General features: G+C 36.6%; 8 protein-coding genes across 17 annotated transcripts; 6 read left to right on the forward strand and 2 right to left on the reverse strand.

Moving 5' to 3' along the window:
• The first annotated feature begins 7,048 nt into the window (after window positions 1–7,048).
• On the forward strand, window positions 7,049–15,419 carry hao2 (hydroxyacid oxidase 2 (long chain)). Of its 2 annotated transcripts, none has more exons than XM_051905624.1 (8): window positions 7,049–7,107; window positions 12,126–12,278; window positions 12,426–12,577; window positions 12,728–13,008; window positions 13,858–14,082; window positions 14,168–14,326; window positions 14,971–15,040; window positions 15,146–15,419. In XM_051905624.1, the coding sequence occupies exons 1-8, from the start codon at window positions 7,091–7,093 to the stop codon at window positions 15,199–15,201; spliced, it is 1,113 nt and encodes a 370-aa protein (XP_051761584.1). In that variant the 5' UTR covers window positions 7,049–7,090; the 3' UTR covers window positions 15,202–15,419. The 2 variants fall into 2 exon arrangements, with proteins under 2 accessions (XP_051761584.1, XP_051761585.1); XM_051905625.1 differs by lacking the exon at window positions 7,049–7,107 and adding an exon at window positions 9,878–10,037.
• Window positions 15,420–16,270: 851 nt separating this feature from the next.
• On the forward strand, window positions 16,271–24,404 carry si:rp71-68n21.9 (kelch-like protein 9). 3 transcript variants are annotated; one of them, XM_051905610.1, is made up of 8 exons: window positions 16,271–16,456; window positions 16,820–16,864; window positions 17,318–17,582; window positions 17,728–17,860; window positions 19,540–19,736; window positions 19,824–20,670; window positions 20,760–20,873; window positions 23,550–24,404. In XM_051905610.1, exons 2-8 carry the CDS (start codon window positions 16,860–16,862, stop codon window positions 24,044–24,046), a joined length of 2,058 nt encoding a protein of 685 aa, XP_051761570.1. In that variant the 5' UTR covers window positions 16,271–16,456; window positions 16,820–16,859; the 3' UTR covers window positions 24,047–24,404. The 3 variants fall into 3 exon arrangements, with proteins under 3 accessions (XP_051761570.1, XP_051761568.1, XP_051761569.1); XM_051905608.1 differs by having other exon boundaries at window positions 16,282–16,456; window positions 17,312–17,582; XM_051905609.1 differs by lacking the exon at window positions 16,271–16,456 and adding an exon at window positions 16,551–16,574 and having other exon boundaries at window positions 17,312–17,582.
• Window positions 24,405–26,012: 1,608 nt separating this feature from the next.
• hsd3b1 (hydroxy-delta-5-steroid dehydrogenase, 3 beta- and steroid delta-isomerase 1) lies at window positions 26,013–31,179 on the forward strand. The gene is made up of 3 exons (XM_051905620.1): window positions 26,013–26,386; window positions 26,722–26,886; window positions 28,005–31,179. Exons 1-3 carry the CDS (start codon window positions 26,236–26,238, stop codon window positions 28,811–28,813), a joined length of 1,125 nt encoding a protein of 374 aa, XP_051761580.1. The 5' UTR covers window positions 26,013–26,235; the 3' UTR covers window positions 28,814–31,179.
• Window positions 31,180–32,103: 924 nt separating this feature from the next.
• pla1a (phospholipase A1 member A) lies at window positions 32,104–39,951 on the forward strand. 2 transcript variants are annotated; one of them, XM_051905618.1, is made up of 11 exons: window positions 32,104–32,515; window positions 33,786–34,005; window positions 34,099–34,276; window positions 34,517–34,625; window positions 35,894–35,995; window positions 36,212–36,304; window positions 36,403–36,588; window positions 37,142–37,231; window positions 38,838–38,946; window positions 39,064–39,219; window positions 39,355–39,951. In XM_051905618.1, the coding sequence occupies exons 1-11, from the start codon at window positions 32,455–32,457 to the stop codon at window positions 39,434–39,436; spliced, it is 1,386 nt and encodes a 461-aa protein (XP_051761578.1). In that variant the 5' UTR covers window positions 32,104–32,454; the 3' UTR covers window positions 39,437–39,951. The 2 variants fall into 2 exon arrangements, with proteins under 2 accessions (XP_051761578.1, XP_051761579.1); XM_051905619.1 differs by having other exon boundaries at window positions 36,421–36,588.
• Window positions 39,616–46,191, reverse strand: popdc2 (popeye domain containing 2). Of its 3 annotated transcripts, none has more exons than XR_007931605.1 (4): window positions 44,914–46,190; window positions 43,101–43,209; window positions 42,408–42,964; window positions 39,616–40,708 (listed from the first exon to the last, which is right to left on the reverse strand). XR_007931605.1 is itself a non-coding variant. In XM_051905621.1 (4 exons), the coding sequence occupies exons 1-4, from the start codon at window positions 45,408–45,410 to the stop codon at window positions 40,702–40,704; spliced, it is 1,116 nt and encodes a 371-aa protein (XP_051761581.1). In that variant the 5' UTR covers window positions 45,411–46,191; the 3' UTR covers window positions 39,616–40,701. The 3 variants fall into 3 exon arrangements, 2 of the variants coding, with proteins under 2 accessions (XP_051761581.1, XP_051761583.1); XM_051905621.1 differs by having other exon boundaries at window positions 42,462–42,964; window positions 44,914–46,191; XM_051905623.1 differs by having other exon boundaries at window positions 42,550–42,964; window positions 44,914–46,179.
• Window positions 46,192–47,865: 1,674 nt separating this feature from the next.
• LOC127518665 (cytochrome c oxidase copper chaperone) lies at window positions 47,866–49,879 on the reverse strand. The gene is made up of 4 exons (XM_051905634.1): window positions 49,620–49,879; window positions 49,204–49,332; window positions 48,670–48,784; window positions 47,866–48,050 (listed from the first exon to the last, which is right to left on the reverse strand). Exons 2-3 carry the CDS (start codon window positions 49,320–49,322, stop codon window positions 48,700–48,702), a joined length of 204 nt encoding a protein of 67 aa, XP_051761594.1. The 5' UTR covers window positions 49,323–49,332; window positions 49,620–49,879; the 3' UTR covers window positions 47,866–48,050; window positions 48,670–48,699.
• Window positions 49,880–51,594: 1,715 nt separating this feature from the next.
• Window positions 51,595–57,742, forward strand: hcn5 (hyperpolarization activated cyclic nucleotide-gated potassium channel 5). Of its 3 annotated transcripts, none has more exons than XR_007931603.1 (11): window positions 51,595–52,821; window positions 53,237–53,423; window positions 53,500–53,604; window positions 53,696–53,833; window positions 53,990–54,151; window positions 54,897–54,997; window positions 55,105–55,232; window positions 55,340–55,486; window positions 55,611–55,848; window positions 55,995–56,168; window positions 56,544–57,742. XR_007931603.1 is itself a non-coding variant. In XM_051905616.1 (11 exons), exons 1-10 carry the CDS (start codon window positions 52,640–52,642, stop codon window positions 56,162–56,164), a joined length of 1,551 nt encoding a protein of 516 aa, XP_051761576.1. In that variant the 5' UTR covers window positions 51,596–52,639; the 3' UTR covers window positions 56,165–56,168; window positions 56,544–57,742. The 3 variants fall into 3 exon arrangements, 1 of the variants encoding a protein (XP_051761576.1); XM_051905616.1 differs by having other exon boundaries at window positions 51,596–52,821; window positions 54,897–54,990; XR_007931604.1 differs by lacking the exon at window positions 54,897–54,997 and having other exon boundaries at window positions 51,596–52,821.
• A 6,160-nt stretch (window positions 57,743–63,902) lies between these two features.
• On the forward strand, window positions 63,903–67,974 carry ska3 (spindle and kinetochore associated complex subunit 3). 2 transcript variants are annotated; one of them, XM_051905615.1, is made up of 10 exons: window positions 63,903–64,032; window positions 64,352–64,494; window positions 64,590–64,651; window positions 64,732–64,903; window positions 65,049–65,496; window positions 66,494–66,573; window positions 66,786–66,976; window positions 67,123–67,314; window positions 67,448–67,654; window positions 67,762–67,974. In XM_051905615.1, exons 2-10 carry the CDS (start codon window positions 64,386–64,388, stop codon window positions 67,783–67,785), a joined length of 1,485 nt encoding a protein of 494 aa, XP_051761575.1. In that variant the 5' UTR covers window positions 63,903–64,032; window positions 64,352–64,385; the 3' UTR covers window positions 67,786–67,974. The 2 variants fall into 2 exon arrangements, with proteins under 2 accessions (XP_051761575.1, XP_051761574.1); XM_051905614.1 differs by having other exon boundaries at window positions 63,980–64,090.
• Window positions 67,975–68,171: the final 197 nt, after the last annotated feature.

Genomic DNA, 68,171 nt, shown 5'->3' on the forward strand with positions numbered 1-68,171 from the left:
TAAACTTTGCAGGACAGTGAGCAGGACTGGACACCCCTGACATTATCCCTCATTTTTTAAACAGTGTATGAATTCACTATTAAAAGATATGAAAGAATGAAAGAAATCCATTCTAAGGTGGACATGAGGACACATATACACACAAACCATGGAATAAAGGCATATTTGATGCTTCCAGCTGGACAAACCATATGGTAATTTGCATAACTACATAATTGTAGCTGAGCACACACACAGAGAGTTGATTAGATGTGGACACTGAGACTGAGGTCCTTCACAGGACAGAAGAGGAGTGTCCCAACAAGAGAAGTCAATCTGACATCATTAATTTTTACTACTCTGTAACTGGAACCCAACACAAGTTTAAATGACCCTAAGGATCCTTTCCAAATTACTCAGGATAGCAGCTGAATCTAAATGAGAGCACTCAATTTTTCCATTCTCTTTTTCTTAGTGTATGTATGAGTTTTACTTAGGATGGAAAATGAGCGCATCTGATCAAACAAATATCCTTGATTTCACCTAGTTTTATGTAATCAATGTGCTTGAACTCATCTTGCTTCTTGGATGGTTGATAATTACCTGGGCCATAACAATTCTGCAAATGAGGAGAAACATTTAAATGAAATTGATCCAAAGTTATGAGAGAGATTTGGGGCGGTCAGATCCAATTGACTGGATGCAGTTTGTTAGAATGTTAGGTGTGGTATTTATACATTATCACAAAAGTACAAATAGACAACTCATTTAAGAGTTCAGATGCAAATATTTCCATTTGTAAATTTTAAATACAGAGACCCTGCAGACAGCAGCTTCAGATTCCGTTTTACAGAACTGCTAAATTTAAAGAAGTTATTAGAAATGAAGTGATAATTTTATTGATCACGTCTATTAATGAACGGTTATACAAGAAAAACTTAAAAATATATATTTTTTAATGAAATTAAATGTAATAAAAAATATTTTTATGAAAGCGCTACATTGGTTCGAGGAAGTGTTAAATCCAGATAAAGAGCCCATGTTCTGAGCTATCCAGAGTGCTGAACCACCACATTTAACACAAATACTTTCTAAACAGCAGAAACATACATGAATTAAAAATGTAAATGTGTTGTACAAGTTTTAAACATTTTAAAGAAAGCAGTTGCTAGACTGTAGGTTATTAAACACGTGTATATGAATTTATGTATTTACGACAAAGCAGCATACAGTATTACAGAGTCTTAAATTATTTTTTATGGGTATTTTATAAGCATATGAACCATAATACTCATCTGTGTCTCAAATATAATACTTCATTATTTGCAATAAATTCTTAGTCTGAACAAATTTATGACTACTAATTATAAAATCAAATGACCGTCAATTATAAAAGTGGCTTTGCACAATATATCAGGCATATAAACACTGCTAGAATACATGAACTGTCACTATATACATGTCACTATTTTATAACTTTCTACTGCAACTATACATTCTGATGTAATTGATGTTTTGGAGTACACTGTAAACCCTAACGATATACAAATATAAATAGTTATCCTTCTGCGTGAGGAAGATCCATAGATCCGCTTAGATCCGCTCTGACGGACAAAAAAGTTGAGTTATCCCTCCAGCGTGAGGAAGATCCATTTAGATCCGCTCTGATGGATAGATCCGTTTAGATCCGCTCTGACGGACAACAAAAAACTCCCTGAAGCTTCCTAACTCTTCCATCCAGATAGCGGAATTCTCTGTTTTTACTGTTATTTCTATGCGTTCCATTATTATGTATTTGGTTCTTCTTTATGTAAAGCACTTTGAATTACCATTTTGTATGAAATGTGCTATACAAATAAAATTGCCTTGCCTTGCCTAACGCTCAAAATAATTAATTAGTTTGAGTAGGACAAACTTAAATTAAACAAATTAGTTCAGTCAAATGAACTTCTATGAGTATTTAGCACTTTTTCTTTTAAGTTCACAGAACTTATATATTTTAAATAAACTGAACTGTTGCATTGTTTTGAGTTTTATGAACTTGTTTCTTTTAATTTAGATGAACTTAAGTTTAACTGAAATTTCTGTTTCCCAGCATGCTTTGCCCATGGCACTCGAAAGGGAGAGTAAATGCTAAAATTAAGTGTTATATAATATGAGATTTAGTAGTGATTGTTTTGTTATGCTAATTTAGAAGAGTTTCTGTTAATGTGGGTTTTTTTGAGAGTTACCTTCATGGTGACAAGTGGTGCATTCGGCTTGGTTTAAGAGCAAGTATGTTAAATACTTTATGTTGCTGGACCCATTCATGCTATTGTTAACATGTTAACAAGTTAGCATTTTTTTAATTAGCTTGTTATAGTTAGCTAAGTTTACACTATTAAAAAGATGTTCACATTGAGGTTACATGGAAATTTTAAGTTAAATGTATGAATTAGTGTACTCAAACATTTCAAGTTAAGAACAATTAAAATGTATGAGTACAAAATAAAAATCTGCAAGTTCTGGTTACTTAAACTGAATTTCTTAACCTAAAAATTGAGGCAACTGATTGCCTCATTTTTTTTTTTTTTTTTCTTGAGTTTTGCCAACTTATTTGGGGTTACAGTGTAGCAGAGAGTGTTTTCTTCACATGTAAGTTTCTTCATTATAATGCCTATTCGTTCAACAACACTCACCGTTCAGACAGTGAATAGATAAAATTTAACTAGGCCTGTAGGATATAATGAATTAAACCAAATGTTATACTGCATGCAGGGTCCTCACAATTTAGAACATCAAAGTATCATTTTTGGTGGGGGTTTTCCCTTGATTTCCATGCCTGTAATCCATTTATCTTCAAAATAAATTGGAATAAGCAAAGTCTCTGAGTAAACCATCAATGTAAACTGTGCTGAGTCTGCACTTTCCCCTGCATTTCTATATCCTCTCACAGCAAAAACGCCAGACAATTATATATCCATCAGTCAATCTGAACTCCTGATTTATGAGCCGTCTCCAGTCTACAAAGAAAGAGAAAGAAAGATCCAGAGAAATAACGACATTAGGGTGACAGAGAATGACATTGACAAATTAAGAGGGATAGGAGGGGTTTTATTAGTGAGTTTGGTCCCACATCCTCTGAATTCTCAGACAGTGAAGTGACAGAGACGAGAGACCCCAGACGCCACAGTTAGCACATGAAGATTGTATTATGAAGTGCGTTTGTTCAAGTCAAATCCATCTTATACAGTTAAATGATGCTATTGCTAAATGCTTAATTCAGGGATTGAAATACACACTCTAGAAAAAATCTGTAAAAATACGATTACGATTATCCAATGTACCGTCTTTACATTAAAAAAAAATTTTTTTACCCATATTTTGAATAACGCATTGCATTGTGTTGTAGGGTTGAAGGAAATGTGCGTAAACTTAACGGAAAAGATACTTTTCTCCCATGGTATTATCTGTTTTCTACAGATTTAATTTCTGAGAAAAAAGTATCTGACCATTTGACCTCTCTCTCTCTCTCATACATGCATAAACAGTCATACATTCAATAATGTATGGTGAAGATCCATGTGTGATGAACTCAAACTGTGTTTGACAGACAGAGGGGAGTGTTTTTGATCTGGAGGCTGTGTTGTGACGAGCAGTAGGCGCTGTTTTGATTCACAAAGATGTGAAACGAAAGGACATAGAAGAAAAAAGCATTAACTCTTCAAACTGAACTCAACTACTAGACCCAGAGAGAGATGGAAAGAGAGATTGAGAAAGTGAGCACTGAGGTAAAGACAAAAGATTGTGACCAGGGCAGGAGAACACTCTGCTCAATCGAACACATATGTTGTGGCCTAACGGTGTAGTAGCCCAGGGGCACAGACAGCAGCAGCAGCAGCAGCATGTGAAAAAGGTTTTCCACCCAGACCTCACTTCAAATTTAAGAGAGAGGGAGGAAGAAAGAATGAGGGGTTGAACTGAGATGACTGAGAGGTTGTGTGTTTGAAGCAGGGTAGAGAAACGGAGAAGAAAGAGAGATGGAAAGATATGATTAACATCAAAGCCATCTGTGCATTAACACAATTAACACCTCAGTAAAAGCAGGTCTGTCAGCACCTTAAAGAGCCTGGACGGGTCCTCAAAACTCTCTCTGTGAGCCAAAATAAAAATGCACTCTCACAGAAATACTGTGTGAATATTGTAATTCGATTTAAATTAAGTAAGTGGAATAAAGAGGTAATGAAATAGATGGAGAATCTGATTTTAGCTTTAGCACAAGCATGGCGTGAATAGCGTTAAGCGGAGTTTTGTTCCGTTCACAGTGAGTTCAGACACTGATACTTTCCTGTAAAATGGGGGCTTTCAGCCTCTACAGTCACTATAAAAAGCTAGACTTTCTTTGTAACACTTTATAATACAATGTATTTAAACATTTACAGAAATTAATACTTTTCAGCAAGAAACATTAAATTGATCAAAAGTAACAGTAAAGACGGTGTTTCAAAACATTTATATTTCAAATAAATGCTGCTCTTGAACTTTGTTCATCAATAATCCTTAAAAATGTATTGCACTTTCTACAAAAATATTAAGCAGCACAACTGTTTTTAACATTCATAATAATAAGAAATGTTTCTTGAGTAGCAAATCAGCATATTAGAATGATTTCTGAAGGATCATGTGACACTGAAGACTGGAGTAATGGAGCTGCTTTGACATCACAGGAATAAATTACTATATACAGTATATACTAGATAGATCCATTCATCCATCCATCCATCCATGGACCTCCTGCAGTACCTTCACAACACACAGGGGTCCACGTCCAGGGGAAAAAACCTTGACTAACATGCTCTCTCTCACACACATTTTCTTTCAAGTGAATGGTTAAAAACATTTAAAGCTGCAGTCCGTAACTTTTTTTGGTTAAAAATTATTCAAAATCAATTTTTGAGCAAGTACATAACCAGTCAGTGTTCGAAACTGTCTCTTTACCTTAGCCCGATTCACAACGGTAAGCTTGTAATAATGTTTTCTAATTCAAATGGTACTGGTGGGCTTCTGCGGGAAATTCGAGCATGCAGCCATTTGTCTTTTTTTCTTCATTATGTCTTGTCTGTTTACATAAAGAAAGGGTCCCAGCTAGTAAGCTATATGGCATGTGGAGGATTCTACTTCATTTATAGCCTTTTCTCACAGCAGCTGCAATACTTAAACTTAAAATTTTGATGCCGGATTGTAATCCAAAAAGGTCCAAATGACAATCATCAGTGACAACGGGAGATTCACCCGGAGTCAAAAGCAAAAGACTTCGGACTGAGGAGTGGCTACAGAAATTAAAATCTACAGGTAATGCTAATACACACTAAATACACGTAGTCGCGCAGTGCTGATGATGTTAACATTAACAATTTGAGAACAAAGTATAACAATAATAATAATTTGCACGGTTTGACGCAATCCGAGCTAAGCGATCATTAGATTTAATCACCATTGGCAGCGCTATTTATTGTAATGCTTTTTTTCTCAGTTGGTCAGAACAAAAGTGGCAGATTGTTACTTACTTGTTCAGATGACATTTTCCAGTGAAAATTCTTACTTTGGTCATACTTCCAAGAAGTAAAATCTGTGATTTTGAAGTACAGTATCCACACCCATGTTGTGACTGACAGCAAACAAATTTGTCCAAAGTGACTTACAAATTAAGAACATAACAACAAGCAATTAGTCACAGAGCCAACAATATACAGAGTATACACAGTATTTATTTGAAGGCTATACTCAGAAAAAATATTGCAAAATTGTACCAAAGAAAAGCAGAACACACGCACATTGATGAAATGCCAGCGACCCTCACTCCAAGCATACAATTGAAACAAAAAGTTGTTTCTGGCCCCTTTTTAACCCCTGTACAATACGATGACTGGGCTAGTGCTGACTGTAGGGCTTAGTGCTGACTGTAGAGCTTAGTGTGTGTGGTGTGTGTAGTGCGTGCGTGCGTGCATGTGTGTGTGGCAGCCCAGAGGCAGGGGCTCGAGCCACTGTTGTACAGTCCTACCTGAACACATGTGGCAGGGAAACAGTACAGATCTCAGGAGCAAATCAAGAGCTTTAGTGGCAAGGTAAGACATACATCAATTACACATACACACAGGATAGGTACAAATGACTTCACACACTATTTAAAAAGGTTTCAAAATGGGATTTTCACAGCAAAACCATTTTTGGTTCCCCAAAGAACCTTTCAGTGAACAGTTCTTAAAACAACCATTTTTCTAAGTGTAAAGAATATTTTAAAAACCTAAAAAATCTTTTTACACAATAAAGAACCTTTGGTGTAATGGAAAGGTTCCATAAATGTTAAAAGTTCATCCTGGAACCATAGATGCCAGTTTTTAAGAGTGTAGCAAAAAGTAATTACCTCGAATATCCAATATGGTTTTAAGTAAAGCAAATAATCGTTTAAAAGTAATATAAAACAAGGTTTTTAAAATAACATAGGCTATTTTTCATTTTAAATCCTATCTTAGATATGGATTCCTCCAGTGAGATACATTTGGTAAATAAAATGAGATCTCAAAAACAGCCACTCTTTTGGGATTGGTCCTCAAAAACATGCTTTGAAACATGAGTGACAGCAACTGAGATGAGAGCTGTCACGCAACTGAAAGCCAGTCACTACAGTTGATCTTAGGCAACTTTTACTGCAATACTAAATCATTTCATTTATATGATGTTACCTTTTTCCTGGACAGTCTTTTTATGATGTGCTAATTTAGTTTATCATCATAGAAGAAAACAGTTTGACCAGACTTTGGTTTGGAGCTTGTAATCCCTGCAAACATGTTTGTTGATAAGTAGGGTTGTGTGCATCAAGATTTTGTCTTTATGTGCTCAAAATCTTTCTAAAAATGTCTTTATTTGCTTACTATCGCCACCTAGTGATCATTTGTTCTGTTGCAGAGGCCTGTGTTGTCTGACATATATGACAACATATGGAACAAAAGATAAAGGATAAATGAAGAAAAAATAATAGACAAAACAATGAAGTGATCTTGTGTTGTAATTTTTTTTTCTTTTTCCTAGACTGTGAACGTCATACACATGCAGAATTGGAGTGTCAAAAAATATGAACATATTTAGGGGGTAAGTGACAAGCAGTTTGCTAACACAACAACACGAGAGATATATTATTGAGCGCACATCTGCCGGAAACACCTAATCAAGATGCGGATGCCAAAACCAAAAGCTGTATTTAGAACTAACCAACTATAGGGAGATGGTTAGATAAGAGGTTTAAAAAGGCAAAATAGGCCATGTGTCAGAATGTAGTATGTGATATGTGAGTGTAGTTTGATTGAAAAAGGATCAGTGAGACAAGTGTTACTGCTGCTTTATTAGTTGATGACATAATTATTTCTAATGACAGACTCTTGGTTATGAGGATGTTTTTAATGTACTGTGGCAGGATTTGACAGTATACTGACACAGACATAGATTTGCATATATGTAAGTGACTGTTATATTTCGGCTCATTGAGAGTTGATGCAGCCAACAACAAATAAATAAGGAATTTCATTTGGGTAAACAATGTCCAAAAGTTTAATCTTTCTGGATGGAGAGAAAAGTTGCATTAGCAGGTTGTTGCAAATGGCATCTGATGTTTGTTTGAATAGTATGTTGGTTGTTGGTTGTTCATTACTCAGTATAGTGGCTACTGTAAGAAAAATGAACTGTCAGTCTGCCTCAATTATGAACATGCGTGTGATATTTTGTGGTGACTTAAGTATTTGTAATCTGAGCAATAAATGGAATGGCAGGAGTTTAGGCTCTTGCTTAAATGGCTACTGTCATTAATGCTTGTCAGGGGTGACATTAAATACACTATGCCAAACAGGTACATTTATAAATAACCGAGTAACTTGGCAGTCTTGAGCATTGAGTGTCAAAGGGCAAAATGGGCAGAAGTAGTTACTTTTTTATAATATTAAAATGGCAGAGTACTGTTCTTTTAACCAGAATAGTAAAGATTGCATATACTTCTTCTTCATAAATTTCTAGTTTAACTTTTTTATATGAAAACTAAGGGATTAATACACTACTGTTCAAAAGATTTTTAAATGTTTTTCAAAGAATTCTAATGCTACTATTAATTCTCACCAAGGCTGCATTTATTTGAAAGAAATAGAGTAAAAACAGTAATATTGTGAAATATAATTGCGATTCAAAATAACTGCTTTCTATTTTAATATGTAATAGAGTTGTACTTCGGTACCTAGTTGATAGTAGTTAAAAATGTGACGCTTTGAGCGCTGTTGAGCGGATTCGTAAACACCTCTGATTGGCCATTGTGTTCATGCGCTCATCGGATATGCCTGTGATTGGCTTCAATGAACAACGCTTCAGAAACATTGTAAATAGTCATCAGTTACACTCTTGACCAAGTGTTTACACAGATACACACATGAGCATTTCAAAGCTATTGTGGACCAATCCGCTGATAGATGCCTGCTTTCAAACGCTCCTGCTTTCGAAACGCTTACAAAAAAAAAAAAAACACTTCTGTATGCTTTCAAACGCTCCCGTGCGTTGATAATTGTAGCCAATCACAGACATATCTTTTGAGCGTCTGAACACAATGGCCAATCAGAGGTTTTTACGAATCCATTCAACAGCGCTCAAAGCGTCACAAGTTTAAAATGTCAGTACCGATTGGTACCGAAGTCAGTACTTTTGAGTCTAATATGTAATTTATTCCTGTGATCAAAGCTGAATTTTCAGCATTATTACTCCAGTCTTCAGTGTCACATGATCCTTCAGAAATCATTCTAATATGCTGATTTGCTGCTCAAGAAACATTTCTTATTATTGTCAATGTTAAAAACGGTTGTGCTGCTTAATACTTTTTGTGACAAATATGATTAAAAAAAAAATCAGTTTAAAAGAACATAATTTATTTGAAATAGGCATCTTATAAAATTCTAAAAGTATTCACACAAAAAAAAAATGAAAACAATAATCTTATTGACCCCATACTTTTGAATGGTACCATAAAAATATAATCATTTTGAATGTGTATATTTCCTACATATCCAAAAAGGTTGAAAAAGCAAACTCATGAGATGCCTTGTATATCTGAAGGAATAATGTAACATGGTACAAATATGATTAAATGATTGAATCCACTTGCATTCTACAGTTCTGCAACAAAGCTAGATAACTTAACACCTCATGTGAAACAGAGAAATACATCAGTTTTGGCCGTCAGAATTGTGTTTGACTATTTGACAGGTCCTCAATCAGACTCTGCTATCTCACTAGTTAGACAGAGCAGGTGGTCGCGTCACATGTAGAGAACTGTGAGGGACGCTTCACTTGTGCTCATGCACCTGAGTTTATTCTATGGTCAGCACATTTCCAGCCACTGCAAACACAATAAACACCAGGGGTCAGTCCCAAGCCCCATTTGTTAGGTTATAGCAAAACTACATTGCACACAGGCTTCTTTCATATAAGTCCATTATAGCCAGTGATTTGGGTTATATTTACAATGCTGTTGACCAGACAAGTAATTCATTCCAGTGTTTGTAGCAAATGGTTGTTTTGGGTTCTTTCAGAGTTACGTGTACTGATGGATGAGTAAACATTGAGTTGCTTCAGTCCTTTAAAAGCAGTACTGGATTGAGTCCATAGGTCAGGAGTTTCTGATAACTACAAGAACAGATCTGGTGTCCTGCTTTAATTATTAACTTCTAGTGGTGGTTGTGCATAAAAAAAAATTAATAATAATAAGTTTATTGACAAATTGATACACTGATTTCTCTAACAAATATTAGTGTGAACATACATTCCAGTTCAGTATGTAATCATAAAGGGAATGCAAGGGAATGTCTTGTAAAAGCTAAGTTCTGGCTCATAGCTAGAGTTCAAAAGTTATTCCCAACCCACTCGTGTTTCCATCCTCTTGGTTCAGTCTTTAATGTTAATCAGTGTTTTGACTGCCAAAGGTAGTTGGCTAAAAGCACTGGAGCAGTCCACTGCGCTGTGACCTAAATTTGTCTAAACCATCAGAAAAGGTAAAACAGGCCTCTTTGTTTGTGTTTTCAAAGTAGAGTTGTTACATATTATACTATTTAACTGTAAAATTGAAAAAAGATGCATAAACATTAATATTCTGATTCTTTGTTTAAATGCAGGTAATTTGTTCAGTGGTTTTGAGAACTAATCTGTAATACCATGTTGAAATGTTTATGCAGTAAATTTTTAAATGTAGTTTTTAAATTAATTTTTTTCATCATTTACTAGTGTAAGATTGGCTTTGAAAAATAGCACATGGAAAATATGGAAATATTTTGGTTGATTTATCTATGTTTGATATTTATTGACCTTGAAAAAGTAAATAATCTAAATGGTAATCTAATATTGATGTTCATACTTCTCTTTATTCATTGTACAACCCGAATTCCGGAAATGTTGGGACGTTTTTGAAATTTTAATAAAATGAAAAATAAAAGACTTTCAAATCACATGAGCCAATATTTTATTCACAATATAACATAAATAACATAACAAATGTTTAAAGGAAAAAAATTTACACTTTTATCCACTAAATGAGCTCATTTCAAATTTGTTGCCTGCTACAGGTCTCAAAAAAATTGCACGGGGGCAACAAATGGCTGAATAAGCAAGAAATTTTGAAAATATTTAGCTGGGAGAACATCTAGCAACTAATTAAGTTAATTGATATCAAGTCTGTAACATGATTAGCTATAAAAGGGATGTCTTAGAGAGGCAGAGTCTCTCAGAAGTTAAGATGGGCAGAGGCTCTCCAATCTGTGAAAGAGTGCATAAAAAGATTGTGGAATACTTAAAAAAACAATGTTCCTCAATGTCAAATTGCAAAGGCTTTGCAAATCTCATCATCTACAGTGCATAACATCATCAAAAGATTCAGAGAACTGGAGAAATCTCTGTGCGTAAGGGACAAGGCCGAATACCTTTATTGGATGCCCGTGGTCTTCGGCCCTCAGACGACACTGCATCACTCATCAGCATGATTGTGTCAATGACATTACTAAATGGGCCCAGGAATACTTCCAGAAACCACTGTCGGTAAACACAATCCACTGTGCCATCTGCAGATGCCAACTAAAGCTCTATCATGCAAAAAGGAAGCCATATGTGAACATGGTCCAGAATGGCTGTCATGTCCTGTGGGCCAAGGCTCATTTAAAATGGACTGTTTCAAAGTGGAAAAGTGTTCAGACAAGTCCAAATTTGACATTCTTGTTGGAAATCACAGACGCCGTGCCCTCCGGGCTAAAGAGGAGGGAGACCTTCCAGCGTGTTATCAGCGTTCAGTTCAAAAGCCAGCATCTCTGATGGTATGGGGGTGCATAAGTGCATACGGTATGGGCAGCTTGCATGTTTTGGAAGGCACTATGAATAGTGAAAGGTATATAAAGGTTTTAGAGCAACATATGCTCCCCTCTAGACGATGTCTATTTCAGGGAAGGCCTTGTGTATTTCAGCAGGACAGTGCAAAACCACATACTGCAGCTATTACAACAGCATGGCTTCATCGTAGAAGAGTCCAGGTGCTGAATTGGCCTGCCTGCAGTCCAGATCTTTCACCTATAGAGAACATTTGGCGCATCATTAAACGAAAAATACGTCGAAGATGACCACAAACTCTTCATCAGCTGGAAACCTATATCAGGCAAGAATGGGACCAAATTCCAACACCAAAACTCCAGAAACTTATAACCTTGATGCCCAGACGTCTTCAAACTGTTTTGAAAAGAAGAGGAGATGCTACACCATGGTAAACATGCCCCCGTCCCAACTATTTTGAGACATGTAGCAGGCATCAAATTTGAAATGAGCTCATTTTGTGAATAAAATTGTAAAATTTTCAGGTTAAACATTTATGTTATCTATGTTTTATTGTGAATAAAATATTGGCTCATGTGATTTGAAAGTCTTTTAGTTTTAACTTTATTCAAATTTTAAAAACGTCCCAACATTTCCGAAATTCGGGTTGTATATGCATTGTATTTATATACAGTGATGATGTGATATTAATGCTGATATTATATCAGTTGTGTGTGCGATGTCATGACAATGTTTGTTTTGTTTTTTTGTTTTTTTGTTTTTTTTTTAAGTGAGGAAGGTGTCTGTGCAGAAATGACTATGGTCTGCCTGAATGATTTTGAAGAATATGCCAAGAAGCACCTCTCAAAGACTACATGGGACTATTATGAAGCAGGAGCTGATGAATGTACCACCAGAGATGACAACCTGCAGGCTTATAAACGGTACCATGCTGCATTTAAATGTGCTTTATACTCTATTAGGCAGCTTTATGCTCCACTTTATGCTATACTTGTAACTAATAACTAATAATACTTGTAACTTGTAACATAAACTAATCCCATATAATATGAAAATATCATCTCTTTCAGGATCCGCTTCAGGCCACGGATCTTACGTGATGTGTCGATCAATGACACTCGGACCACTGTGCTAGGAACGGAAATAAGTTTCCCTGTGGGAATTGCACCCACAGCCTTTCACTGCCTTGCATGGCATGAGGGAGAAATAGCCACTGCTAGAGGTGAGAGGACGACTGAGTGTGATGAAGTGGTTTAGTTGTACTACACAACACTTCCACAACACTTTAACCACTAGATGGAAGCTAATCTGAAGCTACTAGTTTTACTTTTTTCCATCTTATCTCTCCACTCTGCTCTTCTTCAATTCCCAGCCACTGAGGCAGTGAACACCTGTTACATAGCCAGCACATACGCCACATGTTCAGTGGAGGAGATCGCAGCAGCAGCACCTAACGGGTACCGCTGGTTCCAGCTGTACTTGTACCAGGACCGTAAGCTCTCAGAGCAGATTGTACGCAGAGTGGAGGCACTTGGCTACAAAGCTCTGGTGTTTACAGTGGATGTGCCCTACACTGGCAAACGCCGCAATGACATACGCAACCAGTTTAAGCTCCCACCTCACCTGAAGGTCAAGAACTTTGACGGGATGTTTCAGGAAAGGCAACTATTTATTTATTTATTTATTTATTTATTTATTTATATTTTTGGACTTCATTTATAATGCAGTAGAGCAAGGGTTTTCAAACTTGGGCTTATTTTCTTTTAAGGAAAACATTTTTAGGGCTGTCAATTTTAATGTGTTAACTTAAGATATTTATGAAATATGTTTAACTCAATAATTATATATATATATATATTTTTTTTTTTTTCAGAATATTGTTTTTCACACTTTTTAAATGTATAATACAGTATCAAGGGTTTTCAAACTTGGGCCGGGGGTCACAAGAAAATTTGACAGAGAAGAAAACAATTATGGAAAATATATATTTTTAATATGTAATATTTATTATAAAATGTACAGTATAACATTTAAGTAATCATTTTAATATTATATTTAACATAATATATAAAATATATAACATATAATAATATAATAATATATAACATATTCTTTAACATGTTTTAGAATAATATTTAATGTGAAAAGCACTTTACAAATACATTTGAATTTAATATTTTAATTTTGGCTTTGGTGCAGTGAGCTAGTTGTTACGTTTTGGAAATGATGCTTAAAAGCTTTCTTACACAGAATAACTGGGTCTTTATATATGCAAATATACTGAAGCCTGTCCCTCACAAGAGGATCATCACTTTTGGGTGGGGGGTTCACATCAAATTTTTTGAAAACCACTGCAGTAGAGGAAGGCAATGAAATAATGGGCAGAAGTAGTAGGAAATATTGCGAGCTGGATTCAAATTTGCACTGCCTGTATGAGCACTTGTGTTTGAGCATGTCTTGTTATGCACTGTCTGTTTGTATGGATCCCTCTGGCTCTCTGTACAGGATCCGGCAAATTCCCAGGAGGTGTACGGGACCCCAGCTAATACCCTGGACCCGTCGATCAGCTGGAAGGATGTGAACTGGCTCCAGTCTCTAACACGATTGCCTATAATCATCAAGGGCATTCTTACTAAAGAGGATGCAGAGCTGGCTGTAGAGCATGGCGTCCAGGGAATAATCGTGTCTAATCATGGGGGCCGACAACTGGATGGAGGGCCCGCATCTGTAAGGGACTTTATTAATGTGTCTGTAGTTTAAATATGATTCCCACCATACAGTCACTCACATCTTAACCTTACATGTCACACAGATAGATTGTCTGCCTGAGATAGTGGACACAGTGCAGGGCCGGATCGAGGTCTACATGGACGGAGGGATCCGTACAGGCAATGACGTGCTGAAGGCCATAGCCTTGGGAGCCAAATGTGTGTTCATTGGCAGACCAGCAATCTGGGGTCTCGCTTACAAGGTAACTGCGTGGTTTGTTTTTTTTATGGCTTGAAAATTCGCGTCAGTCTGCTTAAAGGGTTAGTTCACCCAAAAATGAAAATGATGTAATTTATTACTCACCCTCATGTCGTTCTACACCTGTAAGACCTTCGTTCATCTTCGGAACACAAATTAAGATATTTTTGATGAAATCCAATGGCTAAGTGAGGCCCGCATAGACAGCAATGGTACTTCCTCTCTCAAGATCCATAAAGGTACTAAAAACATATTTAAATCAGTTCATGTGAGCGCAGTGGTTCTACCTTAATATTATAAAGCGACGAGAATATTTTTTGTGCGCCAAAAAAACAAAATAACGACTTTACTAACAATATCTAGTGATGGCCGATTTCAAAACACTTAAGAGAGGAAGTACCATTGCTGTCTATGCAGGCCTCACTGAGCCATCGGATTTCATCAAAAATATCTTAATTTGTGTTCCGAAGATGAACGAAGGTCTTACGGGTGTAGAATGACATGAGGGTGAGTAATAAATTACATTATTTTCATTTTTGGGTGAACTAACCCTTTAAGCCTGTTCTAAAGTTACCATTAACAAATAGTTGGATACTCATGTGATATTTGGTGCAAATAAGATGTTCATATAAGGTATGTTTTGAACAGGGGGAGGAAGGAGTGAAAGAGATCCTACAGATACTACATGATGAGTTTCGTTTATCCATGGCGCTGTCAGGTCAGTCTACTGTGTAAAATGCAATGTATCGCATGTCACATAACAAAAAATGGGTAACGTTTTGCTGTCTGAATATTCTTTTCACCACATCTCTTATTCTTCTAGGTTGCAGAAATGTTGCTGAGATCAGCAGGAACCTCATTCAGTTCTCCAGACTTTGAACAGCAAAAAGGACTCTAGTAATTTCTTCTTTAACACTGAGAGCACTGCAAAGGTTCACTTTATCCACTATTAATACTAAATGTATTTAGAAAACTACTGTTGCTTTAAGTCACAAGAATGACATTTTTACAAATGTTCACTGTGTCTGGATGGTTTTAATACAGTTTTTGTTTATTATGAATGGCACTACATAAATTCCAAACTATTTTGACTGAGAGTCCTGAGAGTGAATTATTTCATTACCTGATGAATCTCCACTCAGTAATAGTCTCATTTATTTATATAGCACTTTTTAAAATACAGATAAAAAAAAAAAAAACAGCGTCCGGATCAGGATTTAATCATTTCATTTATAATTACAACTTCTGTTTCAACCATAAAGCAGCTCTACAGAAGATAAGTCTGGCAAATTAGTTTTTTGCACTCTGCATGCTCTACAAAGTTATCTTTATGATGGTGGTTTTGAAGATGTTTTCTGTAGCTGGCAACTAACTAATGTGCAATGGGAAAAGTTTCTGATTTTGGAGCAAAGTGAGACTATAATCAGTATTGACTACATTTGGTTAAAATATTCAGTGTGGCAAAACTAAACAATATGAGATTCTTGAACGTAATAATGGTGTGTGTTAATTCAATATTTTCAGTCATAATATTTATCTGACAATAAATACTATACTCTTTCTGCTGTCTTCCTATACTTTTTGAATGAGGTTAACTAAATTATTCACACTAAAAAAAATAATTTAATGGCTGTATGGCTTTTAAAGGGCCACCAATTATTATGCATTTTCTCTAATTTAATTGGTAATTGGTTTTTTCCTTGGCCTCAAACATGAAGCTTTTTTGTTTGGCATTTTTACAGTCACTACAGTAAATAAACTGTTAATGCAGCACATAAAAGAAATGCAAATCTGCTGTCGGGCTTCCTCATTTCACACCGGGTATGGGTTCACCTCATGAGCATCAAATACAACATCACAGTGCAGATGCAGCAGAAGGAAGAGCTAAAGCTTGAACTGAAGCCTATTATAAGCAACATGTCAAAAGGAGGAAGAGAGAACGTTTTGAAATAACATGTAAGGGTGTGTGTGTCTAAGAGAGAAAGAGAGAGAGAAGTGACACAGGAAGTCAATGAGGTTGTGGTAAACAGACTCTGCATACCCAGTTGTGTCGACTGAGTGTGATCACAGCGTGATGCTTTGTGTTATAATGAGAAGACACTTTTGAAACCCCCAGAGAAAGCACCACGTCTCGGTAAGCTCCTTTTATTTTACGTAGTCCATCTTTCCTGAATTTCCCCCCTCTTATGAACTTTACATTTGTGTGTCAGTGCTTTGAAGAGGATGGGTAAAAGTAGTACTGTTCCTTAGAAGTAAGTATTTAGCTTAAGCTTATCTGCCAATTTTCTTTGTGATCGTAACTAAAGAAACTCCCTCATTCTACACACACATATAGAGATGAGGCCGTGTCTGTCTAATCGGCATCTTTTTTGTGTTCGTTGCACGGTAGCATTAACTTCCCCTTTCTGAACTTGTTTGTTCAAACTTACTTTAATCCAAATATTGTTCCTGCAGATCAGGTGAAACACTTAACCATTTGTTCTCATTTTTCTACCAGAAATCACTTTGTGGACAGCAAATAAGCAAACACAAAAAACATGGGGTAAGTTCTGATTGTCTTAAGATAGGCCTTACTTTAAATGGCAGGTGGATTCATGTTATATTTTCATATTAACTTTATACTTTCATACATAATTTCTTTGTTGTTACACTGAATCCCTAAAGATAGATCTCAGAGCTTCCGTTTAGTTTATTTAGTAGATCAGTAGTTTTTTTTAAGAAGACATGCTTTCTTGTTGAGGCCGTGTCTCCCTTAATACAGAAATCAGAAAAGGGTTCAAATAAAGTACATAAAATAATGCAGTTGGTTAGAGAACTATATAAATTGGATAAAAATGATAAAAAATTGGATAATATTTATATTAATTATTATTAAAATTATTATAAAATAAGAGGAAATGAGGAATATGGGTCTTTCATGTGGCCTGACAATAGCACACCTTTGCAAGCCCTCTGACTGTAGAAGTTTTTAAAAATGTTTTTATTTCAGAAACAGTGGGGAGGAAGGAAAACTGCATCGCAGACTTTCACGAATAGGAAGCAGATCACAGAGGGAGCCACCACGACCCCCTCCTCAAACAGACAAGCCCCCAACGGTGGCTCCTCCAAGACCCGCTGAGACTACTCCAAAACCTCCAGAGCATGCACCAAAACCAGTTGTAATCCCCCCAAAACCTCCAGTGGTTCAAAAGCCCAGTGCCCCTCCGAGGCCACAAATACAAGTGTTCAACAGCACGGAGCATGGCGCTGCCATACTCAAGGTAAAACAAAAGACAAGAAAATATGAAACCAGGCTGTTACTAGCATAGTTGACTGCCTAAAACAGGAATACAGTGTGTACTTAAAAAGAGTGGCGCATTTCACTGTAAATAGTATATATTAATGGCAGATTTTGTCGTGTCCCAGGGATTGGATCATTTTCGTGGTGATGAGACGCTTTGCGATGTGACTCTGGTACCTGGTGACAGCAGTGAAACTTTCCCGGTTCACAGGGTCATCATGGCTTCAGCCAGTGACTACTTCAAGGCCATGTTCACAGGTACTCACCAAATCCAGGAGGAGGATTTTCTCTTTTCAAAGCTTATTACAGTTGTTGTTTTGGTTTTTATATGTTGTTTAATATACCTGCTGTTTATCAGTTTGTATGATTCTGGCTAAGGGGCGGTTTACACGACACCGTTTTCAACTAAAAACGCAAAGAAAAAAATTCCATTTTTAGCACATTGTCATGTAAACCTACCATAAATCTGGCTCTATTTAGCCAGTCACTTAAAGTTAATCTTTAAATAATTTAAAAAATATAAGTAATTTTTAGTAAATATATTTATACAGACTTTTACCATACATCATAACGCTGTTATCCCTAAATTCATAATATTTATTTTTAATTTATTTAGACAAAAATATATATTTTAAAGATGCAATATGTAAGAATTTTGCAGTAAAATATCCAAAAACCACTAGGCCAGTGTTATATATTTTGTTCACTTGAGTACTTACAATATCCCAAATGTTTGCAACTATTTGTAAATCGTGAGAAAATTGCAATTTAAACCAAGGCTCCGGGACGTGTGAGGAGTTGCCTGTCAATTGCGTCATACCCGCGTTACCCTCGGTTTACGGTTTTATTTTGTAGAAACCATGGAAACACCAAAGACGCTTTAATATTTACATGTTTTAATAGACAAGGGAACAACTGTTTTGATATATTTATAGACAAAAAAACGAATTATTGTTATATAGCTCAACACGTTTAGTCTTATTGTTTAAATCTAATTTTCTTGATTTTTTTGCGAGTACCATGCTTTACCATGCCTCAGAGAAAAACACTATTTTGTGAAGTAGCTAACATAGCATAATCAGATGCAGCTTTATTTTTAGTAACAGTAATACAGCGTTTTCTCAATCATACAATATGTTTTAAAATTAATTGCATGCTATTTATCAACACAAGCCAGCATTTATTATGATATTCTAAAATCAATCTAGCTTACTGCAGTGTGCAACAGTTTCTCACAGCAGCCGCTGAGCGAACGCACAGAGTAACGTTATAACATTGTTTTCAACACACTCAAATGTATCTAATATGATAAACAGCGCTGTGTTACCTCATACTCATGACCGGAAAAGCGGAAGCAGCGCCGGCGACTGTGGCATTATAAAAGTTCTGCTGCTCGTGAGGCGTGTGTTGCGCAATCGCTCCAGCGGCCTCGTTCAGCTCCCACAACACTCGGTCCTGCTCTGCTTCATACTACAGTAACGTTAATAATCGCATCCATGAACATGATTTCTTCCCGAGTCCTATCCCAGTTCTTTTCCACCGGCCGTTGAGATGAAGGCCACATGTCCCAAGATTCCGCGCTCAAACTTGGCGTCATCAAGCTACGCCTTTGTTTTGAATAGGCCTCTAGCGGACAGAAAATATTACATATTGCACCTTTATTATAATTTATTGGTTATCAGCCATAATATCAAAATAATTATTACACTGTAAAAAATTTAATTTTACCTGTAAAAGACTGAAAAAGTGCTACAGTAAAAAAAACTGTTAATTGGTTAACAGTAAGTTCCCTTACAATACATGGGGAAAAACTGTAATAGATCTAACATTATGTAATTTAAAATTAGGTTACCAAGGAAAAGCAGTTGCTCTTTGCATTCTACTTCTCGCTCATCCTCACTGATCAAATCATTTCCCTCTCACTTTTGGTGTGGCAGGAGGCATGAGAGAGCAGGAGCTGAAGGAGATAAAGCTCCATGGCGTGAGCACAATCGGCCTGAAGAATATCATCGAGTTCATCTACACATCTCGTCTGAGCCTGAGTCTCGGCACCCTTCAGGACACACTAGAGGCAGCGAGCTTCCTCCAGGTGCTTCCCGTTCTCAGCTTCTGCAACCAGCTACTTAGCAGTGAGGTACAAACACTTAAGATGTGGTGTTCATTTTTTCTTTCCATTAATTATTCATCTGTGCTCAAATAAGCCACGTTTTTTACATGGCAGATCACTATAGAAAACTGTGTGGAAGTGGAGCGCATTGCCAGAGATCTTCTTCTGGAAGATGTCCAGAGACATGTCCACATGTTTGTGTGCGAGAACTTCTCCGCATTGATGCAGAGTGGCCGCCTGCTGCAGCTGTCCGAGGCGAGCATGACGTACGCCCTCTCCAGCGACTCTCTGAGGGGTTTCACTGAGATGGAGCTGTATCGCATTGCCCGTGCCTGGCTGTCCCATAAACCCACCGAGCGTCGTTCTGCTGCTTACTCCCTGATGCGCCACATCCGCTTCCCTCTGATGACCCCTGCTGAGCTCCTCCAGATCTCTCAGGAGGACCAGATGGAAGAAGGAGCAACAAGCGGGGAAAAGAAGGAAGTGGAGCCGTTCATGCGATCGGACACGGCCTGTGTCAACCTCCTCCTGGAGGCCAGCAACTATCAGATGCTTCCCTTCCTCCAGCCGAAACTGCAGACGGAACGGACCCGGATTCGATCCGACTGTACTCACCTGGTGGTTCTGGGTGGTGTGATGAGGCAGCAACTTGTGGTCAGCAAAGAGCTCAAGCTGTACGATGAGGAAGACGGAGGCACTTGGAGGGCCCTCCAACCTATGGAGGTGCCACGTTACCAGCACGGAGTGGCTCTTCTAGGGGGGTTTCTTTACATTGTAGGAGGTCAGAGCACTTATGACACCAAGGGTAAGACAGCTGTTGACAGCGCGTACAGGTATGATCCTCGCTTTGACCGCTGGTTGCAGGTGGCCTCTCTGAATGAGAAGAGGACGTTCTTCCATCTGAGCGCTCTGAAGGGGAAGCTCTATGCTGTTGGAGGGAGAAATGCCACAGGGGAGATTGGTAAGGACATGTTTTAGCAATTACACTGTACAAAATGTTCTGTTCTGCCTTAAAATACTGTGGAAAAACAAAAACTGTCTGTCGTTTAGATTCGGTGGAGTGCTACAACTTGAACAAGAATGAGTGGACTTTTGTTGCACCGATGAATGAACCTCATTATGGACACGCTGGCACAGTACATGGAGATCTGATGTATGTGTCAGGTGAGTATCCACTCAAAAATGTGAGATCAATGTGAAAAGGACAACTGTATTATATGTAGTTGTGGATTAATGTGGTAACATCTGTCCTACATAATGAGGGGAGATTTTGTAAACTAATTAAATCTGGCTCACAAAGCATGTGGCCTTAATCCACCACAGTCCTCTGCATGGATCTAATGAATGCACCGCACAAGAATTCTTTTATTACACTTTAGAAAAACCCCCAAAACAAAACAGAAAGACAGAAAGAAAATGCTGTTTGTAGGTCTCTCAGCAACTTTGCAACCTTCACCTAATGACGATGTTTCCTGAACAAGAATCAAAAGCAACTGAAACAAATAACTATGAAACAGAGCAGCATCAAGCTGAATTGGGTCACTCATCTGAGGTTAGACCACAGTCTAAAAAGGGCATGGCAGGCCTCTTGTGAAACCATGAGAAAGTTCCAGCTTGAAGAATCACAAACAAAAGTATTCAAACACAGGGCTCTACACTGCGACCATTTCGCTCGCATTTGCACCTGAAAATAACTGTGCGACTTTTTAAAAATATTTAGGTGCACTGGTGCGAGTGACCCAATCGATTCTCATGAACAGATCTATAATACAATCGGAATGCATCTACACTGAACAACAGTTATGTTTAGTACTGCAATCGGCTGCTTTTCATGCCTTCATTCAAAGACTTTGCTTCAGTCAGTACAGCAGAGTAAGTGCAAAAGACTTGTGCAATGGACTTCACTTCAAAGATTGTTTACAAGGTGAAAGGGGTATGACGCACTTACCAGATGTCTCATGCTGTTTCAGACAAAATTAACTGGAAATTAACATTTGGATTATCATAAACAAGGTTGTAAATTAATGGGGGCTTGAGGGAAAAAATGCCACTAAAAATTAATAAACACACACACACACCGTTATAAATGCCCTTGCTGCCATTTTACTTTCACTTTTGAAGTAGCGGCATTTCGGAGGCGGCAATTGTTTGAATGGTGGGTGGGTTCATTATTTTTCTTAATGAAAAACACAACAACAAAACAGTACAATGACAAACTTGCTTAAATATGCGCTTTTACATTTCGCTTTGCAACTAAATCTTCATCCGTAGTCTTGTCAAGTGAGGCGAAATGGGCGAAGTGAGGTGAAATCTGACTCCTGCTGCTGATCTGTGCTGCAACTCTCGTTCGGCTCACTGAATTGAGCAGACGCGTTCAGTTTTTAACTGTAGTGTCTGTTCTCTAACTGAACTAAATGATTTTTATTACTATAAAAACGACGGTGGGCAAGTGATGTAACACCGTCGATTGCAGCAAGCCAAATATTTAAGTAATATATCACAGGAGTAGACTCCTGTTTCTCCAAGTATTGGCATGATTCCAAATGTGATTACTGATCTTATTGAAGTCATTTAAACAAGTGGATATTAAGTGAGTTAACATTAGCCACAATATTGTATGTTTTTGCTATATTTCGTGAAAATAGTTTCAAACAAAGCCACACTAGAACTGTTGCGCATCTCCAAGCAAGATTGAATCTGCGTTTTGAAGGACTGAATGAATCACGTTAAGATCACATCACTGACTCGCACATTAAGAATTACCGCCACCTACTGGCGGTAAATGTAAATAAAAATTTTTTTCATATTTACACTTCACATAGACTGTTTTTACTTAAAATATCAAGCTTTAAAATTTTAATTTTTTACATATTTCTAAATTAAAACATATATATTTAAAAACATTCGTACAACATTAATTACCAATGAGCTGCATTAAGCAGTCTATGTAAATGTGTCTAAATAATACCACTGCAGATGGAGCTTCTGTGCCACTTCTGCAGAGCAAAGATGGATTTTTGATGATTTCTTTTGATTGGTAACAGTCTGATTGGGTCTTATTGTTCTAACTGAATTTATTGTTTAACATTTCAAAACAAATTTTGTATTTTTTTTTTTTAAGAAATTGACAAAATATGATGCATACATTTAACAAGATTAGACAAAAATTGCTCTTATAATGGTAAAAAATGCCCCTGGAAATTAATTTAAAGGGGCAAATATCGCCCTGTAATGGGAAAGTTAATGTATGTTATTGATCAGAAAGTGCTCCTAAATTTTACTAGGAGCACAAGTGCTCCTAAAGAAAAATGTTAGCGTATAGAGCCCTGAAACATAATCAAAAAGAAGTACATTTGAAAAGAAAAAAAGGAATTGAGGTATAGGAAGACAAAAATAATAATAATAATATAGAGGCACTTTACAGACTTTTGTCATTTCCACCACACCAAGTTTTTCAAAAGTTTGTGTACTTGTTTACCAAAGATACAAAAGTGTCAGTAAAAATCATGTTTCAGCTGAAATAAACATGTGATTTGTGAAAAACACCAAGCTGAAGATCACATGAGTAGAGGGCTTTTGTGCACCATTTCCAATCAATTTCCAGTTATGTTTTCTCATGTCAATTACACACTGTTGGACATTTTTGGTGGACTTTTTTGTGAGTTTTGTGTAAGTAAGGGTCCTATATACTTCAGCCTCGTAACCACATCCTTTCTGCTAAATTTGTGTTTCAGCACAAATAAATGAACTTGTTCTAAAAAGTAAAATGAATATCCATTCGTTCCTCAATAACAGCTGAAACGAATTTATGTAATTTGCATTCATCTTTTATACCATCAGGTGGGATCACAAGAGATGCTTTCCAGAAAGAGCTGCTGTGTTATGACCCCGATAGAGACGTGTGGAGTAGACGAGCAGACATGATGGAGCTTCGTGGTCTTCACTGCATGTGCACCGTGGGCGACCGCCTTTACGTCATGGGTGGAAACCACTTCCGTGGGACTAATGACTACGATGATGTGCTAAGCTGTGAGTTCTACAGCCCCGCAACTGACCAGTGGACAGTGGTGGCTCCGATGCCCAGGGGTCAGAGCGATGTCGGGGTGGCCGTCTTTAAGGAGCGCATCTACGTGGTGGGTGGTTACTCCTGGAACAGCAGGTGTATGGTGGATATTGTGCAGTGTTATGACCCTGAGAAGGATGAGTGGGAGAAGGTCTTCAATGTCCTGGAGCCTCTCGGAGGAATACGGGCATGCACTATGACAGTTCATTGCCCAAAAGGTTCAACAGATGAGGCTGAAATACAAGAGTGTCCTCTTTCAACATCCAAAGGCTGAACAGATGTTTTGATATCACTTTCGGCCTTTACATGTGAGATACTGAAATTAGCTTCACATTGCTAGTGATGTGTATTGCAAAAACAGATTTAATGTTTTTATTTCTGTTCATGCCACTTTAGTAATGTCTAAGCTGGGGCAAGGGAAAATAATCTGCTTGTAAAAAGCTGTTAGTGTACCACTGTGTTTTTAAATGTGCTTAACTGTGCTTAAATGCTGTTCTCTTTCAGTGACTGATGACACGTATGATAGCCACAGTGCTTAATATTGCATCTCTAAATTATTCTGTTCTACGTTTTATATATGCTTCAATTACTTTTATATGCCTTGCAAAAATAAACTTTTTTTAATCAATTAATTTGTGTTTGGTACCTTTTTATCAAAAATTTCAAATGTTTACAAAATTTCAATGTTTACAGTCAAGCAAAAAAAATGTGATTACTATTTTTGTTTTTCAGTAAGGGCTAGAGAATATACACTATATATACTACAGTTTAGATATATGTGTGTGTGTGTGTAAGCAATAAGGTACGAGAGGCTGTGCTGTATCGTGAATAAGTCATGGCTGAAGGGCGTTGTTAGGCACGACGCGAAGCGGAGCAACCCCTTCAGCCGTGACTTATTCACGATACAGCACTAGCCTCGAGTACCTTATTTCTTTTATAAAACGGTTACCACACAATACAAATATTAAAGCCAGAAATATGTATCAATGCAACTTTCATGAAGTAAACTTTTTCTAAAAGTCTTCCTTCCGCCGGATAAAATAGTCCCTGACCGTGAACAGCAACAGAAGTTATATTTTCACGCCATTAAATGGCAGCAAAGACTGTCTTTATGAGTGTGTCAGTCAGTAGCGAAGACTTTTACATTGAAAAGACTGAATTGTTGTGAATACGGAACAAGACACAACTGACAAATGCTTTGACTAGCGCTGTCAGTCATGGGAAAACCCCTTAAATGTTAAAAGGACAAGATAATACATTGGACAGATTTTTATTTTTATTATGAACATAGGACTGACCTGCTAAATCTGAATGCAGGTAATAAACTTGCTCACTCAATCTCTTTCTCACAACACTCTTCTACATAATACAGTAAGCTTCAATGAACAATATCAATTGAGAACATGCAGTTTACACTGCTAAGAGTGGTTGCTAAGGGTGTTGTGTAGTGATACACAGAACCGTTGAGTGAAGCGGTCCTAGCCGTGTTTTATCGCGAATAAAACACAGCTATTGACTAATCAGAATCAAGGACGGGAACTAACCGTTTTATAATATATATATATATATATATATATATATATATATATATATATATTAAAAATAATATATTGAATATATATATTTAATTAATATTTATATTCAGCAAGGATTTCAAATAAATGCTGTTCTTTTAAACTTTCTATTCATCAAAAAATACAGCCTTGACTGGTGCATTTTTTGGATAAGTCATTAGTCAGATCATCAGAAGCCAAAGAACAACTATCCCAAGGTCTGTATGCCCAGAGTAATTGTGAAAGACTATTACAGTCTAGACTGACTGATGAATGTTCCCTCTTTCATATCCGGGAATCTTAAGTTGTTTTAAAATAAGTAAAGAAGTCAACAATATACAAAGAGCTGAAAAAAGCTGAAAAAGTAAAGTATATCACTTTTAATTCTGCATTTGAAGTTCAATTCATATTTTGATATAATATTTTAGTCAAAAAGCTGTTTCCTAAAAGTTCAGGAAATATGTGTATCTATATTCTATTTTGCACAAAACTAAGACAATACAAATATGCTAAATCAAATGAGGGGAGAAAATGAAACTTGTGAAATCGTTATTACACCCCTTATGCATCTCCCATTTGACCACATGTAAAGCCACTGCATAAATAAAACCTGATTTCAAGTCAAAAGTTGCTGTCTCTGTAAAAACAGGAACCTTTAAAATAAGCAGACTGCTGACTAGCACCTTGACCCTGTTTCTCAAATCCCGTTCCCAGCCTGTGGCATTGAGGCTGTCCTTGGCAGATAGTAGGGCTTAAAAACACAGCACCCTCCCAGTCTGCTCCACCATCTCCGAGGACTCATCACGTCACTGTGGTTTCCAGTACCTCTCTCTAGTACGATTTCATCAGAGTGGCATAACACAAAGTGTTACCGAGAAGTGAAGAGGTGCTGGTGCTGGTGGCAGTTGCCATGGCTCTGTCTGGAGAAGTGTGTGTGGTGACAGGAGCCTGCGGGTTTCTGGGAGAAAAGCTGATCAGATTGCTGCTGGAAGAGGAGAAGCTTGCTGAGATCAGATTGCTAGATAGAAACATCCGGTCTGAGCTAATACAGTCTCTTGACGGTAAGTGGATACTCCCTTTACAGTATTTCTCATCTAAAATAGCAAATCCCTCTTGTATTTCTCCTTTTTGTGGACTCTGTTGGTCACTATTTATATTCTTTGGTTTTGTGGGTGTCTCTTAGTCCTAGTTGACATTCTTCTTCCTGTTTTGCACTTTGCTTGGGAATATTAAAAATACAGATAATATACGCATATAATGTGTTAACATATAACTGTTAACATGACATTTCTGTCTTTACTTTCTTATCTCTTTATAAGCAATAAATATAGGCAAATAGAGAAATACATAAAACAAACACTCTGACTTTGATTTGTTTCTCTGTCTGTGTCCTCAGATTGCAGGGGAGAGACTAAAGTGAGTGTTTTTGAGGGGGATATCAGGGACCGTGAGCTGCTGAGAAGAGCCTGTAAAGGAGCAGCACTTATTTTCCACACGGCGTCTCTCATCGATGTCATTGGAGCAGTTGAATACAGTGAATTATATGGAGTTAATGTTAAAGGTGAGAGATCTGTACCGGTCTTTGGCACACGGTAACAAGCCTGAATTAATTTGAGCTAATAATTTAAAAAAATCTAATACAAATTTTTATGGATGAATATAGAGGGGTTTTTTTGGGGGTGATTGAGACAAAAAAGTGAGCATTTGTATCAGTGGTTCTTAAACTGGAGAGACGGAGCCCACTACTTTGTCTTTGAAGAAACAGGATTCCCATGGTCTTGGAAAAACTGGATATAAAACAGCATAATTTTTATAAGGTATACACATTTTTGTAGGTATGCCAAGCTCTAAAATATTTTAAAAGGTATAAATTGGAAAAAAAAATTGTGTATTCAAATATTTTTTAAAAATCCTTATCCTAAACCTTAATCTATAAACCACAAACAACTGGAAAATTCATGTATATTCATTTGTTAAAAAAAGAGAGGCCCCTGAAAAATATTCAGTACTTAAAACGTCTGGAATCCTGAAATGTAATTATTTTAATTTTAGTTAGGCAAACAAAAACTTTGTCAATTAGCTGCACATGTACCCAAGGAATCCTATGGAGGACCTTGTAGTCAAAAAGTTTGAGAAATACTGACTTAAATGAGACTTGATTTAGCAACACAAATAAAATATAAAAAATCCACTTTGACTCATCAAAATATGCCAACACAATACAATATGTGACCCTGGACCACAAAACCAGTCAAAATTATTGATTTTTCTTTTATGCCAAAAATCATTAGGATATTAAGTAAAGATCATGTTCCATGAAGATATTTTGTAAATTTCCTACCGTAAATATATACAAAATTTATTTTTGTGAGTGGATATGCATTGCTAAAGACTTCGTTTAGACAATTTTAAAGGTGATTTTCTCAATATTTTGATTTTTTTGCACCCTCAGATTCCAGATTTTTAAATAGTTGTATTTTGGTCATATATTGTCCTATCCTAACAAACCATACATCAATGGCAATCTTATTTATTCCGCTTTTAGATGATGTATAAATCTCAATTTCAAAAAATTGACCCTTATGACTGGTTTTGTGGTCCAGGGTCACATTCACATATAGTAATAATAAGGTTCAAAGACAATGAATTTTTTTTTTTTTTTTTTTTTTTCCATGGCAGGAACACAGCTGCTGCTCGAGACCTGCATCCAAGAAAACGTAGCCTCCTTCATTTATACAAGCAGCATTGAGGTGGCTGGTCCCAATTCCCGTGGTGACCCAATCATTAATGGCGATGAGGACACCCCCTACTCCTGCTGTCTTAAGTTTAACTACAGCAAAACCAAGCAGGAGGCTGAACAGATTTGCCTTCAGGCCAATGGAGAGCTGCTCCACAATGGAGGTCAGCTGGCTACTTGTGCATTGAGGCCCATGTACATCTATGGACCAGGCTGTCGATTTACTTTAGGCCACATGAGGGATGGAATCCGCAATGGAAACGTGCTGCTGAGAATATCACGACGTGAGGCAAAGGTGAATCCTGTATACGTGGGGAACGCAGCCCTGGCACATCTACAGGCAGGTCGGGCCCTCAAAGATTCTCAGAAAAGGGCCGTGATGGGTGGAAACTTCTATTACGTCTCAGACAACACACCACCTGTCAGCTATTCAGACTTTAACTATGCTGTTCTTTCACCATTAGGCTTTGGGATACAAGAGAGGCCCATTTTGCCCTTTCCACTTCTATATCTTCTGTCATTCCTCATGGAATTACTGCACGTTGTGCTTCGACCCATCCTGAGGTTCACTCCACCCCTAAATAGGCAGTTACTGACCATGTTAAACACACCATTTAGTTTCTCATATCAAAAGGCTCACAGGGATTTCGGATATTGCCCTCGCTATGACTGGGAAGAGGCACGCAAGCGCACTACCGATTGGCTAGCGTCTGTCTTACCCACAGAGAGACAGCAAATTAACTTGAAATAAACTAACATCATGTTTATGAATACTGTGCTAACCTGTATTTCTCAACAGCCATGTTCTGCTTATTGGTTAGTAATATTCCTTCGAATCCACAGTAGGAGAAAACATTAGTTGTCTAGTGTCTTGGATAATGCATGTTTTACATAATAAAAAAACCTGGAAATGACTGTATATTATGTTTAAACTTGTCTGATAAATAGAAATAAATATCCACATAAAGAAAAAAAGATACACTGTTATTTATTCCAAAAGAAGATGGTTTTATTGTATAAATTAATGTATTTTTAAAATCGAAGAGAAAGAAGTAGGCCGTCGGCTAGTCAGGCACTATATAATCCGTGAATTTTTAATGCAAATAATGACTTGTAAGTAAACGACTGTATTAATTCAGGCCTACCTGACTGAGTCTGCATTACTCTGCTTGTCTGTTGTTGTAATTCGTTACGCCTGTAGGTGGCGACACGTGACTGTCTTTATTCATTTGCTCAACCGATTCGTTCAAAAACACTTCTGCGTTGTTCAGGAACTATTTTCGTTGGCAAAGACAGAGATGTGCGTTCGCAAAGCCACTGGAAGGCAAGCCTGCAACCTTTAGCCAAAAAAGCGTAACGGCTAATGCTAACTGGCGGTATGGGCGGTACGCATTGGCGGTACGCAGCGAGGCGTTTTGAACGGCGACACAATAGGCTGAGAGGTGCCGCACGTGATTAAGTTAGCCGTTACGCTTTCTCCAATGGTAAGAGATATAGACCCTCTTATCTTCCTATAATAATACGATCTCTGGCGTCCGTCACTACACGATTTTTTCCGCAATTTACAGTCTGGAGGAGTCAAAGGCTCGACGCTAGTTGACGAAAATCAGAGCCAGTTTGCAGAAATTATGCAGATTCTCAGAAAATCACGTATGATGGGCACAGTCATTAGGCTCCTAGTCTGCCTAGTGCTTTAAAACCTGTTGAGGTTTTAAAAGTCGTGTAGTGCATTCCACAGTTTGATTGACAGGCGATCTAACCAATCATAACGCCGAATCCGCCACGTCGGTGGACTTGAACTTGAAAAATGGTGTGTACTGACGTCTTTCCGTGATTGAAACAACATTCCTTATGATGTTCATTCATGCTCATTCATGCTTATTTGATGCTATAAATGAACTAGTAGGAAGAGATGATATGGTATTTATTGTTTAAATTTTTTTATACAAGGCTCGAAATTGCGACCATTTTAGTCGCATGCTCCCTAAATTTAATGCGTGCAATGCTCTTCATTGAGGTGCGACCTGTTTTCATTTCTCTGCAAAACGTTCGCTAATTACTATGTGCCTGCTGTTAGCTGATACAGTTACCAGTCCACCGTTCTATCACATAACCAATTAAACTACATCTGTAAGTTCTTAAGTTTAAAGCAGACTTTAAGCGAAATAATAGGCTAATGTATATGTACTGACGGTAACAAGGTTGCGCAGCCTTTTGAGGAGAAATGGAAACAAATGAGCGCAGCACACAAACTCAGTTAACATACTGCGGTAAAAATTCAAAATGTGGAGTTTTTATATAACATATGATACAGTTAAGCAACATCACATGACCAAGAAGATCGCTGTCTTCCACTATCACGATTGAAAATGTGACATTGATTTCATTCAAAGTTGAATAAACAAGTAGTTAAAATTAAATCACTTACATTTTAGATGCAATATTTACTTTATTTACATGGTCGACCAAAGAAGTGAGGACACGTGCTCAGCATCATATCCAGAGGTTGTGTTTGGGAAATAGACGTATGAGGGCTGCCAGCATTGCTGCAGAGGTTGAAGGGGTGGCAGGTCAGCCTGTCAGTGCTCAGACCATACGCCGCACACTGCATCAAATTGGTCTGCGTAGCTGTCGTCACAGAAGGAAACCTCTTCTAAAGATGATGCACAAGAAAGCCCACAAACAGTTTGCTGAAGACAAGCAGACTAAAGACATGGATTACTGGAACCATGTCCTGTGGTCTGATGAGACCAAGATAAACTTATTTGGTTCAGATGGTGTCAAGCGTGTGTGGCGGTAACCAGGTGAGGAGTACAAAGACAAGTGTGTCTTGCCTACAGTCAAGCATGGTGGTGGGAGTGTCATGGTCTGGGGCTGCATGAGTGCTGCCGGCACTGGGGAGCTACAGTTCATTGAGGGAACCATGAACAGAGCATGATCCCCTCCCTTCGGAGACTGGGCCGTATTCCAACATGATAACGACCCCAAACACACCTCCAAGACGACCACTGCTTTGTTAATGAAGCTGAGGGTACACTCACTACTTTACATTGTAGCAAAGTGTCATTTCTTCAGTGTTGTCATATGAAAAGATATAATAAAATATTTACAAAAATGTGAGGGGTGTACTCACTTCTGTATATTCATTTTTTTAAACAAACTCATAGCATCATTTAATGCAGTGTAAATGATTTAATTTAATTGGTAACAGCCCCATAGTGTCTTATTATTCTATAATTTATTGATCAAATTTAGGAATTTAAAATGAAAGATGAAGCATACATTTAATAAGATAAAAAAAGCCCTTTATAAAAGGGAAAAAAAATAAATGCCCTCAGGGTAAATATCACAAATATGCAGATTTAAATGTCAAAACTGATAGAAAACTGATGAGAATATTGCTTCATAATAAATTATACGTAAATGACAAGACTTAATGTCAAGCCTATATATATATATATATATATATATATATATATATAATAGTTGTGGTGCTCCTAACTTTTTGAAGTTGGGAGCACCAGTGCTACCAAGTAAAAAAGTTAATTTCGAGCCCTATTTATAAATGACAACATTTGAAATTTGAGACTTTGTTTCATATCAAAAGTAACCTGCTCTGTCTTGTCTGTTGACACGTTGTCAGTGTCCTCTTTGCTCCGCGATGTATTTTTCACTGCGTGAGAACGTGATGTGTGGCGTGAGATCGGCATGGCTTGTCGGACGTAGCAACAGTAACTAAAGGGGGCGGGTCCTTGAGAACGGTCAATTGTGATATTCTGAGGAACATCTCTTTTGCAAAAGATAGCTTTATGGGGGAGACTGAACAAACAAACAGCTGTTGATAATAATGTCTTTCAAGTGAGGCCAACTGATTGTGTTAATTTCACTTCAAACCATCTAAAACCCTTCTGAGAGTTTTGGCTTGACACTGTGCTAAAGAGGCCAGAGTCCAGCCTCTAGACAAACAATCAAACATTTCATCTGTGAGGTCATGGGTTCACAACCAGCTGCAGACCAGTGGACAGATCATTTGTTTTTCATTGTTATATTCCAAGCCTAGATAAAGCTATCACAGTATGGATGCTAGGAGTTAATTTCTCTCAGGTTTACATGCTGACATGGTTTATAACAGCACACCAGGAATGGAAGGAAAAGCCCTTCATCCAACTTAATCGGATATTGTAGCATTTTTCTCAGAAACAGGCATTGTGCAACACATTGTGGCTGGCTATTAAGTGGATTCCAGGCTTCTTAGGGCAACTAGTTGAAGAACAGGAACGAAACGTTGAAGGATGCAGAAAGAGTGACTGAAGAATGATTTCCACCTAAACAGGAATCTAACCAGCGGAAACTTCTCACTCAGCTGATTTAGCACTGTTGATCAATAAAGCCATGGCTTGGAAATGGATCAAAGCTTTTGTTTATCTGTCATTGTGTGTCACCTCTGCTGCGGGTAAGATCATTGTTTGTTTGATATTACATAGAATACATTTTTAATTATGCCAGTTGTGTAGGTGTCTGTGAACACACCACACCTAAATGTATTTAATTTATAGAGTACAGCAGTTTTATTTGGAGAAACACTGAAACTTGAAGTTATAGTGCGTCAATAAGTGGTTCACAGATCAACAATTGTGAATGTAAGTGTGTACAAAATTTGATAAATGATTTTAACTGTTTACTAATCCACTGTTTCATTTAAAGCCCAATAAATTAAATTAAACCAGAGACCTTTTGACTAAAATTTCGAGAATAACAAAATGAAAGTAAAAAAATCATTGGTACATAAAAAGCATGTTGAATTGCATTAATCAAAATAAAATAAAAAATACTTTGCTTTAACAGTGCTTGCATTTTTGGTGGCTGCAATTTAATATATTTGTATTTAAACATTGAATATCTAAATTTAGATTGATCATCCTGAACAATTTAATAAATAAAAAAAAATTACCTTCCAAAGTTAATTTCAAAAATATATTCTTCCCTATTATTCAATACACAATATTCAATATTTCACTTTACAAATTGGTCTCTACAAAGTCAAACTTGCACATCTGGGAATTGCAGGGAAAGCAGTGTCACTGGCGCCTGCAGGATTTTATCTCAGGGTACGCACAAAACTAGCACACTACAGTATCTTCGACACTCTTGATGCTTTGAAACTTTTCCTGAAACATTTAGAGAAAAGCTTCAAAGATTTAAGAGGATTCATTTCTCCATCCCTACTCAATAGTTTTAGGCCTTTTTGCAGATCTTTCAATCGAATTTAGCTGTTTTAGAGAGCGTTTACTCATTTTGAGCCTGTTTTTAAACATTAACTATTTGAATGTCTTTTTTTATGTGTGTAAAAAGCGACGAAACTAGCCAATCAGATTTCTTTTCACCCATATCCCCCACGCCCACCCATGCACGCACATTCGCACATTTGACTTTACAACACATAAACGCACACCTTTATTTATTCTTATTCCTTCTTGCTTTCTTTATATGTCATGAGTGTACGCAGTTAGATTTTAATACTCAATTTAAAAATTATGTAATGTAAAAAAAATAAAAACGGCATTAATTAGCGCCATCTCATGGTACGCACAGTGCGTACAGCCGTACGGCTGCAGGCTCCACTTAGCTACCAATTATACATAATTAAAATCTCAAAACTGTGTTTTTACTTTTTGGCATACTCATGAGCTCCCACACAGAATTTCATGCGTACAACTTTACAGGTGATGAGGAACTATCCCAAACCAAGTGTGCTGACTTCAACAACACCACCTGGATGGAATACAGACAGGCCACCAAGCTCCAGGTTCAGTACCTTCTCCTTACACGAAAGAATGCAGACTGTGCCAGCCTTTTCACGCAGGACTGCCTCAACCACACCCAGAAACACACGGCTTACTTCAACTCATCACGCCCCACTAAAGTCATTGTTCATGGATACAGGTGAAGCATTTAATCAGCAGCATTTTGTAATAGGAAAGAAGTCCACGTGAATGATCTTTTACACAGATGATTCCTTGATTTACTGTGTTTCAGAGCCTTGGGCAGCAAACCTTCCTGGGTGAGTGGCTTAGCCCAGGCTCTATTGCGGGAAGGAGACGTGAACGTTCTGGTGGTGGACTGGGTCTATGGAGCCTCCTTTGCTTATAACTTGGTGGTAGAGAACTACAAGGAGGTGGCTGTGCAGATATCAGTGCTTATCAATCAGCTTACGGTAAATGTTTTGATTTTCTCCAAGTATTATATAATCCATTGTCATTATAGAACACTTGACCACTACATACTAATGGCTGCACAGCTGTAGAGTCTTCTGTAAGCAGTCTATCTGGCAGAAGATAGTAAACTTGCAACATAATAAACTTGCTCACATTGATCAATAGTGGCAGTAAATGACCAGAAAGTACATTTTAAAGAGTAATATAACATTTAAAAGTACATTGATGTTCTTTTGTAGAAATATGGAAGCACGCTGGAATCTTTCCATTTCATCGGTGTGAGTCTTGGAGCACATGTGTGTGGATTTGTGGGGACCCTATTTGAAGGCAAGCTGGGTCGAATCACAGGTAATATTTTAATTCAATACCTAAATAAAATATATAAATTTATAAAATAAGAAGTGAAGTGAAGATCAAGTATGGCAACCCATACTCAGAATTTTTCCTTTGCATTTAACCCATCCAAGTTAGTACACACACACATTAGGAGCAGTGAGTGGTGAACACACACAGACACACACACACACAGAGCAGTGGGCAGCCATTCACTGCAGCGCCAGGGGAGCGATTGGAGGTTATGTACCTTGCTCAAGGGCACCTCAGTCATTTCCTGCTGGTATTGAGAATCAAACCCCTTGACCTTCGGGTTACAAGTCCGACTGCCCCCAAATAAGACCATAAGAGATCATATTGAAAAGATAGGTATCAAAATCTTCAAACGCTGTCATTAAAGCAAATGTTATTAATAGATATGTTCACAATTTATCAAATATAATATTATAAAATTTAAATGTACAACAAAATAATGAAAATGATACATTCATATTCATGTTCAAATTTTCCGTTCAGCTTGTCTCTCAAATTCTTAAGCTGACAATATCATTTGTCAAGAAAAAAAATCTGGTAACACTTTACAATAAGGTTAATTTGTTAACATGGATGTATTAAATAACATGAACTAACCATGAGCAATACATTTGTTACTATATTTGTTAATCTTTGTTAATGTTAGTTAATAAAAATACAGCTGTTCATTGTTTGTTCATGTTACTTCACAGTGCATTAATTAATGTTAAATACAAGTCATGATTTTAATAATGTATTAGTAAATGTTGAAATTAACATTAACAAAGATTAATAAATGCTGTAGAAGTGCAGTTCATTATTAGTACATGTTAACTTATGTAGTTAACTAATGAACTTTACTGTAAAGTGTTACCAAAAATCTATTAAATTAGAAAACATGAAAAACCGGTTTTCACATTTGTGCGCTTATGTATCTAATCTCTTCTAATTTGTGTAATGCTATTGCATAATGACTCTATGTAATGGTAAAGCCTGCCATAGGACCATGTAGGCTGTTAATTTTGTCCTGATAAGATGCTAGACTTATGAGTGGAACAAAGACCAACACTGCACCACACTGAATGAGCCTTTCAGACAAAAGCAGAAGCCGCGAGAGCACTCCAAATAAACAATGACCAATTGTTATACCACATAACCTTGGCAAGAAAACAAGACCTTGTGTTTAATGTGTTTGTGCAGCATCCTAAAAGTGCCTAAATGTGAATAATTCAGTATAATACAGAACATATATGTGAGTTTTGTGTGCCCAGGTCTGGACCCAGCAGGACCAATGTTTAAGAGGGCTGATCCATATGACCGTCTGGATTCATCTGATGCCTTGTTTGTTGAGGCCATCCACACTGACTCTGACTGTAAGAGTGAATCAATTATTTGCCTAAGATGACCTAAATCTATTTTCATTTATTTAGGAATGCCGTCTGATATTGAGCAGTGCAAATTTCTTGATGTATTAATATTTAACCACAAGAGTTCATATAAGTATGCCACTGGTGCTACTTTCCATACAGAAGAAGTATAACCTATACATATTTTTGCACAACTGAACTGAAAATTTGTACATTTGCCAGACTTTGGTATATCCATTCCTGTCGGACATGTGGACTTCTTCTTAAATGGTGGAATGGACCAAGCCGGTTGCGCGCGCTCAAGGTTTGCGTCAAGTAAGTAGACAGCAAAAGCTGACCAAACACTAACAGAGACATTAAGCTTGAAATGTACCGTAGCTTCATGCTACCTGAGAATCTGTCTATGTTGTCAGTTTTAATCTACTTTCCAGTGTATGGCTATGTCATATGTGACCACATGAGGGCACTGCATGTCTACATGAGCGCCCTGAATGGCACCTGCCCACTTATTGGTTTCCCCTGCTCCAGTTATGAGGAATTCTTGGCAGGAAAATGCATCACCTGCCAAGGCCCCTTCAATGGCACATGCCCACAAATAGGTAATGATGACATAGCAGAATGATTTAAAGGAAAATCTGTTTGGAAGCATCTTAAAGAAAAATATTTTAAATATTTAAGTCTGTTTATGAACACAAATATAAAAAAAACGTTTACACATTTAATTTTTACAAGTGAAAAAAAAAATCTGTAGCTTTTGAAATTAATTGATGAAATCAACATATACATTGTACATTTTCTTACTAAAATAACCATAATGCACAAACATTTTTGTAGTTCAAAGACTCTAAATGATGAGATGTCTTCAGATGGAGGATGGCCATATTTAACACACATGTCCTCAATCTCAGTGCCTGTATCAGTGAAAATGTGAATAATAGGGGTTTTGCATGCTAATCTAATTTTGGATGGTTATGACCATGATGTTCTAGTTCATTTAGGTGTTTAATCAGGCTTGAATTTTTCTTTTGTGCTTGAGTGTGCCCAGCTGCAGAAAATATATCACTTGGCTAACATTGTTTCACATAATGTACAACACAAGCCTTTGATGCACAATACTCTCTCAGTGTCTATTTCTATACGTGTGTATTTTAGGCTTGTTAAAGAACAGTGGGATAACAGTGAGTCCCCTGCCAAATCAAGAGAAGGTGTATCTCCTGACCACCGCTACGGCTCCGTATTGTGGTATGTATGACTTTGTGCATTTTGTCATTTTGTCCACTCTCACAGATACGGCACGTATTAAAGTGTTAGTTCACCCAAAAATGAAAATTCTGTCATTAATTACTCACCCTCATGTCGTTCTACACCCGTAAGACCTTTGTTCATCTTCGGAACACAAATTAAGATATTTTTGATAAAATCCGATGGCTCAGTGAGGCCTACATCGCCAGCAATAACACTCCCTTTTTCAATGCCCAGAAAGCTACTAAAAACATATTTAAAACAGTTCATGTGACTACAGTGGTTCAACCTTAATATTATAAAGCGACTAGAATACTTTTTGTGCGCCAAAAATAACAAAATAGCAACTTTATTCAACAATATCGAATGATGGGCAATTTCAAAACACTGCTTCATGAAGCTTCAAAGCTTTACGAATCATTTGTTTCGAATCAGTGGTTCAGAGCGCCAAAATCACATGATTTCAGTAAACGAGGCTTTGCTAACCTCATAAGTGTTTTCAAACTTCAGTAGTTCACGTGACTTTGGCAGTTTGATACACGATCCAAACCACTGATTTGAAACAAAAGATTTGTGAAGCTTCATGAAGCAGTGTAGATATTGAAACATCATGAAACAACAACTAGATATTGTTGAATAAAGTCGCTATTTTGTTATTTTTGGTGCACAAAAAGTATTACAGTCGCGTTATAATATTAAGGTTGAACCACTGTAGTCACATGAACTGTTTTAAATATGTCTTTCTGAAAGAGTTAATTATCTTGCTGGCAATGGAGGCCTCACTGAGCCATCAGATTTCATCAAAAATATCTTAATTTGTGTTACAAAGATAAACGAAGGTCTTACGGGTGTGGAACGCCATGAGGGTGAGTAATAAATGACAGAATTTTTGGTGTGAACTAACCCTTTAACGCTGTGATTTATGTCTTATAGATTTAAACAGTATTTCATATTAACTCATCCTGTTGTCTACTTTTTAAACACTACCCACACTAAAGTTTGGCATCAGTAATTAGCCTAATACTTTAATTCAGCATGGATACATTAAATTGATCAAAAGTGACAGTAAAGATTTCTACAAAAAATTACTTCAAATAAATGCTGTTTCTTTGAACTTTCTATTCATCAAAGAATCCTGAAAAAATATATATATCAGGGTTTCCACAAAAAAAAAAAATGAAGTAGCACAACTGTTTTCAATATTGATAATGTTAAGAAATATTTCTTGAGCAGCAAATCAGCATATTAGAATGATTTCTGAAGGATCATGTGACAGTAAGGACTGGCGTAATAATGCTGAAAATTCAGCTTTGCCATCACAAGAATAAATTACATTTTTAAATATATTCAAATGTATTTTTGATCAAATAAAACCAGCCTTGGTTAGCATTTCTTTCAGAAACATTACAAAATCTTACCAACCCCAACATTTTGAATGGTAGAATAGAGACACCCAAAAAATATTTACTAAAGAAGGAAAAAAGTAGTCTCTATAGGCTTAGTGAAATCAATAGAAACTATACTGCTATACGTAACAGCATATAAATGAAGTGTTATGTTAATTTAACATTAAAATAATGGCACTCATGCCCATACTCTTTTTCAGCACATCACATCCTTGTGGAATTGAGGGTTTCCCGATTAGACAAGACTGCTGAGGTTCAGCTTACCCTGATCTCTACAGGACATCCTCAGACAGAGCTAAAACTCAAACTGTGTGTATTCTATTTTGAGTTTTACCAGCAAGTCATGATCAATGAGCCATAGCCTGTGCTTATTTATTACAGGTTCAGCGGTTTAATTGTTTAAAACGTGTGTGAATATGTTTTCAGAAATACGGATGAAACTGGGTATAAAAAGGTGGCTGCACACCCGGAGCGACTGTGTAATATTGACTCAGTGCAGCTGAAAAACACAGGAGCACGATTCTACAGACAAGGAGACATTCATTTTGAGTACATATGCATCTCTGAAGTCCCTTACACCAGGTAAATGCAGTCTTAGTGTTTGCCTTTAAACTTACTTTACTCTTTATCACACTCATTACACAATATTTTGATTTATACATAAAGTGTGCATGTGATACTGTATTTAATAGTACTGTATTTGTGCTCTATGTGCAGAGGGTTGGATCCATTATGTGTGAAGAACATTAATATTGGACGGGGAGTACCATGGTCACATGACTTTGTACAGGTGTGCTAAATTAAAAACAAAAAACAAAACAAACAACACAAAATCTACTTAAGAGAGCTTATACTTTACCAGCTTTTAAAGTCTCAAATTCAAGCGAAGGTCACACACTAAAACATTTTTAGCATGTTTAGGTTGGGAGACATTAAAGCTTGCCGACAAAGACATAGATAGGATACAAGGGGACTGAATTGCTCTGTTAGATATATTTATTGTGTTTTCACAAAATGATTGTTTTCACAAAAAAATATGTATATGATTTCACAAATAATGTAAAATATGATTTCAGATACTTTTGTTTTTATGTGCACTGTTCCAGAGAGTGTTATAGTGAAATATCAGTCGAGAGGAATTTAACGTGCCTGAATTTCTTTGTTTAGTTTTGTTAGACAACAATCAGCTACAAAAAATATTGTGTATTAAGAAAGTCAGTCATTTAACATACAGCAGTTCTTTTATGTGTTAATATATGTGCTGAATGTTCATTTTCAGTTATTAAAACTTACTATTCAAGTTACAAAATTCAATACTTTGGCACTTTGATTAGTTTTTTTAACTGCACACTGCATACTTGATATTACAAATTAGATCTGTTCATTCACAATTAGCAATAAGGCTAATCTCTGCTTTGAAATGGTATTGTAAGAAGAATATCAAGTCACGTTTTTAACCCAGCACTTAATAGTTGGCCCCATGAAAATACATTTTCATAACATGGTCAGTATATAGTCTCACTACATGATGATGAAGCATTTACTAACTTCCTATTATGATAAAGCACACACTTTTGTAATCTCATTATCTACCTACTATCAATAAACTCTGAGGTGTTAAAATTAAATAAAGATTGATTTGTTTGTGTTGAAAAATCTAATTTGTTGCTTTTACCTTACAAATCCTGTCGCAAATACAGTATTCCAAACAGATTTCACTAACAAACACATGCCATTTCAAATAAATATAAAACAGCCATGCTGAAATCACAGCAATGTGGAATCATATATAACACAGTATCTGTCTGGACAAAAAAAAAAAAAAAAAAAGTTTTGTGATTCTGTTTTGTCCTAAACAAAAGTACATTTGATGGATCTTTTACTGTTCTGTGTTAATGTTGTCTTCAATCATATGAAAGGAAACAGTGATGGTGATTTAATGGAGGAATCGTTCAGATGTTATGGTCTTTATACTGCTGAAACCATTCCTACAGCTTTGGGGTGTCAGTAGGGGCCAGTGGGGCACATCCTCTTTGGAAACGAAGTGGAAGACTTCCTGGAGTATCATCCTCTGTTAGATTTATGGAAAAAGATGACACATTAAAATGTCATTGAGAACACTGAAATAAATCCCAATACTCATTTCAACACAACATAATCACATCTAAAGACATGTTTTTATCCATCGGTGTAGTTCTCATATTGTTTTCAGTATAGGACAGGCTGTATTTCTGGACATGATCCATATATCACATTCCTTTGGAAACTAGCGTGTGAAGGTCATGTCTCAAATGACAGCAGAACCCTCCTCCTCCCACACCTGTCCCACTATCCAGTACCCTGAAAAGTGCAATCTGCCCCTTGCTGGCAAAGCCAAGTATTTGGAGAGGGAGGAGTGCTGGATAAACAGACTTGGCATGTTTGGATCCCTGGATATCCCAAACCCCTTCCAGTGTTTCATCCAGCCTCTGGCACAAGTGTAGTAAAATAAAACCAGCCTTATTCTAAGCATAGAAACATCTAACAAAATATTCTAAGACGGAAACACTGAATATAACTCCACTACCATGTACTAAATAAAACTCATCTCTCACCCAATGAAGCATTTCCTCTGCCAGAAAGGACACACGTGTTAAATTAGGACATACAATAGACTTTCTTTGTGGTAAAACATAATTAAATGTTTAAAAAATAATACTGTAATTATTAAAGAGTAACACAAAGCCTACATTTTAATTAAATCATAAATTAATAGTATTAATTTTAATAATAATAAGCCTACAATGTAAAATTTTAATTCAGTTTTAAATTATTAGCATTATCCATCCATCCATCTTCAACCACTTATCCTATAATAGCATTCTGAATATAATAATGACTTTTAAAGTAGAAATATACTTTGTTAATTACAAAACATTTACTTTTTAAAGGGTTAGTTCACCAAAAAATTAATTTTCTGTCATTGATTATACACCCTCGTGTCGTTCTACACCAGAACCTTCGTTCATCTTCGGAACACAAATTAAGATATTTTTGATGAAATCCGAGGGTTTCTGAACTACACATAGGCAGGCGTCATTGCACCTTTCAAGGCCCAGAAAGGTAGTAAAGACATTGTTAAAATAGTCCACGTGACTACAGTGGTTCAACCTTAAGTGCTGCACTCGTAGTCGAGTCTACAACGTAAATAGTGTAGGAGACTGACAGGGAAGAGAAGAAATTGTTGAATAAAGTTATTTTTGTTTTGTTTTTGTGCACAAAAAGTATTCTCGTCGCTTCATAACATTAAGGTTGAACCACTGTAGTCACGTGGACTATGTGGGGTTCAGAAACCCTCGAATTTCATCAAAAATATCTTAATTTGTGTTCCGAAGATGAACGAAGATCTTACGGGTTTGGAACGACATGAGGGTGAGTACTTAAAGACAGAAATTTAATTTTGGGGTGAACTAACCCTTTAACCTTTGAAGACATCTGGGCAACTTTTTATTCAAAACAATATTCTTGTAGAATATTCATTTTCAATATAATAATCACTATTGGCCTCCCTTTCTTCCATTTGAATCAGATGACACTAAAGCCATAAATCAAAAGGTAAAAAAAAAAAGCATAAAATATAACAATTCATCATGCACATTCATCACTCTGCATTCTCTTAATCAGTCAGTATTTGTGCAGTTCAAATGTCCAGTTAGTGCAGTGGTGCCTTTTTCATGCAAACCAGCCCCGTCTATACAGACCCACCCGCCAATCCTCACTTGTGTACTTACATTGTGATTTAAGAAGTGTCCCAGTGTGTTAAGCTTCAACACCCTAATCTTTACTTCAAATATTCCCTCTCACTCCCGTAGTCCATTAGAGAGCCTGTCATATCAGCAAAGTCCTCCAGAACCAAGCTGGTTGAGTCCTCACCAGAGGGCATCTCTGTGTCTGAGGGCCAGACCTGGTGTGGAGGTTTGGGCACAGGGGTCTTTCCCTGGTCCGGATGGAAGGTTCTTTCATCAGAGCGCTGGTTAGACGGTGCTGGATCAACCTTTACAACTGTAGGATCTCCTTGGCTTCCCCTGGGTGGTGAGCTAGTGCTGCCACCCTCACTGCCCTGTGGCGAGGGGGCGAGGACGTGGTAGAGACTGGGCAGACGAATATCAAGGCGCACACCGCTCTTGGCAAACAGCTTGTCATTGAGAGAGTACAGTTTGTCAGCAATGTCACTTCCGAGCATGACAGAGAAAAGTCGGGCAATGTAACGATCCTTGGACAGCAGAAGGTAAAGCCGACGTCTGCGCCAAGAGATGTAACGGCAGTCCGTCTCTGCGGTTAATGTCACCTAAGGTCAAAAGGGATGATTAAGGGCATGCAATATTTCATGGCTGTATTAACATTGAGTAATTTTGCTCAGTGGCACAGACTAAAAGATGTTGCCATGATGTACCCAAGCACATAAAATCAGTATGTTATAATACCTGGAAGTTGCCCTCCTCTGTTGGTCTTAGAGACTCCCATTCTGGAGAGTCAAGAAATTGGTGAGGGAAGATATAATGGAGAAATTGACCTTCTAAGGACACTCTAATCCTGTAAAAGCAGAAACACGTGTCAAGTTCTCTGAAGTGTCCTTTTTGTATTAATGTTGGTTTCATATGGTTTTGAAAAACATTTGTAAGAAGCTTCAAGTCAGCAAGTCAGAAACCTATTCACCTATTTTCTAAATCTAAGCATGTTATTGATCTTATTGTGAAGGATTTATCCATTTCAGTTTTAAAAATGTTTTGAACTCGTAATGTCTAATCAAAATGCCATAACTGAACCTTCCGGTGAAACAACTTCTCTCAGTGCAGGGATGACGTATTGTTTGTAGGCCAAAACCCAGAAACAAGTTAGCATTTTAGCACAGTCAATGGTTTTTTATTTTTTTTATTTTTATGGGTTTTTGTTTAAGTGCTTGAAATAAGGTCTGTGGTGCACACAAGCTCAAGATATTTTCACATTTATACCCTCTTGTGATTTTTTTTAAAGCTTTTATTGTTCATAAAAGTTGTGTTCATATGTGAAGATTATCATGATGAACAAAATGAGTAAGAATCATAAGTTTTTGTTAGTCACAGACCTTATTTTCTGCAATAATCCAAAAGCCAATGGAAAAAATACTGGGTTTTGTCGAGGGAACATGCTAACTTCTGGGTTGGCCTACAAAAATACATTATCCCTGCACCACTTTAATTAGTCCACTTAAACCCCACCCCTCCACAACTGACTGCAAGCTGGCATTCATTTTTGAGAGCAATTTCCACATCTCAATATCCAATCAACAACTGATGGATAGAACCAAGTCCTACTTTATTTTCTTCTTCTTTCTTTTGATAATCCATTACACTCAGATATACATCACAATATGGATTTAAAGATGTCACTACTTCTGTTTCATTGTGACTAAATTTAATGACTCTACAAATGTCATGTGGTGTAACCATGAGGTAAAAAGTAAAAACATTTATTTTGACCTTAAATAGGCCTACATGTGAGTGTACACATCATTATTTTCGAAAAAGGTTTCCAACATAATTTAAGATAAATATCACAGATATTAATAAATAATTCATAGATATTAAGTTTTTGGGGAGTTTCACTATGACATTTTACAACCTGAATTAACCTTGCTTTGTCATAAAAAGGTCAAATTATTTGAGATTTTAAGAGACTAAAGGCCTATTCACACCAAGGACAGTAACTATAATGATATGGTTATAAAAATTGTTCTACATTTAAAAGAAAAGTTTATTCTACATTTATTCTTCACCACATGATTTGGCAGACAAAAGTGTTTCCTAAGCAGTGAAGTAGTTTTATTAAAATATTTTATATTATAAAAGATTATGCCAAAATCCCTACTACTACTTAATGAGGCTTTTTCTTCATGAAGTCAAGTCACCTTTATTTATATAGCACTTTATACAATACATATTGTTTCAAAGCAGCTTCACAGTGATTAACAGGAAAATAACAATCAATGATGCACACTTTATCAAATGAGACAAATTCAAATTCTACATATTTATTGCATTTGTAATGATTTTTTGAATTATTAGATAAGACAAAACACATCTTGACCCCAAAAAAATGTGTATTATACGACTCAGAATGAACAGCTTGCATATTGTGAGCTACTACAAACATCAATATTTGGTACACTTTCAGGTAAAGAAGCAGATATTTGCAGATTTCAACCACTAATAGAGAGAGAATCACATGTCTACAACTCTACGATACATTGTTTCTCACCTGCCAGAAATGAGAAAAGACAGCTGATCAATGGGCGTCTTCCCCTCCACAGCATATGTCTCCTCCGCCGCTAGAGAGAGCACTTTGTTCTCGCTAGCAGCCGTGATGTCCTTGAACACCTGCACAGGTACATCCAGCGGCAGATAGACCGCCGTGTAGAACGCAGAAAGCTCCTCGTTGGCTAAACCGTCCTGCATCAGCCGAAAAATCAGATGACACACCTGGGCCAAACACTGCAGCATCAGCAGCAGGTTCCAGAGGAAGACATCAAGGCCGCACACCGTCAGCCAGCCCCACAGAGCCAGACAGAGGAAAGCGGGAGCCAAAAAACTGAAGATGTACAGAGCCCCATATGCTCCACTACCACCCATATAGCCCAAAAAAAGAATAGTGTTACCCAGATGGTAGATGGCACCTTCAGTGCTGTTGGTCCAGCCATTGCAGAGTGTGTGATTGAAAATTATGCTGTCAATGAAGATAGAGTCGCCACTATTCATGTTTGAGTCTCCAATTCAATGAAATACCGAATTAAAAAAAGAGTGTCATCAAATACCTTGATGGAAAAATTAGAGGTTCAAAAGCCCAAGGTATTAAAATGGTTGTTAAAAAGACTAGATATTAGATACAAACAGATTGTTCCCCACACCCTCTAACAGTCAATGCACCACTTACTGCCAAAAACAGTTGGAATGAAGGAAGCTTCATAATTCCGTTCCATTCAGTTCCATTGACACCCACTTTTCCTTTTAGAAATCAGCCCTATAATGTCTCTGCTTCTGTTCCCTGTCCCACACTGGACTGAAGACTGTTGGAAACATGGAGCAGGAGAGGCGGGGGTAGAGACTATGAGAAGGATAACCATGTTTGGAATTGAAACCCAAGGAGGAAAGAGCCACAGACAGAAAGCAGACTCACTACTTAACATAACACAAAGATGGTCGAGCAGAGTGATTACGATAACAAGTGGCATGGAGAGAAGCGTTCACTGACATTTGTGAAGATCTTTGAAAGCTCTGCTAGATGTCACCAACACTCATTTTCTCACAATCAAAGAGTAAACTTGTATTCCAGCTCTTCTGGTGTTTGAGGGGAGGAGGGTCCTAGGCTATGGGGGGCATATTTAGAGAATCTGAGACAGATAAAATAACAGAGGAGATCATGTAACACTGTTTACCTCCCCCTCCCTGGCCATTCCTGTTTGTAGTTTCACATAACTTGGCCCAGCAATTGGTAGATAATGTAATACACTATTCTGCTGCTTAGAAATAGGGTGCAGGAGTGGATTTATATATATATATATATATATATATATATATATATATATTATATATATTTTTTTTTTTAAAAATAAGATTTAAGAAGCTGTGCTATACTGTCAAAATCGTTGAGTGACATGCAACATTATTTACACGTAAACGACAGTGCACCTTGCGTTTATAGCAAAAAAGAAAAACCGCAAACTTCACTTAATTTTACTTAGAATTCCCATAAAAAAGTCAGAATTGTGAGATACAAACTCAGAATCGTGATTAGTAAATTCAGAATTGAGAGATATAAACTCAGAATGGCGAGAAAAAGGTCAGAATTGTGAGGAGAAACTCAGAATTGTGAGAAAAAGTCACAATTGCAAGAAAAAAGTCAGAGTTAAAAACTGAGATTTATGAGAAAAAGTCAGAATTGAAATAAACTCAGAATTGCGAGAAATAGTCACAATTGCAAGAAAAAAGTCAGAATTGCGAGAAAAAAGTCTGAATTAGGAGAAACTCAATTGCGAAACTCAGAATTGCGATAGAGTCAGGATTGTAATATAAACTCAGAATTTCAAAAAATAAAGTCAGAATTGTGAGGAGGAACTCAGAATTCCGAGAAAAAAGTCAGAATTGTAATATAAACTCAGAATTTCAAAAAAATAAAGTCAGAATTGTAATATAAACTCAGAATTGTGAGTTATAAACTCATAAAATAAAGTCCAAATTGTGAGAAGAAAAAAATTGCAATTACAAAAACAAGCTTCCATATGTTTCTGCCATGGAAAATTATTATATAAAACTATAAAATATTTATAAATATATACAAACATAACTAAAAAACACAATGAAAGTCAATATACATTGGTTGTCTCGTGCAGCTTAACTAGCTGATATAGTTGATCACAGAGTGTCAAAGCTACTATTCAGAGCTGTCAATTTGACATGTACCCTGCAAGAGGCATGCAGATACATTCTCTCACTCATACTATGTACACGGTCTCATTGTAGTCAAGCACCATCGAAAGCAATTTGAATGAATGAAATAAACCAGAACAAACCAATTTACACACTTAACATCTGAAAAATATCAATTATACATTTGCACATGCTGTGCCTAAGCTAAGATTTAATAAATCGATTAATCAAAATTACCTATATTTATATAATTATAAGCAGAAAGAATAGTGCAATATGCTAAATAAGCAAGCTGTGTTTGTGTCAGTGACTAACTATGCTCATGAACTTTGCAAAATCTTTAGGAGAAAATGCAAATTATGAATTGCATTTGCTAGGTTCACACCAGGTGTACATGCAGAATAAAAGCACTTCTGCGTGTAGACCTCAGATTAGAGTGTGCTGGGAGCAGCAGCTCTATTTTAGGCCTGCATGCATAGTTAAGTGCAGCTGTCACCAGCCAAACGCTGGTACAGGGAATTCAAAGGCCAACCGAGTAGAAGGCTCGAAGGAATAGTCTGTTTGCGTAAAACTGCCTGGCCTGCATGGTGTTGAGCAAAAGACAATACTTCATCATCAATAATTTATGTGATAAAATTAGCAAACCAAGCATGTGATACATATTGATTAGACTGAATCACTTAAAATAGGCTTAAAAAAAAAAAAAAAAAAAAAAAAAGTCAGCACTGTTTTAAGAGTGATATATTGCATACAAATAAAAGGTAAAGATACAGGAACAGAGAATGGATTAACATCTTGCATAGGATCTTTATTGACCATAAACATACGTAAAGCACATATGAAAAAAAGAGAAAGAGAAGACAGACAACATTTCCCTCAGAGGAACAAATTTTCCCTGCATAATCTTTCCTCCAGTGTAAAAATATAAATAAAAGTGCACACCAGGTCCCATTTCACACAGGCTGTCACACACTACAAAAGGAAAAAAAAAAAAGACAATTAGGAAATGCATTGTAACTCATTCTTTAAATAAACAAAAATATCCTCAAGAACATAAGATACAAAAATGAATATATATTTAAGAGCACTAAAATCTGTCATTATTTACTCCCTTCCATGAAAGACCAAAGGATAAGTTTAGCAGAATATCTGAGCTGCTCTGTTTAATACAAAAACATGAGGATCAGGGGATGTCAAGATGTCATAAAACCATCAAAAAAGTAGTCTTTATGACTTTTGCTCTATATTCAGAGATTTCTGAAACCATGTAATAGCTTTGTGTATTTCCTTATTCTTGCTTGACAGCTGTGGTCACTCTTTACTTTTATTGAATGGAAGAGAGCAGCTTTGACAATGTCCTATAAATAATTCCACTGAAGAAAGTCATGACACATGACATGATGGAGCGAAAAAGATAATTTGGGGTGAACTATCTCTTTCAATTCAACTTGCAGCTCACAGAAATTAATCTGAAAACTGCATTAACAAGATTTAAAGTTGTGGTGGCCAAAATGTGGAAAAATTAATGTAAGAAATATCAATTCTTTGAAAGAGACTGACCATTGTCATAAGACAGTGAAAATAAACTTACCATTCACTCAATATGAAGATGATGGTGGTATCATATCTTAAAACCAAGCGCCCTCATGCACTCTTTGTGCGCTTCGATGAGGTCTGTGCAGCTTTCTTCGCCCTTTTCAATTATGCTGCAATAAAGACAATAATATGACATAGCTGCACAGCATCTTGCTAAAATGTACAGGATTTGTTTACATAAAATAAAAATTCTGTTCTTTTTTACTCACCCTCATGTTGCACCAAACCGGTTCGATAGGCACACACAATGAGAAATTTAAGGAATTGCCACAATACAGCTCCAGTACTAGTTCAGCAGTACTCGAAGTAGTGTACAAGTAATATTGACTAATTTTATGTCCTTTTTTATGTTTGAAAAACCTCAGCCTCTATTTTCTGTCATTTATTAACTGAGCAGTGCAATCCTTCAAAAAGTCTCAGTTTGTGCAGGTTTGGGACAATATGAGGAAATTATGTTAATAGCTTTTCGTTTTTATTGTGTAATATCCCTTTAAAGCAGAAGTTGACTAACAGACAAAAGTTTCCTCACCATGCATCTCGTGCTTTCTTGGTCTCAGGACACGCACAGCATGGTTTCAGAGGTTTCTTCTGCTCTGCCCCCTCTATTGCTGGTGAAGCCTCCACACTGGCTGCTGACAGGCTCGACATTTCCACTTGTCTGAGAAAAACAAAAGGGCAGGGGACACAATGATTAAGACCAGCTCTAAACTTCAGTTTTAACACTACATATTTTGAACAACCACCAGCGGGCAGCAAACTAGCCACCATATCAGTAGTTACATCATGTCCTCTGCTGTTTAACGACAAGTTTCTTTAAAATACTAAAACACAGCTGTTATACTTCGCTGTCAAAGATGCTGTATCTAATCGGAGGTAACAGATATTAAAACCGTGGTGTCAGGTAAGCTCAAATAAAAAACATTTAATTGAAAAACGTTCACTCACTTTATTTAATGCAGAGACTGATGTGTTCACGTGCGTCCTTTCTTACACAACCTGCTGCTATCAAATAAAAGCACAACCCCGTGAACGCGGAAGTGTCCCTTAGCTTCCGGGTTACGGTCTTTAATTAAAACAAAACTTAAAACAAATTTTAAACTAAGCTATAGCAATTTATTACCTAAATATGATTTACATTCACACACATTAATGGCTAGAGGTAGAATGAAATGCGATCTAAAAACAGGGCATAACAACATGCCGAACAATAAACCATAATAAAGGTCTTTTACAGAATAAAAGCCATTTATTTATAGTATTAGTTTATTGAAATGATTTATATTATCATAATATTATTTCATCATTAGATAACATTTCTGTATAATCATTTTTAATATAAAGAATTAAAAAATGTAATGGTTTAATTATATTATTATATTATATAATATATAATTATATAATTATATTATATAATAATATATTATATTATATAATTATATTATAGTATGTAAATTTACATACTGCTTAACAAATTTACATACTGCTTAACAAATTTACAAACTCTGCTTAACATTCTTACAACTAACAATGCAAATATGTTCTTACTGATTCAGCTTCACGGATGGTTTCTCATATTGATGATAACATTTTTTTTTTTTTTTTTTTCTAAGAATTCTGTCAGGTTTGGTGTCAGGGATGAGGCGAGGACTCAAATACAGGGGATGATGAGCTTTATTTAAATAGCAAAATAAACTAAAACACAAGAAAAACTATCCCGTAGGGGAGAAAACAGATCATAAGTCAGGTGCTCTAAAAAAACATGAGACCTAATCACATGATGAGGGAACTAACACAAAAGACAAAACCTGGAGCATGAATGTCCAGACCCTGAACCGAAACCAAACTAGAAAGGACACCAAGCTTCACAAACACAATGCATAACTCATACGAGAGAGCGCACAGCCCTAGTACAATTGAAGCTACACACTCACACAAGGACAGGAAATACATGAGTGTCAGGGTTCTGTCACCAACCAGAGTGACAGAACCCTGACAAATTCAAGATTTGTGATTCTGCTGTGAAAGTGCAAGTGCAAATTTATTCTCAACTTCATGTTTATTCAGCACAACTGCATTGTTTCATACTGTAAGCTACACATATTCATCACATGAGCAGAACTAAAGACAGCTTGTTTCTGATGTGTAACAGAGATACATCTAGTGATTTCAGGTTTACTACATCAAGTATTTCCTTTGATTATCAACTTAAATTTAAAAATGGTTACCTGGAGTGAACTTTTAAGGACAGACTTATTGTCATAAAATCTAATTTACATGAGGAGGGGAATAATTCCTGATTACAGAAACCAATTCTACCTAAACACCAAAGTGTAGCTAAAACAGTGATGTTTTGTATGCTTGTAACTAAGTCTGCAACTTGCATCAAGTCTGACTTTTTAGATGTACACCAGGTAACAGCTTATATAGCAAAATATTGTGTTTATAATACAAAATAAAATGTTTGTATTGCATTTTCTCTGCGCTTTCTGCTAAGTTCAGCGTGATATAAGCAGTACAAATATAGTACTTTTCAATCATGACGTGAATTTGTAGGCCAACAGAGATGCCAACTCAGCATGGGTTCCCTCAGGAATTTCTGCTGGGTGTTTAGTATATTTTTGTTTGTATGTTGTGCTCAATTTATGAGTACAAAATGTGGCTTTTTTTCAGAAAATAAATTGCAAAGCTACTGTACCTCAAACATGACATTTGAAGGTGTTGTGTCCAATTAATTACACATAGGCTTTTGTCAAGACTATAAACAGATAATTAATCAGATAACACTGCCGTGATTTTGTAGCAGCTTACATTTTTAACTTAACAGTTTCAAAACCGTTGAGGTATTACCATGTATAATTTATATACTTTATATAATGTAATTTATATAATTTATATATTTAAATTTACAAAATATCTTCATGAAACATGATCTACTTAATATCTTAATGATTTTTGGTATAGAAGAAAAATCTGTAATTTTGACCCGTACAATTGCTACAAATACACCTGTGCTACTTATGACTGGTTTTGTGGTCCAGGGTCACAATGCAAAGTGATATATAGACTACAACAAATTAATGTAGTTTAGGTGTTTGTTGCCTTCTGGGAATGTAAGATCAGTTACCCGTTACATTACTTGAATACCACTTTGAAATTCAACACTGTATTGTGACTCTCATAAACATAGGCTGCCAGTGCAATACAATAGTGTATTCAATTTAATGGAGATCTGAGCTCCACCATGTAGATAGCTACTCATGTCTGTTTTTGATGTAAACACATCCACAACAAAAACACAGACCAGTTTTCCCAGATGTACACATGAGTTAAACACTGATTTCTTACAAAACATAAATGCCTGCAAAAAAAAAAAAAAAGATTCTCTCTTTTTGTAATAGCAAAATTATCTACACACTTTTATGTGCTCATTAGAAAGAATCTCTTTGTGATGTCAGTACAGTCATTTTACACACAATGAGAGTGTAAGTAATTCTATCACCTCCCATTGTCACCCTTGGGTCCGGTCCTATCAGAACCATCTGTCTAGTTCAGATAACAATAGTTGTGATATTCAAAACCGCCTTGTGTCAAAGAACCGCCCCACAGTCCAGATGAGCTGAGCTGATGTGAGCGCGAGGCAGAGATACTGAATAGTTGATGAGACAATATAGTTTGACAGAGGGGAAAGAATGGAAAGACTGGAACTTATCTCTTTCTACATTCTGGACCGAGCCAGAGAACTGTGATGGAAAATTACTCTGTGACTGTGCATGTGCGTGCGTGAGAGAGAGAGAGAGAGAGAGAGAGAGAGAGAGAGAGAAAGGGAGCGAGCGGGAAGGCGAAAAGAAGAAAAGTGGATGAAATGGTCAGCATAAAAGAAAGTCCAGAAATAAAGTTGTCACAGAGGCTCGGTGAGAGATGTTAGAGGAGCTTCGGTGATCATAGTGCTTAGTCAGGGCCTGGAAATGCAGCGTTTCGCACCTGAGAATCTCAGGCGCTTCAGTTGGAACGGGTGGAAAAACCTCCTGCTGCCGCAATTGAACAGACGCTCGCTGTTTGTCTACGGCAGTGAGGTGGCGGTAGAGAAGGAGTGTATTAGACAGAAAGAGGGAGGCGTAATTGTCATCCATCCCTTCAGTCGTATAAGGTAATGTGCACTTAACTTGTCCTTGGTTTTTTTATTTACTACATTCTTAAGGTTACAAAAAAGGGGTGATGCCATTGATAGAAGAACCTTTTTGGTTCCCCAGAGAACCTTTCAGTGAACACTTTTTTTTTCTTAGTATGAAGAACATTTTAGTAATTTAAATAACCTTTTCCACTATAAAGAACCTTTTGTGGCATGAAAATGTTACATGTAAATTTAAAGGTTCTTCATTTAACCACCAAAGCAAATAAAGTACCTTTATTCGTGTAGTGTTTAATGGACTAAATATTATATATAAAAAAATAAAATAAAGTTTTGAAAAGGTAAAACCCCATGAAATGCCATGCAATGTTTTTTATTTTTATTTTATTTTATTTGATTTTAAATGCATCTCTTTTTTTTCTTATTTATACAGGAGTTACTACATCATGTGTATGATGGCCATAACATTTCTGAATCTAATTGGGATCCCAATGGAGATTGCCTTTCTAGATGGGAACAGTGGAGTAGGTTGGGAGGGTTTTAACGTGTTCTCGGACACTCTGTTCCTGATTGACGTTGGGCTTAACTTTCGCATGGGGATCATTACTGAGGACAGCGAGGTAAGGATTAGCCCTAGACTTTACAAATATCACATTTCTTAAATGTATCCAATGAATCCTTCTGTATGCTACACAGGGAGCCATTATGGATTTGAAAAGCATTCGACAACGGTATTTAAAGAGCTGGTTTATACCTGATATGGTGGCAGCATTCCCAGTTGGTTATATCCTGCTTATTGCGGTAATGTGTCTTTTTTCTACAATCCTTTGGCTGTATTTAAATTACATTGCTTCAAATGGAAAACTTGTGTCTTTTGCCCTTTTCATGACAGGACCTACAATACCACAGTGATACTCCCTCATCCAGAGCCAGCAAAATGATGCGCATCTTAATGTTTGTGAGAATCCTCAGTCTTGTCCGCCTGCTGCGTGTGTCAAGGCTTGTTAGGTTTTTCAATGAGGTGGAGAGAGTAAGTAATGAATAGCTTAAACATGTGAAACTGATCTCATCTGAACAAAACTGAATTGTTTATAGTGTACATGTAAATAGGAAGTCATCATTCAGAAAGTGTTTTTATTTCTTTAAAAAATGCCTTTGGTTTTTATATTGGATCTCTGTCCCATAGGTTTCAAATGCCAACTTGGAGGTGGTGAGGGTATTCCTAAGAATCTTGTCATTATTTATGATGATTTTCCTGCTGTGCCACTGGAATGGCTGTATTCAGTATTTCGTACCAATGCTTGAGGAATTTCCCTCAGACTGCTGGGTTAGAAGAGAGAATCTAATGGTATGTGGCTGATACAGAATATTCACATAAACAGTATTCCCATAGTTATGAAAATATCATTGAATTTGAAAATTGTACTTACAAGGCCTGGAAAAGTCATGGAAATTAATAATATTTTAATATTATAGTAAAGTATAGCATTTTTTTTCTAGATATGTTCTAGAAATTATTTCAATGTTTCCAGATGATTTAGAAAAAAATATCTTAAAATGTTTTAATTATTGCTAATTGGTACATTATCCTGCATTTTAAATGGCTACTCACTAAATGCATAAATGTGTTGATATGAAATACTGATTTGTGTTGAAATTATACCTGTACTATCACAAGGCTGAATGCTGCAATAATATAGCAGTAATATTAATTCTGAGGTCATCGATAACCGAGTGAGTCCGCGCTGATACACTCTTAAAAATAAAGGCTTCAAGGGGGGGGGTTTTACAGCGATGCCATAGAAGAACCATTTCTGGTTCCCTAAAGAACCTTTCAGTGAACAGTTTTTCGTAGTGTGAAGAAATTTTTTAAAATCTAAAGAACCACTATAAAGAACCTTTTGTGGAATGGAAAGGTTCCATGAATGTTAACGGTTCTTCATGGAACTAAAAGCATATACTGCGATTGACCAATCAGAATCAGGTATTACAGAGAGCCATATTACAATGTCATATTATTTTAGAGCTGTTGTGGTTTTAGCGGATAGGATGAATGCATTAATGTCAACTTTTTGTTTTGGGTCATTTGTCAGAATGCCACAGTGGGAGAGAAGTACTCCTTTGGAGTTTTTCGGGCCCTCTCTCATATGACTGCAATATCATATGGTTCCTCTGAAACACCCACAAGCAAGGAGTATACTTTTGATCAGCTGATTTAGCAATATGCTAATTTATCATTCAACAATAACAATGCACAGTTGATACTTCTTTTAATGCCTGATGTTTTGTTTTGGTTTTTAGATGATGTTGAGCTGTGGATTGTCATGACTAGCATCGTGTCTGGAGCCATCATGTACACAGTGATGGTTGCTAACACTGCTGCAATGATGTCTGATGTGGACATAACAGCAAGAGCGTACAAGAACAAGGTGCTAGGAAAACAAATACCTTGATAAAGCAACATATTAGATTGGTTATTGTGTATGCCATTCATATTTTCTGTTTTCTTTTCTCTTATTTGCTTGTTTTTACATAGATAAATCATCTGGAAGATTATATGACTTTCATGAAGCTTCCCAAAGCCCTTCGTATGCGCATCAACAACTACTATCAAGCTCGTTATGCTGGGAAATGGTATGATGAGAAGGATGTCCTGAAGTGGGTGTCCTCATCTTTAAGAGAGGTGCTGCTCACTGTTGGAAATATTAGATAGTCATAGATGTGATTACTTAAAAGGAGCTTGCTTAAGTTATTAATAGTAAAACAGTGTCTTTATAATTTAATGATGATTTGGATGGATTTATTAGGAAATTCTGCTGACCATGTGCTCTGCCCATGTGAGAAAAGTTCCCATTTTCCGGAACTGTGACATAAACTTCATCAATGCCATTCTTCTGGAGCTGCAGTATGAGGTCTTCCAGGCAGGTGACATCATCTTCCAGCAGAACGCTCCTGGTGACCGCATGTTCTTCATCGAGCACGGCCAGGTCCTTGTGGAGAATGAGTTTGTCCAGAAAGAACTGTGTGATGGAGACTACTTTGGAGGTTTGACTCAACAATATATCTTTGCTTTGTCAATGCAATGTCTGTTTAGATTATGTACAGTATTTTGTGTTGTAATACACAGAGTCAATGTCTTGAAACAAACTCACTGATAAGACATTTTAAATATCTGTCCTTGCCTTTTCCAGACTCGTGTCTCCTAACAAGAGGAAAGCGCTTGGCCACAGTACAAGCCGTGACTGTCTGTCAGCTCTTTTCCTTGTCAGTGGACACCTTTCATTGTGTTCTGGAGGACTATCCAGACATCAAGAGAGACCTGGAGACATCTCAACAGGATAAAGACATTTTGTTATGTTGAGAAAGTAAGTTAGTTTTAGTGCTATCAATGCTTAATATTTTTATAGCAAGCGTGATGCATTTTTCCAAGATCCTTGATGAATTGAATATTCCAAAGAACAGCATTTAAATCTTTTGTAACATTATAAATGTCTTTACTGTCACTTTTGATCAATTTAATGCATTCTTGCTGAATAAAAGTATTAATTTCTTTAAAAAAAAATGTATATGCACTACCAAAATGATGTTATGTAAGTTAGCAATTTAAAAAAAATATATATATATTATTATTAGTAATACAACACATTAACCAATGTTGAAAAGCGGAATTAAAGTGTACTAAGGATGCAGGAGCTTAATGCAGGAGGAAAGTAACATTTCATCTCTATTTTGACTGGTAGATGCCTACACCTGCATCAAACCCTCCTGCAGCTTCCTCAGCATGATATTTGCCAGACTGAGCTTTGCATTCTTTGGATCTTCCTCTGTATCGGCATAGATTATTCTATTCCAGCTGGTGGATGTGGGCTTAAGCAACCCCGCGACCCTACATAGGACAAGCATTTTGGAAAATAGGCTTTGTCCAGTTAATAAGGTGTAACTCGGCATCATGCAACCACACTGGAATGCAGTTTCTCTGAGAATACTGATAGGATTATATTAGTTTGTAGGCCTTCTTCTCCATCTCCTCCATTTCCTCCTGGCTTCTGCTGCCATACTACTTTCCAAGTGCCCACAGGAGGATGCACCATCACAGCTAAGCATTGCCAGTCACAATTTCGCTCCGTTTCCAGGATCTTTGCCACTTGCTCTTCTAGGTTTCTGCTTCTCCACACCCCCATGATCTGCCTCTTTACGTCTTCCTCCGCCTGTTCTCTGAGGTATCCAGAACAGCACATCAGCAGCCACCGGTGACCTTTATTTTCAGTCAGATTAGCTTTCAGCTACTAATGTAGTACACTCAGCTAATTTTTACATTTAAATGTCCCACAAAAGTCATCCGATTTTTCCCAAAAATCAGTGCAGATGATGCACAAATTCGGTCAGGGCCTAGAAATAACCCACCATTTTACCTTTTTAAAAAAATGTTATTTTAGGGGGGGAGGGTAAGATTTGCTGAATGTTTTATAAAATAATCCAAAAATGTGAAAATTGTAGCTCTGGTTCCTTTTATAAAAGTTTATAAATGTCATATTTTAAAAAGATATAAACAGAGAACTCTGTCATTGCATTTTTTCCCTTGTTTTTTTCTGAAAACTTTTTGTGAAGAACACATTATATTTTTACTTCTCTTAAAACAAAAATGCACGGTTCTTTATTTTCAAGAGTAGTATGTTACCATGTTTAAATTACGCCTGTAAATCAACACGGATAGCAGTTTGATAATAGTGATTCCCTTTAGCATACCATGAGTTAGTATATGCATTCAGAAATCTCTGTGGGCCTTCAAAGAGAAAGTTTCATTAGTCACATATGTATATAAGTTACTCCTGTACATGCAGATTTAGAGAAACAAGTATTAAAGTTTAGAAGTCTCTCTTCTGTCAAGAACATATAAAACATGAATTAATAAAGAAAATAAAGACTTTTTAAAACATGATTTAGTTGTCCCTGATTTTTTTTCACATCAAAATGATTCAGAAAGCAATCAGTGTGTAGTGTGTAGATGTTCAATCCTTTAATTTGACCTCTATTTATTACAAGTGCTTTCTATATAAATGTAACGACTCGGTTCATTTAGTAAATATAATCCGGAAGGAACAGGAAATGTATATTAAAAGAAATTTCCACCACTGAGGAATGAGGTGTCCAGAAATGAAATGAAGCATACAGAACACTGAGGAGATATCCTGTCATGACTATTGTGTTAATGTAGGGAGGAATAAAGGCGGCCATAGTCTATCAGAAGCTCCTGTATTTAAAGTCTGGGCCACATTAAAGGGATGAATGAAATTAAACATTCTGTGCATCCAATGTTAACCCAGGATTAGATCATTAGCCAGGAAAGTTCTATTAATGGAAATAGAACGTTAGTTTTTGGTTTGTAGAACATTATTCTAATGTTCCTCTAACGTTATTCTAACCTTATTGTAACGTTATTCTAACGTTATTTTAATGTTCCTATAATGTTATTCTAACGTTAAAATAACGTTCCACTAACGTTAGTCTTTGGTTCCCAGAACGTTCTTTTTTAAGGTTTGTTTTTGGTTAGCCAGGAAAGTTTTTTTTTTAATGGAAATAGAATGTTAGTTGTTGGTTTGTAGAACGTTTTTCTAACATTCCCCTAAAGTTATTTTAACATATTCCTAACATTATTCTAACGTTCCTCTAATGTTATTCTAACGTTCTCCTAACGTTATTCTAATGTTCCACTAACATTAGTCTTTGGCTCCCAGAATGTTCCTAGAATGTCAGTTTTTGGTTCCCAGAATGCTCTTTTTTAAGCTTTGTTTTTGGTTAGCCAGGAAATTTTAGCTTAACGGAAATAGAACGTTAGTTTTTGTTTTGTTGAATGTTATTCTAATGTTCCTCTAACGTTATTCTAATGTTATTTTAATGTTCCACAAACAATTTTTTGGTTCCCAGAATGTCTTTTTTTAACCCTTTGACCGGTGTGATTGGTCTTGGCTGGTCCCTGGAGCGTACGATCACACCGGTGTGATTTTGAACTTTCAGTGCATCACGTGATCAACTGCCAAATTCAAATGTGCTTGCGCACTTTGGCTGGCATTACACCAGAGACGGGCGCTTGCAGCACTTTTCATATATCACAAATATGCAGCGTTTTCAACCACACAATGTTTATTTTAGGTTTTCAGACATTTTCACACAAGTACTAACAAAACAATACTTTTAGAGTTTGTAAAATACACACTGATGTCTATAGAAGCGGCAATAACAATCCTTTCCATAATAATTAGACGACACGTTTTATTCATATCAAATACACGTTGTGTAAGTAACTTTAAAGTTTCTTTTCCCAATTCACCAGCTCACTTTCATGTACAGTATCTCACAGAAGTGAGTACACCCCTCACATTTTTGTAAATATTTTATTATATCTTTTCATGTGACAACACTGAAGAAATGACACTTTGCTACAATGTAAAGTAGTGAGTGTACAGCTTGTATAACAGTGTAAATTTGCTGTCCCCTCAAAATAACTCAACACACAGCCATTAATGTCTAAACCGCTGGACACAAAAGTGAGTACACCCCTAAGTGAAAATGTCCAAATTGGGCCCAAAGTGTCAATATTTTGTGTGGCCACCATTATTTTCCAGCACTGCCTTAACCCTCTTGGGCATGGAGAGCTTCATCAGAGCTTCACAGGTTGCCATTGGAGTCCACTTCCACTCCTCCATGACGACATCACGGAGCTGGTGGATGTTAGAGACCTTGCGCTCCTCCACCTTCCGTTTGAGGATGCCCCACAGATGCTCAATAGGGTTTAGGTCTGGAGACATGCTTGGCCAGTCCATCACCTTTACCCTCAGCTTCTTTAGCAAGGCAGTGGTCGTCTTGGAGGTGTGTTTGGGGTCGTTATCATTTTGGAATACTGCCCTGCGGCCCAGTCTCTGAAGGGAGGGGATCATGCTCTGCTTCAGTATGTCACAGTACATGTTGGCATTCATGGTTCCCTCAATGAACTGTAGCTCCCCAGTGCCGGCAGCACTCATGCAGCCCCAGACCATGACACTCCCACCACCATGCTTGACTGTAGGCAAGACACACTTGTCTTTGTACTCCTCACCTGGTTACCGCCACACACGCTTGACACCATCTGAACCAAATAAGTTTATCTTGGTCTCATCAGACCACAGAACATGGTTCCAGTAATCCATGTCCTTAGTCTGCTTGTCTTCAGCAAACTGTTTGCGGGCTTTCTTGTGCATCATCTTTAGAAGAGGCTTCCTTCTGGGATGACAGCCATGCAGACCAATTTGATGCAGTGTGCGGTGTATGGTCTGAGCACTGACAGGCTGACCCCCCACCCCTTCAACCTCTGCAGCAATGCTGGTAGCACTCATATGTCTATTTCCCAAACACAACCTCTGGATATGATGCTGAGCACGTGCACTCAACTTCTTTGGTCGACCATGGCGAGGCCTGTTCTGAGTGGAACCTGTCTTGTTAAACCGCTGTATGGTCTTGGCCACCGTCTTGGCAATCTTCTTATAGCCTACGCCATCTTTATGTAGAGCAACAATTCTTTTTTTCAGATCCTCAGAGAGTTCTTTGCCATGAGGTGCCATGTTGAACTTCCAGTGACCAGTATGAGAGAGTGAAAGCGATAACACCAAATTTAACACACCTGTTCCCCATTCACACCTGAGACCTTGTAACACTAACGAGTCACATGACACTGGGGAGAGAAAATGGCTAATTGGGCCCAATTTGGACATTTTCACTTAGGGGTGTATTCACTTTTGTGGCCAGCGGTTTAGACATTAATGGCTGTGTGTTGAGTTATTTTGAGGGGACAGCAAATTTACACTGTTATACAAGCTGTACACTCACTACTTTACCTTGTAGCAAAGTATCATTTCTTCAGTGCTGTCACATGAAAAGATATAACAAAATATTTACAAAAATGTGAGGGGTGTATTCACTTCTGTGAGATACTGTATTTCAGAAGAAGTGGATGAATTCGCGTGTTGTAAATCCAAAAGATCCAATTCTCTGTACAGCGGCGCAAACTAACATGGCGGTGCCCATCGCACATATATAGCTCAACTAACGCGATCGTTATAAAGGTGTTTAAACAGCAAAACACATCCACTTGCACATATTTGACAATCAGAATATCAGAAATTTCATGCTACAGTTAACAAATTTGTGAATATTTATTGTTATTTTAATGTTCCTCTTCTTTTTTTATTTTAACGATCCACTAATGTTAGTCTTTGGTTCCCAGAACGTTAGTTTTTGGTTCCCAGAATGTTCTTTTTTAAGGTTTGTTTTTGGTTAGCCAGGAAAGTTTTCTTAATGGAAATAGAATGTTTGTTTTTGGTTTGTAGAACGATATTCTAACATTCCCCTAATGTTATTTTAATGTTCCTCTAATGTTATTCTAACGTTCCTATAATGTTATTTTAACATTCTTCTAACGTTTTCCTAACATCATTCTAATGTTATTTTAACATTCCTATAACATTGTTCTAACGCTAGATTTTGGTTCACAGAACATTCTTTTTTAAGGTTTGTTTTTGGTTAGCCAGGAAAGTTTTCTTAATGGATATAGAACGTTAGTTTTTGGTTTGTAGAATGTTATGCTAACATTCCCCTAATGTTATTTTAACATTCCTATAACATTATTCTAACGTTGTTTTAACATTCCTATAATATTATTATAACATTCTCCTAACGTTAGTCTTTGGTTCCCAGAACATTCCTCTAACGTTATTTTAACATTCCTCTAACGTTATGCTAGCATTTTCATTCTAACGTTATTCTAATGTTAGTTTAATGTTCCTATAACGTTATTCTAATGTTATTTTAACATTCCTATAACATTATTCTAACGTTGTCTTAATGTTCCTTTAACGTTATTATAACATTTTCCTAACGTTATTTTAATGTTCCTCTAACGTAATTCTAACGTTTTCCTAACATCATTCTAACGTCATTCTAATGTTATTTTAATGTTCCTATAATGTTATTGTAACGTTATTCTAATGTTATTTTAATGTTCCTATAACATTATTCTAACGTTCTTTTAACGTTCCTATAACGTTATTCTAACATTCTCCTAATGTTATTCTAACGTTAGTTTTTGGTTCCCAGAATGTTCTTTTTTAAGGTATTTTTTTGGTTAGCCAGGAGAGTTTTCTTAACAGAAATAGAATGTTAGTTTTTGGTTTGTAGAATATTATTCTAATGTTCCCCTAACATTATTTTAACATTCCTCTAATGTTATTCTAACGTTTTCCTAACATTACTTTAACATTCCTATAACGTTATTCTAACGTTCTCCTAACGTTCTTCTAACATTATTCTAATGTTTTCCTAACGTTATTCTAACATTTTCCTAACATTATTTTAACGTTATTCTAATGCTATTTTAACGTTCCTATAATGTTTTTCTAATATTATTCTAATGTTATTTTAACATTCCTATTACATTATTCTAACATTGTTTTAATGTTCCTTTAACGTTATTATAACATTTTCCTAACATTATTCTAACGTTATTTTAATGTTCCTCTAACGTTAATCTAACGTTTTCCTAACATCATTCTAACGTTATTTTAATGTTCCTATAATGTTATTCTAACGTTATTCTAATATTATTTTAATGTTCCCATAACATTATTCTAACATTCTTTTTTCCTATACTGTTATTCTAACATTCTCCTAATGTTATTCTAACGTTAGTCTTTGGTTCCCAGAATGTTAGTTTTTGGTTCCCAGAATGTTCTTTTTTAAGGTATGTTTTTGGTTAGCCAGGAAAGTTTTCTTAATGGAAATAGAACGTTTGTAGAACGGTTTGTAGAATGTATGCGTATTTTAACGTTCCCCTAATGTTATTTTAACATTCCCATAACGTTATTCTAACGTTCTCCTAGCGTTCCTCTAACATTATTCTAACGTTTTCCATAACATTATTTTAATGTATTTCTAACATTCCCCTAACGTTATTTTAATGTTATTTTAACATTCCTTTAACTTTATTCTAACGTTCTCCTAACACTATTCTAACGTTCCACTAACGATATTTTTTGGTTCCCAGAACATCTTTATTAACATTAGGAGAATGTTATAATAACATTATAGGAACCTTAAAACAAAGTTAGAATAATGTTATAGGAACATTAAAATAACATTAGAATAACGTTAGAATGATGTTAGGAAAACGTTAGAATAATGTTCCTCTAATGTTATGTTAACGTTCCTCTAACGTTATTCTAATGTTATAATAACGTTCCACTAACATTAGTCTTTGGTTCCCAGAACGTTCTTTCTTTAAGGTTTGTTTTTGGTTAGCCAGGAAAGTTTTCTTAACGGAAATAGAATGTTAGTTTTTGGTTTGTAGAATGTTATTCTAAGGTCTCCCTAACGTTATTTTAACGTTCCTCTAATGTTATTCTAACATTCTCCTAACGTTCTTCACAGAACGTTCTCCTAACCTCTTTACACCCATATCATCACCCCGCATATTAATTATTTAATAAAGAGATGGATAAATCAGTCAGCCAGTAACACGAAATGACCGTTATTTTTTAAATTATGTGAGTGCGCGGTTTTCTGTTTAATGAAGATAGAAACAAACCCATACATTTATGATTTCTGTGCTTTTCACACTATGCTTAACACTGGGTTAATGTTTTAGCTATAAAGTTGGATTTATCTTATCTGCAAAAACATCTTCAGCGTTATAATTTTCAGCGTTATAATTGAAAGGTTTTTAGTAAATAATAACCTAAAAATAACCATTAGGGAACGTTCTGTATACGTTTTTTTTTAGGTTATTTTAAAATAACTACACTGCTAACGACGTTCTGTGTTTGCTGGGTTTATGTATGAATTTGTTTAGATTTGGGAACTATTTTAATGTGATTGCTTCACATAAAGGCATGTGAATTAACATTGATCTTTTATTGATCTCACACTGACAAAAATAAACATGCTGAAACCACTTCTTCCTTTCCCTACTGGCCATTAATATTACACTGCTTCGATTTACACCGGAATTTGTTTCTTCCAAGGGCTGAAAAACCATTGAGGATGAAATCACCATTAATATAATTCGCGTAGAATGACAACCATACTGCAAACCGTCACTGGGTGGCAGTAATGAATCTCACGGTGTTTGGATGTACGTCAAGTCTAACGAGTCAGTCAAAACGAACCCGGATGTGCCGCGAAATTTGAAACAAAAGTTCAGAGGTATTTTTATATGTTGCATTCGGAATATAGTTCATAAAACAACAGTATTTCTGTTAAGGTATTATGCGTTATCTGTTCCCGTGTGTTTCTGAAATGAATGTGCTCAAGACAGTAGCTTCCTTGTGCTTTTTTAATGTGATTACTTGTTATTGTACACATTTCATAATAGCCGTACAATCCAAAACAGTTATAGTTTATTGTTTATGCCTATAGAAAAGGACTACCAGTATTATTATTATTTATGTATTTTTAATATAACAATATTATTTTATTTAAAAAACGATTTTCTTATTATGATAGTGACTAACTGTCGTTTCAGTTTGCGTTCTGTAAACACCGGAGGGACATTGAGCATGAATCCTTCAGAGCGTTTCTTTGCAAAGCTTCGGAAACTGACTGTTTATCTGGAGACTGAAAGCAACAATCTCCTGCATACAAGTCAGAACCTCAAAGACGACGATGGTAAATTGCCAGGAAATGTATTATAGTCAGTAATAAAATGATCAAGTCATAATTTTGCATCCATTGACTGGTGTATGTGATCTGTGGTTGTTTAGAGGATGAAGAGAATGGGGCTCAAGCACTGTACCAGCTGCACTCTGAAGTCAGAGCACTGAAGGTATGTGTATGTTCAGTTATGGTCCATGATTTCAGTTTATTTTTAAATATGGGCTACATTTGATACAAAATCATATGCAGCGGCAAGTTCAAGATCAGGTTGCTACACATGATACAACAAGTACTGAGCTGAGGAGCTTCATCAGAAGATGCTTGGTGCTGAAGCAGAGGACCACAGAAGACATAGACAGGCTGAAGAAACACTATGAGAAGTATGGCTACAGACCACGAAAAGCAAGACAGGGGTATACAGGTAAATGTTTATCACCTCTGAGAATGTTAATATCCCAGTGCTGCCTTTGCTTGGATTTTATAGCAATTTTTTTGTTTTAAGTAGGCTTTGCTACAATTCATGTATATTTCAGTAGAAATGTTGTTCCATTTGCTCACTATTCTAGAGATGAATGGTACAAAAGAGACAGAGGAGCAAGCAGAGAAAGATGCAGAAAAGTCAGATGCCGTCCAGGAAGATGAAGAAATGAGACAAGGGGTTTGTGAAGAGGCTCAGCAGTCAGAGACACCTGAAAAGATGGCACCACCCATCGACCAGCTGCGGACACCAAAGCTCTCTGATTTTGGTCTGTCTGCACTTCAGTTCCAAAGAGTGCTTGGTGAAGCAGAGCAGCCTCTCAGTGCCGCTCCTGTCCCAGCTGTGGCTCTGTCACCACCACCGTTTGTCATGAACATGCATCCACCGCAGCCAAAGACACCCAAGTGCTCCCTGCGTATGGAGGAGGATGCTCCGACCCCAAGACTAGAGGACTTTGGCATCTCTGAGTATACCATGTGCTGGAACAATGATTTTACCATGGATTTGTTCAACAAGAAACCACCAAAGTCCTGCAGGTACACTATATCTGGTTGTGAATGTAAAATCACAAGCATGTTTGTCTTCTGAAAAGATTAAATATGCCACTTTGAAAATGTGCTTCATTTTTAAAGTCACAAAATTTAATGCTGTCTAAGTAACAGCATTGTTCAATTTACATATTTATGAGTAAGTGATGGTGGCTAGAATCTTCACAGCTTTACAACATTTTGCACAAAATTTTGAAAGTAAAAAATTATGAAGATTCAAGTGAAATAATATTTTCAGTGCGCGTATCATTATAGTGATTGTGTGTGACAATCTAAAAGTTATACATACATTATATACATAGAATATACACTAAATATTTTTTATGATTGTGAAAGAAGTCTAACTTTATTTTAAGGTGTCCTTGTTATTGTAATAATACATTTAAGTACTGAGTAATATTAATTTGGTTTAGGGTTAGTTGAATGTAATTATGCATCATTTATAGTTATTACTACAGTAACTACATGTAACGTGTAACAAGGACACTGTAAAATAAAGTGTTACTGAATCCTTACCAAGGCTGCATTTGATTAAAAATACAATTATTGTTGTTTAATATAACTGTTTTCTATTTCAATATATTTTAAAATATAACTTATTCCTGTGATGGCAAAGCTGAATTTTAGCATCATTACTCCAGTCTTCAGTGTCACATGATCCTTCAGAAATCATTCTAATATGCTGATTTTGTGCTCAAGAAACATTTATTATTATCAATGTTGAAAATGGTTGCGCTGCTTAATATTTTTTGTGGATTTTTTTTCTCAGGATTCTTTGATGAACTGAAAGTTCAAAAGAACAGCATTTATTTGAAATAGAAATACTTTGCAACATTATAAAATGTCTTTACTATCACTTTTGGTCAATTTAATGTGTCCTTGTTGAAATAAATTTTGAATTGTTTTTTTTAAAAATCTTACCGATTCTAAATTTTGAAAGGTTGTGTATATGTAGTGTAATGTGTGTGTGTTGTGTGTTTCACAGTGAAAGAACAGAGAATGGTCAGAAACCCCCTCATGTTTTCTCCACTCTGACTTCTGTGCTTAACAAAGGTGTTGCCAATGGTAAATCATTTAGATTTTTTTTTTTTTTATAAAGTTATGATTAGTAGTTAACCTATATGGTTGTTTGAATAATTGATTCTTAAACTTTTACATTTGGTCTTTGAAATCCTGAATATGTGTTTATATTTGTGTTAACAACCGATTACAAAAGATGCTGGCTCTCTATATTTGCTCTAAAATTTCTCCTTTTTATTTCTGTTTAAATATTTCAGAGAGTCTAGAATCCCCAGAGCCTCCTGTGTTTTGCACCCCAGGATTTAAGATTGAGAAGCACCGGATGCCGTCCTCTCCACCACTGAAAGGAAAGAATGATCTCGATTCACCTCCTCGCCCTAATAACTGTCCTTCTACCCCAGAGCTTCCTGCATTTGAGACACCATTTGTCAGCAAGCTAATAAAAAAGGTGCGATGTGCCCCTTAACTCAATTTTGTCATTGATGTTTAAATCTGCCACGAGACTTTTATTACATTGATTAAACCATGATCGCATACAATACCTGTCAAAATGTGTAATGGTTTTACTCATTCACTGCAATTATTATTTCACAGGACGACAGGCCGGAAGAAAGCGAGAGGCACAGGGGATCACAGGAGGACAGTTTTCGCCTACCAGATCCCTCAAACACTAAAAGAGCCCCTTCATTTGATGCTCCAGAGATGCCAAAAGTGCTACGTTATGAGGATGAGGCCATGCCCGAGATGCCGACCCTGCAGTCCCTTTTTGGGAGTTCTCTTGCTTTTGTAAGCAATCGTGTGAATATCTTTTAATCATGAAAAAATAGCATCCTAGATTTCATGCTAAACCTAAACGTATTGGTTGAATTTCACTTATTAAGATGCAGATAATGCTTTCCCTTCCATCAACTCTGAATAGAAAAATGCATCTGGTGAAAGTCTCTCTGCGATGAAGTTGGGGGCAGGAAATGTGTTAGAGCTGAAGCAGACCCCTGTCCCAATGCCTGAAGATGGCTTCAATCAGGATTGGTGCCTTGCGACTCCAAAAGTCAGAGTGAAGTTCCCTACAGAGCCATGCACACCAGAGATGCCAGATATAAGTTCAGTCACTCAGGATATCTTAAAAGTGAGTCACTTACAACCTGCTGAAATGGCTATATTGCAAATTGGACTTTTATGCCAAAGAAAACATTTCAAATATGGTTCTTTTTTTTTTTCCTTCCCCTCTTTTAGCTTGTGGCTCAGTGCAAATCTTAAGCGCTCACCATTGGATCTATGCTGCAGACCTCAAAGCCCAGCTTTCAAAAAGTGCCACCAAGAGGAGAACAGCAGATTGCAGTCATAACACCATGACTCTATTGACTTATTTTTTGATAAGTACAAAACACTTCTAAGGAGTTTTTTTTGAAGAATTATACTTAATAAAGAGAATTTAATAAAAATGAAGGCATTGATGGTTATGCAAAATGAACCAACTCAAAAAGAATAAGTTTGAAAAATTAGGACTTATTACCAAAGAATTATAAAAAATACAATTATCCACATCCACTAATGCCAGCATTTCTGGTGAATGTGCAGAGTAACTATATTTTCAGACTAGTTTGCAAATAAGGCAAGATGGACAAAATGCTGCAAAGCCAAAC

This window comes from Ctenopharyngodon idella, chromosome 9, assembly GCF_019924925.1.
Source record: "Ctenopharyngodon idella isolate HZGC_01 chromosome 9, HZGC01, whole genome shotgun sequence".
NCBI classification, from domain to species: Eukaryota; Metazoa; Chordata; class Actinopteri; order Cypriniformes; family Xenocyprididae; genus Ctenopharyngodon; species Ctenopharyngodon idella.

Bases quoted from the DNA above. Each gene is read 5' to 3' on its own strand.
- hsd3b1 (XM_051905620.1), top strand. From the start codon at position 26,236: ATGGCTCTGTCTGGAGAAGTGTGTGTGGTGACAGGAGCCTGCGGGTTT. The intron at 26,387-26,721 runs GTAAGTGGATAC...CTGTGTCCTCAG, and splicing joins GCTAATACAGTCTCTTGACG to ATTGCAGGGGAGAGACTAAA. The intron at 26,887-28,004 runs GTGAGAGATCTG...TTTCCATGGCAG, and splicing joins ATATGGAGTTAATGTTAAAG to GAACACAGCTGCTGCTCGAG.
- ska3 (XM_051905615.1), top strand. From the start codon at position 64,386: ATGAATCCTTCAGAGCGTTTCTTTGCAAAGCTTCGGAAACTGACTGTT. The intron at 64,495-64,589 runs GTAAATTGCCAG...GTGGTTGTTTAG, and splicing joins GAACCTCAAAGACGACGATG to AGGATGAAGAGAATGGGGCT. The intron at 64,652-64,731 runs GTATGTGTATGT...AATCATATGCAG, and splicing joins CTGAAGTCAGAGCACTGAAG to CGGCAAGTTCAAGATCAGGT.
- popdc2 (XM_051905621.1), bottom strand. From the start codon at position 45,410: ATGAATAGTGGCGACTCTATCTTCATTGACAGCATAATTTTCAATCAC. The intron at 43,210-44,913 runs GTGAGAAACAAT...CTGCTTTTACAG, and splicing joins TCTTTTCTCATTTCTGGCAG to GATTAGAGTGTCCTTAGAAG. The intron at 42,965-43,100 runs GTATTATAACAT...TTTTGACCTTAG, and splicing joins CAGAGGAGGGCAACTTCCAG to GTGACATTAACCGCAGAGAC.
- hao2 (XM_051905624.1), top strand. The intron at 12,279-12,425 runs GTACCATGCTGC...CATCTCTTTCAG, and splicing joins AACCTGCAGGCTTATAAACG to GATCCGCTTCAGGCCACGGA. The intron at 14,327-14,970 runs GTAACTGCGTGG...TGTTTTGAACAG, and splicing joins TCTGGGGTCTCGCTTACAAG to GGGGAGGAAGGAGTGAAAGA.
- LOC127518665 (XM_051905634.1), bottom strand. From the start codon at position 49,322: ATGTCGAGCCTGTCAGCAGCCAGTGTGGAGGCTTCACCAGCAATAGAG. The intron at 48,785-49,203 runs GTGAGGAAACTT...TCTTTATTGCAG, and splicing joins AAGAAAGCACGAGATGCATG to CATAATTGAAAAGGGCGAAG.
- pla1a (XM_051905618.1), top strand. From the start codon at position 32,455: ATGGCTTGGAAATGGATCAAAGCTTTTGTTTATCTGTCATTGTGTGTC. The intron at 35,996-36,211 runs GTAAGAGTGAAT...TACATTTGCCAG, and splicing joins CATCCACACTGACTCTGACT to ACTTTGGTATATCCATTCCT. The intron at 39,220-39,354 runs GTAAATGCAGTC...CTCTATGTGCAG, and splicing joins TCTGAAGTCCCTTACACCAG to AGGGTTGGATCCATTATGTG.
- hcn5 (XM_051905616.1), top strand. From the start codon at position 52,640: ATGCAGCGTTTCGCACCTGAGAATCTCAGGCGCTTCAGTTGGAACGGG. The intron at 53,834-53,989 runs GTAAGTAATGAA...TCTGTCCCATAG, and splicing joins TTTTCAATGAGGTGGAGAGA to GTTTCAAATGCCAACTTGGA. The intron at 55,849-55,994 runs GTTTGACTCAAC...TGCCTTTTCCAG, and splicing joins TGATGGAGACTACTTTGGAG to ACTCGTGTCTCCTAACAAGA.
- si:rp71-68n21.9 (XM_051905608.1), top strand. The intron at 20,671-20,759 runs GTAAGGACATGT...TCTGTCGTTTAG, and splicing joins AAATGCCACAGGGGAGATTG to ATTCGGTGGAGTGCTACAAC. The intron at 20,874-23,549 runs GTGAGTATCCAC...TTATACCATCAG, and splicing joins AGATCTGATGTATGTGTCAG to GTGGGATCACAAGAGATGCT.